The sequence below is a fragment of the Tasmannia lanceolata genome, unplaced genomic scaffold (genome assembly GCF_043159265.1).
Source record: "Tasmannia lanceolata isolate RefF3 unplaced genomic scaffold, GAP_Taslan_0.1 ptg000015l, whole genome shotgun sequence".
In the NCBI taxonomy this organism is placed as follows: Eukaryota; Viridiplantae; Streptophyta; class Magnoliopsida; order Canellales; family Winteraceae; genus Tasmannia; species Tasmannia lanceolata.
The window spans coordinates 44,281,719-44,353,626 of record NW_027518692.1 but is presented as its reverse complement, the minus strand read 5'-3'; the positions used below and the strand labels follow the sequence as shown (position 1 = coordinate 44,353,626).

General features: G+C 37.4%; 4 protein-coding genes across 6 annotated transcripts; 1 reads left to right on the top strand and 3 right to left on the bottom strand.

Annotated features, from left to right (window-relative positions):
* The first annotated feature begins 4,211 nt into the window (after positions 1–4,211).
* Positions 4,212–6,699, top strand: LOC143847484 (reticulon-like protein B2). Its single transcript, XM_077356329.1, has 5 exons — positions 4,212–4,478; positions 5,559–5,739; positions 5,856–5,997; positions 6,089–6,158; positions 6,275–6,699. Exons 1-5 carry the CDS (start codon positions 4,301–4,303, stop codon positions 6,442–6,444), a joined length of 741 nt encoding a protein of 246 aa, XP_077212444.1. The 5' UTR covers positions 4,212–4,300; the 3' UTR covers positions 6,445–6,699.
* A 6,432-nt stretch (positions 6,700–13,131) lies between these two features.
* Positions 13,132–44,843, bottom strand: LOC143847482 (golgin candidate 4-like). 3 transcript variants are annotated; one of them, XM_077356325.1, is made up of 15 exons: positions 44,520–44,841; positions 39,079–39,177; positions 34,592–34,717; positions 33,232–33,426; positions 32,904–33,042; positions 30,640–30,704; positions 27,280–27,450; positions 26,992–27,105; positions 22,771–22,914; positions 20,023–20,319; positions 19,868–19,933; positions 16,846–17,048; positions 15,329–15,383; positions 15,054–15,239; positions 13,132–13,600 (listed from the first exon to the last, which is right to left on the bottom strand). In XM_077356325.1, exons 1-15 carry the CDS (start codon positions 44,679–44,681, stop codon positions 13,313–13,315), a joined length of 2,310 nt encoding a protein of 769 aa, XP_077212440.1. In that variant the 5' UTR covers positions 44,682–44,841; the 3' UTR covers positions 13,132–13,312. The 3 variants fall into 3 exon arrangements, with proteins under 3 accessions (XP_077212440.1, XP_077212441.1, XP_077212442.1); XM_077356326.1 differs by lacking the exon at positions 44,520–44,841 and having other exon boundaries at positions 39,074–39,149; XM_077356327.1 differs by lacking the exon at positions 13,132–13,600 and having other exon boundaries at positions 15,067–15,249; positions 44,520–44,843.
* Positions 44,844–45,454: 611 nt separating this feature from the next.
* Positions 45,455–51,972, bottom strand: LOC143847483 (F-box family protein). Its single transcript, XM_077356328.1, has 6 exons — positions 51,755–51,972; positions 50,843–50,997; positions 49,937–50,024; positions 46,799–47,004; positions 46,295–46,446; positions 45,455–45,808 (listed from the first exon to the last, which is right to left on the bottom strand). The coding sequence occupies exons 1-6, from the start codon at positions 51,934–51,936 to the stop codon at positions 45,641–45,643; spliced, it is 951 nt and encodes a 316-aa protein (XP_077212443.1). The 5' UTR covers positions 51,937–51,972; the 3' UTR covers positions 45,455–45,640.
* Positions 51,973–52,885: 913 nt separating this feature from the next.
* LOC143847481 (uncharacterized) lies at positions 52,886–71,702 on the bottom strand. The gene is made up of 15 exons (XM_077356323.1): positions 70,582–71,702; positions 67,247–67,368; positions 67,049–67,137; positions 66,934–66,969; positions 66,510–66,603; positions 65,589–65,625; positions 65,384–65,484; positions 58,317–58,381; positions 57,631–58,127; positions 57,456–57,543; positions 57,211–57,357; positions 54,911–55,612; positions 54,761–54,829; positions 54,530–54,655; positions 52,886–53,368 (listed from the first exon to the last, which is right to left on the bottom strand). Exons 1-15 carry the CDS (start codon positions 70,797–70,799, stop codon positions 53,255–53,257), a joined length of 2,505 nt encoding a protein of 834 aa, XP_077212438.1. The 5' UTR covers positions 70,800–71,702; the 3' UTR covers positions 52,886–53,254.
* Between the last annotated feature and the right edge of the window lie 206 nt (positions 71,703–71,908).

Genomic DNA, 71,908 nt, shown 5'->3' with positions numbered 1-71,908 from the left:
CACCTGGAAGCGTAACTTGGTATCCAAAGGCGGTAGGCTGGTTCTCATAAAGGCAGTTTTATCAAATATTCCAATATATTTTCTTTCTCTTTTTAAATGTCATGTGAGTGTAGCTCAGAGAATTGAGCAAATCCAGAGAAGATTTTTGTGGGGAGGATCGAGTTCTTCAAAAGGGATTCCTTTGGTTAAATGGAGTGCGGTGTGTCTCTCTATAAAAAATGGAGGATTGAGTCTTAGGAGGTTTCAAGGTTTTAACAATGCTCTGTTGGGAAAGTGGCTTTGGAGGTTTGGCGAAGAACAATCTTCTTTGTGGGTTAGAGTTATTGGAAGTAAGTATGGGTTTACGAAAGGAAACTGGTGCTCTGCTGACAATTATAAATTCAAAGGGTGTATCGGTGTGGAGGGATATTTTGAAGGTGGAGGTTCTTTTTACGAAAGGCATTCGTTTCAAGGTCTATGTGAGGGATATGATTCGTTTTTGGCTGGATCCTTGGTGCTCGGTTGTGCCTCTCAATGAGCTTTTTCCAGAGTTATTTTTAGTGTCTTCTCAGAAAGGGGCATGGGTCAAGGACTGCTTCGAAGGAGTGAATGCGAAAGTGGTTTGGACTCCCAAGTTTAGAAGAGCCTTTTTTATAGAGAATTAAATTATCTTCAAGGATTCCTGTCTCTAATAGAAGCTTGCTATATCAAGAAATCGGGAGCAGATAGTCGAGTATGGATTTGGAGCCCTTCTGGCTTATTTTCAGTTAAAACTTTTTACCATCACATGATTTTTAGTATAGTGGAGCCTCTTTCTTCCTCAATATAGAAGTTATTTTGTCCGCCGAGAGTTGCTTTCTTTGGGTGGTCTGTTTGCAGTGGTCGTATTCAGACAATGGATTTTTTGAGGAAGCGTGGAATGTGGCTGGTGGATCAATGTCCTCTCTGCTTATCTGATAGCGAAACAATAGATCACATTTTCATCCATTGCAAGGTAGCAAGAGACATTTGGGGTCTCATTTTCGCTCGCTTTGGGATCTATTGGGTCCCATCCAAAACTATGGCTGACTTCATTAGGAGTTGGGAGTGGAATCCTTGGAAAAAGAAAGGCAGGACTATCTGAAAGTTGTGCCTTGTGGCTACTTGGTAGTTCTTGTGGAAAGAGATGAATGCGCGAGTCTTTGAAGGAGAGGCTAGGTCACCCTATTGGATTTATGTAAAGCTGATAGCTGCCGTTATATCCTGGGCTAGGAGCCTCCCTTTGTTTCGTTTTGTTTCAGCTTTTGACCTTTGGGAAGGATGGGCGACCATCTGCAAGGAAGGGGTCAGCAAAGAGAAAATCATCCAATCTTGGCATCCTCTTTCAGATGGGGTAATGAAGCTTAACTTCGATGGTTCGTCTCTTGGTAATCCTGGAGAAGCAGGAATTGGGGGTTTATGTAGATATGACCAGGGGGAAGTTCTTTGGGCTTACTCGGGGCCTATCGGAGTAGCGGACTCAAATAAAGCAGAGGTAAGAGTTGTTCATAGTGGGATAAAGTATTTGGATAGATCGGCTTTTGATAAAATCATAGTGGAAGGGGATTCCTTAAATGTAATTCGCTAGCTTTCGGGTGTGGCGATCCCCCCTTGGAGATTTTTGCCTTTTTTCAAGGAGATTGAGGACCTAGTTCAGGGTTCTTCTATTGTGTTTGATCATGTAAGGAGAACAACCAATGCTGAAGCAGATTCTCTAGCTAAGGGAGATGTTCTTAGAACAGGTTTAGAGTGGTTTGATTACTTTCCTCCTTGACTTATTGTAATTTTTTTTTCTTCTCTTTGTATCTCTTCAGGACCATCTCGGTTCTGGTTTTTTTATAAATCTGCCTTACCCAAAAAGAAAAACATGCGGGCAGAACGCCGCTGGAGTTTGGACTCCGGGGGACTATCTAATATGCCTAAGTTAGAGTGGGCAATAGATACTAACTGAGCTCTTTGTAGGCTCAGTGGATGGAAAACAAGAGAATAGAACTCGATATGCACCTTTGAGCCTTAGTCCTCTTTTTATAGAGCAAGAGTCTCTAGTTAGTTAGGAAAGTTGCCTCTTGGGACTCTCCTAAATAACTAGTTTACTTGGAATTTTGGGTTTATAAGTTTATCTTTGCAAAGTCCTTGTGATGGCGGCTAGGGTTTTCAGGGCTTCCAAAAGAGTTGTAAAATTACTCTTTTGCCCTTGACGCCTTTGAGTTGGTGCGTGCCACGTGTAGTATCAATTTTTACGCCAACAGAAGAGAACTCCTAAACAAGATAACAACTGGGGAGAAATCTAAAGGGGAAAACATTCAAAATATTGGATATGTACTCAGCTTTCACTTCCTCACATTATGTAATCCAAGGAGGGATTTGCTAAGCAATTTCGCTGAAAGCCATTTCACGGCTGGCTTTTGCACAACAGAACAGCTGCCTCCTGCAAAAGCAAGCCACAATATGGCTTTCCACCAAATTACCTGGCAAATCCCATCCAAGGAACAATGAATAGGAAGGTGGATACTAGAAAGAAAGTTGGTACAATCAAAGTAGGATAATGCAAGAAGAATTGTGGAAGATGATAAGGCAAGTAGTCTATTATTAATGATGGTGATGATTGGACATCTTGCATTTGATTTTAGAGTAAAGGACCATTATTTAGAGTAGCATAAATCTATTGAATATGGAGTTCATGATTCTGGTCATTCAAGTTCCCGTCTTGGGTATGTAGAGATGTATGATATGTGGAGATAATGGAGCCCCCCCTAACATACCTAACAATAACCCATCCAGACATTTCATATAACGTCAGCTAAGTATGCCAATTTATGCACCCATCCTTCACTATTCACCTAGAGGTGGTTCAGCGAATTCTTCGTTATTTTAAAGGCATAGGTGGGATTGAAGTCTTGTGAATTATTTTCGGACTCATACGATATGTTTCTGGGTGTGCACCTGTATGAGTATGTGTCTGTGCCCTGATTGAAGTTGTTCATCAATGCATAAGAATTGTTGGTCTGATGCTCCTGAACCAAATCCTATCCTCCAATCCAAAAGGCCTTTGCATATTTGTTATCTTTCTCTCTGTTTTTGGTAGGTGATTGTTATTTTTCTCTCTCTCATGAATTGAGATATGTTATTCTTCTACTTTTTTTTATCTTCGGCATGAATTGAGATATGTTCTTCTTCTTTCGGTGATAAAGTAACACGGGCCATTTCAGGGAAGATATAATTCATACGTTATGGAGGGTGAGATAGTAATAAAAAGTTTTTTCCTAGTTTTTGTCACAGATTAGCTTAAAATAGAGAAATGCTAAACTCGGGCGCCCTTAAAATAATGGCTCCATTGCTGCACGTCATCTTCGTGCATTTATCATGGCTCCAAGTCAAAAGAGTATTAAATGCACTCTCGTGATTTGTAGCCAATGGGGACGCCTTTTCTGCCTATTTTTGCAAGAGCGCCCTTGAGTTTAGCATACCTTTTATAAAATATTTGTGCAAATAGTTAAGACTTGAGAGCAGTGGTAAACTGAATTATTTCTTTACGTTTTCAGAACCATCATAAAATGTAAGGGACACTTTGCTAGTGGTGCGCCCTTTAGTTTAGCATTCCTCAGTAGTTAATTAGGCCTAGCAGACCATGCATCAAAATCCACTCAGATCCAAAACCCTGCAATTTGTGGCCGTTAGATGGAGGGTGAGAAAACAAGGAAATGAACCATAAAATTCAAGGATTAGATAGAATGAATGGTGAGATGACAGTGGGCCATCCATAGCGAAGACATATTCCATCATCGAGCGAGTGGGTCCCACTTGTACACTACCGCCTTCCCTCACTTATTCATAACCCTGACTGACAAGAGCGGTAATGCCCTTTTTCTTAGGGCTGAAGGCACCACTTATTAACGGAAACAAAAATAAATAAATAAAAATGAATGGAGACGCGTTCCGTTCACAAGATAACGGCCACCTGGCAGTAGATCCATCTCAGGACGCACATGGGACACGTGTAAAGTAACGATCGTTTTTGCCGTCTAATTTGACGGCCGTCTAGCCTCGGTGTGACCAAAGAAGGCTTAATCTCTTTCCAGACACCTACTGCGATCCAGGAGGCTCGGTTATTTAGGCGGTGCTTCGATCAACGGTCCAGATCACATTTTCGTGGTTCGGGATTCTATTTACCGCGATTACTAAAAGCAGTATGGTACCCTCCTCTCTCTCTCTCTCTCTCTCTCTCTCTCAATAGGGTTTTTGTTCTCCTTTCTTCTTTCTTCTTTAGACGGGCGTTAGGGTTTTGAGTTAATCTGTTAAAGCGATGGCTGAGCAGAAGGAAGAATCGATAATGGACAAGATAACGGAGAAGTTTCACCACGACGATTCCTCATCGTCCGATTCTGATGACGAGAAATCGTCACCATCCACCGTCAAATCAGCTGTTTATCGTCTTTTCGGGAGGGAAAAGCCCGTTCACAAGGTCTTTGGCGGAGGAAAACGTAATCGAACTCATCCCCACTCATTTTTCATTCTCTTCTTCATAGATTTGATAAAAAAATAAAATTAGTTTGTGATTTGTTCTCTCTTTCTCTCTATCTGTGTTGATCGGATCCTTTCTTTTTTTTCCAGATCTGTAATGATTTAGATCGATTGTGCTGATTATATTGAAATACGTTGGAAATTATGTTATTGTTTTCAATTTCCTTGATCTGTGTATCTAAATGAGTTCTGTCTTTTAGCTTTTCCAAATCTAGCTTTTAAGGTTTCACTATTCTGAAGAAAATTGATTAGTTTAATTTTTTTCTCTGTCAAATCAAGTTCTATTTATTTTCCACCTAAACCCTAGTTTTGTATGGCCATCCTTTTGGGGATAATCTATGACCAATCCACCTGGAATATATTGATACCTAATACTTTTCTAATCTTTTAATTATCTCATTTTTGTATTGCCCCCTTTTCAGATCTCTTTCTTCAGAATCTGGTAATCTTGGATGTGTAACTTTTCTAATCGATCTTGTTGGTTTCTTTTAATTAATTTATTTTCGCGTTGCCCCTTTTACAGATCTCTTTCTCCAGAATCTGGTAATCATGGATGTGTTTTACCTCTTATTTTAGAATTCTTTCCCCTGAATCTGGTATTCTTGGATGTGTTTTGCATCTCTTTTTTATCTATTCGTATTCCTTGTGTTATGGTTTTCTGTTTTCCCGACAAAAAATAAAATAAAATTTCTGCTCTTCTTTCCCTGATTACTGAAAGCTTTATTTTCTGTTCCTCTCTTGATACTGAATATTATGGGAAGTATTGAATATCTTTGATCACCTTTTTTATTTTCAATTTGGGTTTTGCTAACTGAGTGGCCTAAGGTGCATTGGATACTTGATTTTACACATTTTTTTAGCGTGCAAAATCAAGTTCCCAATGCACCTTAACGACTAATTGGTGGTAAAAAATGTGTAAAATGATTGCATAATCGATTTTCCAATACACCTTAATGAGTACGGTCCAATGCAAAATCCCTTTCAATTTTTACATCTCTCTCAATTAATATTTTCTATTTTCTATTTTCTATTTTCTGCAGCTGCTGACGTTTTCCTGTGGAGGAACAAGAAGATATCTGCTGGAGTACTCGGTGGAGCCACTGCTATCTGGGTTCTCTTTGAACTGCTCGAATATCATCTCCTTACACTCGTCTGTCATTGTCTTATTCTCTCCCTGGCAATCTTGTTCCTGTGGTCCAATGCAACTACCTTCATTAACAAGTAAACCATTGTTCTTACTGGTTTCATGCAATCAAATTCAGTTATATTCTTAACGTTTTATCAAATTCACTTCCAATCCTAACATTTAATTTTAATATTTTGCATTCTGTATTTAGGTCACCACCCCGCATTCCTGAGGTTAATATCCCTGAAGATGTCGTTGAGAGCATTGCTCTTTCCTTGAGATTCGAGATCAACCGAGCCTTCGCCATTTTAAGGGATGTCGCATCGGGGCGTGACCTGCGGAAGTTTCTTGCTGTATGTTGATTCTATAATTTCTGCTAAATTGCCTAATTTGTGGGTTTTGTTATCTCTATTTTATTGAAGGAAATGTGCTGTGGTTACCCAGGTGATTGCTGGCTTGTGGGTTCTGTCAATTGTTGGGAGTTGCTGTAATTTCCTGACTTTGTTCTACATAGGTAATGCAATTAGTACCCTTTGCACTGGTTCTTTTTCTCTTCTAGCTTAGAGTTCTAGCTTTTTTTTCTCTTTTGGTCTCTTTTCATCCGGTGATGTTTTGCATTTTTGAAAACAGTGTTCGTTTTGCTGCACACGGTGCCAGTGCTGTATGAGAAGTATGAAGTCCAGGTTGACTCCTTCGCAGAGAAAGCAATGGCAGAACTCAAGAAACAGTATGCTGTTTTTGATGCCAAGGTTCTTAGCAAGATTCCGAGGGGACCATTGAAAGATAAGAAAAAGGTTTAGAAGTGGCTAAGGTATTTTATGGCCATAGTAGGTTCTGAAGGTTCTGACAGACATTGGTAATCTGTGGTTTTATGTGTTGTGTTTGGTCATTAATTCCTAGTTGGAACCACCCCCCCCCCCCCCCCCCCCCCCCCTTTTTTTTTTCCTTGTCTTTCGTTAGAGTGTTAGATCTCAATTTGGATAAATCTGGTATTGTGCAGGTATTATTCAGAGTTCTAATGATGTGCATCTCCTTATGTTTGCACGGTTTTATAATTTTGTCTACATGTATGCATCTTTTGTCTGTTCTCATGATGCCCATGATATTGCTTATCTACTTCTGGCATAAGTTTTGAGTTCATGTTTCTCTTTCAGTATATTAGTACGCATGTGTGAATATGGCGGAACACCCCTTTGTTACTGTCCTTGGAAACGGAATGGAGCTGGATTTTTTTGTCTGAGGCATATAAGATATATTCAGTTGGGCATTTCGTATGGTGGTTGTGAGAAGTAAATCCAGGTTGATACTTGCACACATGCTAACTCATGTGTTTGTGGGGCTTGTTTTCAAGGCCTGTTAAGGTTTGTGTAGAATCCTTGTGATGAGCCTATGTTAAAACAGAAACTGAAGCATTTATTATGCTTGTTTTACAGCCCATGCATGTGCAGTTATGTCAATGAACTACCCTTCATTCCTAATTTTATGCTTTGATATCACGTGTATACTTTTGATGAACTCTTATATATGGTAGTACAGTTTTGGGAGCTGATGTCTTTACCCATCTCTGAGTTAGTACCTCATTCATTTTCTATATTTTAAAGAAAAAGTTAATTATGTTATATTATGATAAGAAATGCCCTCATACTTCCACTTTTTCACATCAAGAATTGATGATGGAGAAAGATGAAAATGAAAGTGCAAGAGAGAAATTCTATCTTTCTTCACCTGATCTTCCAGTCACCACTGGCTTGGGAAATTAGCATTGGAACCTTAAAAAGGCCCATTTAAAAGATCTGTCTGTTGACGGGCGAGGCTATTGAAGGTAGAGTGAGTGGGAAATGACAGAGGTGGAAAGGAGCGGCCGCATGTAATTTTTAGTCCGTCATTCAGCCTGCCAATAGAAATCATATTTTAAAGGGAATTGGTACCAGTTCTCCAAGTAAAAATGGACAGGTGCCCAGGTATGCTGCCTTTTAGATGGAATTTAATGAAATGATGACATTCTCAAAAGGGGATGTAACAGGATCTATACCTGAAGAGGATCACAAAAGATTTGAGGGAGTGATGGAAGGAATATTGCCAAAGATGTATCAAGTTTCCTTTATTGAATTCATTACGAAAAAGCAGCAGTGCTACAGATCGAGCCGGTCGCAAGTAGAGAAAACACACTAAACAGCACCAATAAAATTCGTGAACCTGACGCCATAGAAAACATGCTGAAAGAAATCATGTCAGATCCAACAACTCTAGCAAAGGAGTTAGCTTACTGATTGCGGTGTTGGAAGACAAGACTGCTTATCAATACCGTCAATAATCTCGTCAAAATGGTTTATAAAGCGCCAATAACAATCCTTATCTTGGATCCACTGGATAAATTACTCGAATATACCTCCACAATCAGATTTTTCTGAATGTTGGGATCCTAGAAGGCTAGAACCTTATATCCATTTTAGCACAACATCCTCTGCATCATTTGAGTATTTCATGCCAATTGAGACATGTAAGAAAATGTCGGTCTATACATATCAGGTCCTTAGAGTGCATATATAACTCCCTGTATTAACATATGCTAAATATCACTCTGTATTCTATCTTTGATGTGTTTTACTCAATGATCTTTTTCTTTTGATCACATGGTAAAAGAAAGTGAAGAGGGTTAGGGCGGCTGTGGAGGAGTTGGTAAAGGGAACATGGATGGATATAGAAAATCTCAGGGCCGAGATAAGACTTCAATATCAGCTAGCGATCGACAACAACTATGAGCTGAGGCGGAGATGGTGAGAAATGGTAGTTACATCACCAGCCGAGGGTTCTTGAAATGTAGCCGACAGAGAGAAATGGAATGGACTTGGAATACAATTTAGTTATCTTTCAAAAAAGAATAAGAAGAAATGTTATGGACTTAGGCAGCCTCGGCGAGAGAAAAACAATTGTCTGGGATAGCTATTGCTGTGCTGTGCGCCTGTGCGGCACAAACTCAAAAGCAATTTATGAAATACATGACTGATGGAACTATATCATGTCAAATCCAATGAAATAAAAATATTGTGCTAATGCTGGGGTATCTCAGAAAGCTAAAGCTTGGAGAAATTAATAACCTATACCCAGGGGGTTGATACCATTTAAGGGGTTCTTGAGATATAGCCGACAGTGAGAAATGGAATAAGCGGAGGTGGCGTCTGTGAGAGTAAATGACCGCTTTAGGAATATCAGCGAAAATAGGAAAACCGGCAGGTATTTTGCTATCTGAGAATTCTGAGTGCTGATGCCAAACAGGCCTATTAAGATTTCCCGTATCTTAAGGTATGACGATACCAATGCCATCTTATTTTCGCAAGGACATGGTGCCTTGGTGTTCAGTATATGAGTTATCAAGATTTCATCCCCCCCCCCCCCCCCTGCAATGCGTCGTTTCTTGACAAAAATTTATCAGACCTGTTCCTGTTATTGTCAATGTTCAGGCCTTTATTAGTTTATTTTTTCCTTAGAGCTTTTCTTACAGTGCCAAGTCTCTTTTATTAAAAGAACAAGTCTCTTTTATTAAAAGAATTGCATGCGCAAAATCTATTTCTTTCGCGTCCATCCTAACCGTTTCTTTACATGGAGCCCCTCATGTGTATTAATATTTCATTAGTTTTGCTTGACCTCTTCCTTTTTGCGTTTTTTTTTTTCATTAGCCTCATATATTACTCTCTCTCTCTCTCTCTCTCTCTCGCTCTCTCTCTCTCATCCTTGAAGGTCATCCTAGTTAGGCCAGGCTTAGGTGGATGACATTCCTTCGCCCCTCGCCACCATATCTGCATCCACTTGATCTCTCCAAAGAGACAATTTCCCTCTGAAATACAGTGGTTGTAAATTTGGGTCCAGAAAAGATCATTCCGTGCTGTTCAGAATGCTCGAGAAACTTGCTGTTCTGGTTCCTCTTCTTAATCAGTGATTAAGTACATAATCCCTGCATCTGAACCGTCGAACTTCTAGATCAATGAGCTGCTGTCGATTCCATCTTGTCAGTATCGGGGAACTGGCCTTCTGACTCCTCATAAGATAACAGTGATTTATTACAAATCCCAATAAGGCCAAGGTGTATGAAATTCTGGAGCCTTAAATAACCCAATACTGTGAGCAACCCACTCAAGGTTTCTTGAAACTCAAGTTCGTTTGGTTTCCGGTATGGGATATCCAGACTCATCTGGAATTTGGGGAGTTTTAAGAGATGACCAAGGAAATGTCATATGGGCCTATTCAGGGTCTTGTTGGGATAGTGGAAGCCAATTTGGCAGAAGTCAAGGCCATACACCATGGTATCAAGCTTCATATGAATGTAGACTTGGAAAAGGTGGAAATAGAAGGAGACTCAATGAATGCGATATGATGGCACAATGGCATACACTCATTGCCGTGCAGGGTTGTGGGTATTTTTTATGAAATACAAGATCGGGTTGGAGAAGCTACTGAAAAAGCCAATTTATTCTTTCACATAAAGAGGTCCGCAAATAGTGTGGCGGATAAACTAACCTGAGATGTGGGTAATCAGGGCAAGCATTGAACAGTTTGATTTTTTACCGCCGTGATTGGTCTCTTATATCTTTGTTTTTTTTCCTCTTTGTATTTATTCTTCCGACAACCTCGGTCTCCTTCGCTTTATATTAATGATATTTATCATTCAAAAAAATTCTGGAGCTAGACCATCTTGTCGGTTGGCAATGGTGGAATTATAACTGGGATTCTGAAAAACCTTCTCATTCCGATGAAAAAAATCCCGTCTTGACAATGTAGATCACATTTCTCCATTTTTTATACATATTTATCTCTATTGTATTGTTTTTTGTTTCTCTAGTGCTTAAGAGTGACAATGTCTCCAGTTCCTCTGGTTTTCCTTGTCCTTTCTCTGGGTTTTTTTCTTGTTTTTTCTTTTCTTTTGATGTTTGGGTTCTGGGTTTTGGTTGGTGGAATGGTTACTCCTTTCTTGTGCATGAAGGATTTCCGTCAACTGCGGCTGCAGCTAGCGGGTTTAGCACTCCCTCTCAGAAATCAGAGGGGAGTGTGTGTAAAGAGGGTGGCATGGTTTGTAACGGAGGCAGTGAGATGAGGCTTTACTTCGAATGAACAACCCCTTGTTGGGTAGTGCTCATCATGGAGACTTAACATAATCCATAAGGAGTAGGACTAGGGCTGATTACACAATCCTTAGAGATCAGCACTGGGTCTCATCTATTTTTTAATCTGAGACGACTTTGTTTTACACATTTGATTGGCTGCTGAAAGTGTTTTTTTTTATTTGGAATTTTAAGAGCATTTTCACTGCTGGTGAAACAACGTAATACAAGGTGAGTTAATCACATAATCAATACATATTCATACCTTTTTTTTTTATGAGTTTGTTATAAGTGATGTCTTTGGTCAGGGTTGCTGTTTGTAAAAATGTTTATTTATCTTCTTCTTTTTTATAAATAAGAAAGCAACTGCTCAAATTCACCTAAATTTGTTATAGAGAAGTGGTATCAGTAAGTTACTTCCTTTTGTATAGGTCCAACCACAAAAACTCTGTTGGATTGCTGATGATTTTGTCAAGAACTCGGCAAAGCTTTCAGCCCTCCAATGTTTACACACCCAGAGATGAGCAAAGATGGTTCACTCCAAATCTTCTCTTTTTCCGCAGATCCCTTCTCCATTCGCTTCTCTTTGTTTCTTTTGGGCTATTTCTCTTCTGCTGTCTAATTTACGGGTTTTTCATTTTCCGTTTTTCTCTGCTCAAGAGGGCTCTCATTTCTGTCCAGTGCCATTTGTAAGCCGGTGTTCTTGAGGCGTTCTTCTTAATTCATCATGACTAATACGATCTTTTCACTCCCTTTTCTTCACAATTTTATAAACATTTCTCTGTAATTAGAATCCCAGGTTACCTCCTTTAGCTGTTTCTTTCTCTTTCAAAGATAATTAAGTGACTATTTTTTTATTGACGTCTGTTGTGTGATTTCCACATATAACTTTTGCAAGTGAGTTATCCCTATTTGTAACTCTCTTGTGGTTATCTTGTTTTGCTTTGTTTTAATTTTGACGTTCCGAGTGTGATGCCTCTCTGGAATTAATGATCACGTTTAGAGAAAAAGTTCTCTTGTACACTTAATATGTGGGATTAGGGGTGGCAATGGTTTGGTTTCAGTTTCGGTTCAGTTCGACCCCCAAACCAAACCGAACTGAAATTTGAATCGGTTTGGTTTTACCAAACCGAAACCCAATTTTCGGTTCCGCTAATTTTGCCACCCCTTACTCGTAATCATTGGAAATATTCGGTTTCGATTCAGTTTGATCTCCAAACTGAACCGAACCGAAATTTGAATCGGTTTAACCAAACCGAAACCGAATATTCTAGAATTGTTTGTTTCAGTGGAAATTGAATTTACGTTATCAAGTTGTACCTTCAAAATATGAGATAATATTAGAAACGGAAATGATATCCCCCCTCTTTTGACCCACCCTTTAACGGTATCCGTTAACTTTCAAAGGGGGTGAATTTATCCTAAAGCAGTGAACCATTGTCACGGAAAACGTTAAAAGAGGGCCCCCTATTAGAAATTTAAAATGGGACTGTTTTACGAGGACCAGACAGTGGCCGTGTCAATTGGAGTATTGTTAATGTTGGTGTACGTGAGAAAATTATTCTTAAATCTAATTAGTCGGCTTGGATGGTGGTATTCGTCAGTTGAAAAATGGCTTCTTAAAAAAGGTAATCCGTCATGTTATTAACCTCTACCCAGTTTCTCATCCATTGATTTGATTAATTTCTCCCCTCCCCCAAATCCTAGTAGCTTTTCACATCTCTTATGTATCGCATTAACAGGGCTGAAGATGGAATCCGCATTTAATCAACAAGTGTAAAACAGAGTAGAGCCATTATCAAAATACGCCGTTATATAAATTTTAGGGGCTTTGCTAGGGACCATCCCAGAGGGCATTTTGCGGATGGGCTGTTGGATGAGAGAGCAGCCACCTCATGAATGAAGACAAAATCTGCTGAAAAGTGAGCGTATGTGGGCTGCTCTCACATGCAACAGCCCATCTGCAGGACGCTATCAAATCCCTAATTTTGAAAGTTAAATTTAACACGGAATACTCATTGGTTAGCTAAGATATTTTGATAAGAGGAGAAAAGGGTTAGGATGATCATATGGAACTGATTTTTTGGGCGCACCCTATTTATGTTAGAGCCTATCAAATGAATGCTTTGGATAATCCAAACAATGTGGGCCCAGTGTGTTTCTTTCCCTTGAAAGAGAATTTGAAGACCTCCGATTGGTAAAAATTTCACCACTTTTGCAATTCATGCAAAAGTCATTTTGTATTTCGCGAAAATGTCCTATTCATTTAGTTCATCTGAGGTGGCTGCAAAAGTCAGCCGTGAAATGGCTTTCTACGAAATTGCGTAGCAAATGTGTGTGTGTGTGAGAGAGAGAGAGAGAGAGAGAGAGAGAGAGAGAGACTTAAAAACCTAGACGCAAAAGTTTTTTTTTCAATGTGCGGATTTGCCCAGATGATATTTTTCTAACAGATGTGAAATACATTCATCCATCCTTTATCACCCTCACATAAAAAAAATGCATGAATTGCCGGAAATAATATATAGTTTTGTTACAGCTATTGAGTCTGGAACTTAATTACACATGCACAGGGTCAATATCTTGTGGGGAGTTTTGGGAACTGAGAAGTGTTAGTGGGCAATGGAGAATTGGATGATGTAAGAGGTACAGTCGAGAATTCGCTATCTGAATGAAGTGTGTGTACAGTAGAAGCAGAATTAGATGTGTTCCTTCTCTGCTCAGCAATTGATGGCATCCTTGCATTGTTTAGACTTGCCTCAATGGGCGCCGCCCTAGATTGCCCAGCAGCGTTGGCATTTTCTCTTCTCTCTCTTTCTTCAGTTTCTTTGAGAAGAAAATCAACCCACATATCTGCGAAGGACTGGAAAATAAGGGATACATGAGAAAATCTGCCAAGTATATTGAGCTCCATTGATATTTAAAAAAACAGAGATTACAAACTCTAGAACATCTAACTATTAGACAGGCATGTCTTGCGACCCCACTTGGTGTGCTAATAGATATTTCTGGGAAATGATATATTTGCGCCCCCCCTTCCCCGGCCACCCCGTTGCAGTGTAAAAAGGTTGTCATAAATACAGTAGAGGGGTGTACCGTGGCAGGTGTTTTTTTGTGTGTGTGTGTGTGTGGGGGGGGGGGGGGGGGGGGGGGGGAGGGGGGGCGGGCAAGATGTGTCGTTGGGTTGGTGTGATATCCCTTTTTTTACTACTACCGATCAACCTCGTTTCTGGTCCCATTTCTCTCTTTATTCTGGGATAATTACAGAATTATGAGGATAAACTGTAGCCCATGAAGTTCCTGGTAGATCCTAAAGTTTATTTATACGATTAGAATGTGTCAGTCCCAATATTGAAGGAAACCTTTTAAGCATTCCGAGAGTCATATATCGGTGGCAGAGACTATCGGAAGGCTTTAAGAGTGACTGAATAATGGTGGACAACATAAGTTAGCTGGTCATCAGTTACAGCTAAGATTGAGAGAGCTTTAACATCATTGGAATTCACACATGTTATGTCAATTTGTATTCATGTAAACTAGACGTGAACCTTGCTTGGTGAGATGGTTGGCCTGGAATTGTGCTTAGAACTTATAAAACAGGTATAATACAAGAGGACATGCATTCATGTTGGTGTTGAACCAAAGGATAGTAGTAGTTTTTAGGCAAGAACAAAACATCCGAATCACTAGAGAAAGGAAAAGAAAAATAACCCTACACAATTGTGAGGAAACCAGTGTGTTCTTGGGACTATTTCCCCAACAAGACACCTTAACAAAAAGCAAATACTGTGAGACTAGCTGCTTGGGTCCAAGTGTCAGTGCACTTGCTATAGACTCTCATACTGTGCTTGTGAGCTTGTCGTAGGCAAGTTAAAAGAGTGTTTAGGAAAGAGAAAATTAATTGAAGCTACTACATTCAGCTCGATTATATGTGGTTCATAATAGGTTGAAACAAGCTCAAATTCAAGAACGAGTTTCCTTACCACATCCAGAGTTTTTACTTCTAAGTTGGAGGTAAGAAGTTCAAAAAGTAAAAATGTAATATTCTATAGAAAAGCTACATATCCTATTCGAACATTGATATACTAGGAATGCTATCCAAAGAAAGTTTTACTAGGGCTTACTTGTAAGGGATGCAAATATATCTCTCATATTTCAATGGCATGTTAGATCTTAGTGGTGAGTGCTACCCAGAAGTTTAACATGAGAAAATAATGATTTCTTCAAAAGAGTTCAGTTCAAGATATATGTGGAAAGGGGAGATATACATGTGCAAAGACTAGAAGAGCCAAAATCATCACAAACAGAAACCTGACCTGACTTTCAGATGGAACATGAGCAGATACTTGAGGTGACGTTCCTCCCAAGATGCCACCAACAAGGCGGCTGGGTAGACCCAATACACCACGAACAACACCTTTAACTGCAACTTGATGAGCACCACCTATTCTTTGCTTGTCTTCCTCAGTGAAACCCAGCATGCGAACCATCAAATCCAAAACCTGGAAGTCTCTAAATTTGACTATCAGTTCAACAACATTTAATCCAAGAAACATTTTTATGATAATTCTTGAGTTAAAAAAAGGGTTACCTCTTTGCTGTGATTTTTTTGAAAGTAGGTCACTAGTAGTTTGATCACAATTCGCCTGCCAGCAGTATGAGAAATCCATCATTACATAATTGTTGTTGATCTCAAGAAACAGTAAAAAAAAAATATTGTAGATTAACTGGTGGTGTACCAATACATAGGTCCTATGGCTCAATCTCTAACTAAACTAGGTCATATAGACCCAAGATTCTGTTCAAATCATTTTGTCCAATAGTGATGCCCAGCTGTAACTTAAGTTAGTTAAAAAAGAAAACAGTAGAAAATATAAAAATGTGTATTTTCTCATAAGAAAAAAGAAATCAAAATACCTTATTTCTCTTACTGATTTGTTTTCTGTGTTGGTTATCTAAATCCCCCTTCTATTTTATTGTACATTTTCCTTTTCTTAACAAATTTATTCTTTATTTGTCATTATAAAAGAAAGGGAGGTTACATGCAGATCAAGGAGGCTCATATAGAAATACAAAGACACACTAGCAGTGAGTTCTATTCATTTTCATTCCCGATAAATGAGGTACGTCAATGGAGTCAATTCAAGTGAAACTCAAGGACATTTCATCCAGAAGCTGTTAATAGAATTCTAGGGTAACTAAAGTACTAACCGACAAATGGTAGACGTAGAGTGAAAAAATAGAAAAAATGTTCTACACAGACATTTTAGCAGAAGATTTTGCTGCCCAATATTTTACCCATAAGGTGTCCTGTGGGTTCAGAGAGAACTATACAGCTCCATTATGCAAAAGATAGTTGCAGAGGTATCGAGTATAAATATGGAAGCTTCATCACCTAAATTGAATGGCTCAAGCCATTTCCTAATGCATAGAGAACTTACTATTGTCACCAAAGTGCCTTGCACAATCTAGGGCCTTCAAATACAAATCAATATGGTACATGACATGGATAAATCATTTAGTAATTGACTGGAGCATTTCCGATAATAAATAAAGGAAAAATGAAGAAGAAGAAGAAAGTTCTGACAGATATGAGATAAAGTCCTGTTTGGTCCAATCATCAACTGGTGATCTTGAACTATGGTAAACAAAGTGCCTTTCAACTGTTCCACCGTCTGATAAATCATGTATCCACAAAGCATATCATAATCGTCTACCTTTTAATCAGAGAAAAGTTTCTAGAAGAGATGAGATGAAAACAATTGTGACTGGTCCAATGATTGTAGTGGGGCCCACATATTGGATGATATAAGCCATTCAATTTTCAGTCCCCACCATTGATAGGTCGTAGGCCACATGATGATCCTAACCCTTTTATCTGTGGAGTTTCCCTATACCGTGCTGTCCAAACGTTGGGGTGTGGATTGGAGGTACATTTACAAAGTATAATTATTATTCATTATTTACATGGTTACTGTAATTTCAGATTGTAATGTAAGATTATTTGCAGGCTATCTTCAAATTCTTCACAAAGGAATAAAGATAAAGATAAGAAATAAAAGCAGCTGTATGGAAGAAAGACATTACTTTCATGGCAAGAGGGCTAACCTGTCAACAGAGTAATCTGAATCCAAAGACATTCTATTAAATCTCGTGATATTCTCCTCCAGAGCATGGTGTAATTTTATATTGGCTTCCTCAAGATTTTGCACTCTATGTTTGGACTCTGATGACATCCTTTCAGCTTGTGAAAGCTTAGCTAATGTTTCTCCCGTTTCATGTTTTGAAATCTCCAACCTTTGATTTGCATCCTAAAGAAAGTAAGGACAGTTAAATTCCGAGCAACAGTCTCAGGGCAACAGTAGAATGTAACCAAATATAACCTCTTCTTTGTGCATGAGTGGGTAGGAAGAACTAAATAAGCCTATCAAGTCATATCTTTTCACAAAATAAATGAGTGACAGAAAAATCTAAAAGAACACAGTTTTGATTAACGTAAGGCCACGTTTGGATACCTCATGTTTTTGTATTTGGATTTGAGTTTTGGATTCAAAATACATCAACCATCCTCATGCTGATGTTGAGAGAGAGAGAGAGAGAGAGAGAGAGAGAGAGAGAGAGAGAGAGGGGGGGGTGTGGTCTGGCTGCAGCAGAAACAAGGTCGAGGAACAGCGAGGGTGAAGGTAATTGCCACAAATATTGATTTCCAAATAATGTCTTGCAGAACAGATTTGAAAATTGGTTTTTTTCACTGTTGTAGCTGATTTGGAAATCTAAGGATCTGATCCAATTCCAAATATGAACTGCAAATTTGAGAAATCCAAGTCTAAATCTTGTGGGTATCCAAACGTGGCCTAAATTTACCACTATTTAAGCTGCTAAATTTATAATAAGAGAAATGTTAACATTGCTGAATCTTTAATTGGAGTTTGTTTATTAGCAGTCAAAAATCTTACTCTCAACTTCTCGTGGAAAACAGTGCTTTTATGGATACTTTAAACTCTTTTAATTTATTTTGGACTTTTATGGGAAAATATCAAGAAAAATAAAAAAAAGTCAAAACATAAGAATTTGGAATGAGTAATGATAAAAAATATATATATAAGAAGGAAGATGGAACATATATTTAAAATGTAAAAATATTTTGAAAAGCAAAGAAACGTCTGTGTAAGTGCGTGTGTGCGCGCGATAAATAAAAAGAAGAAGAGAAATAAAATGTCTAATGCATCCAATAAAATGTCTTTCCCAGCCCATTATTAATTGCCAAAACAGTAAAGCTATAGTTAATCAAACATAAACTAAGGGAGTTGATAGACAACAAAATAAACTTATCTAAATATTTCGCATCTAAAACTCCAATCTATAGACTTCATATGATGGCAGAATTATCTCCATAGATCTGGACATATTCATAAAATCCTGCCCCTGAAATTTCTGGTGAAACGGACCCATCTAGACCCTGCACTGACTTGCATGATGTCATGCTAATAACATAATAACATCACTCGTAGAGCCACTTTCTGCAAATCTTTTACTGCATTTTTCTGTGATGTTTTAGGGCTGTAGACATTTGTGGGTGACTTGATTTGCATCAACTTCAAAAAGAAATCCCCTGGAAAGGTGGCAGGGATCAATTTATAATTCATCTTTCAATGAGAGGACACAAACCCTTTTAAACTTAAGGATTGGGAATATAAAATCATAAAATAGTGAATTAAACTTCGTTGGGTAAGGGGCTTTGGATGACATAGAGAACGGTGAAGCTGGGATGGAAAGGTCTTTCTTCTAGGTTGATAGGGTCTCAAGTGTGGATAATGGTTAGCAGAGTGGGAAGATCTTCAACCAGGGCATTAGGTTTAGGTTGGTGTTGGTAATAGCATAACCTTTTGGGAGGATCTTCAGTGTGGATAGCTTCCTTTACGGATTGAACTTGGTAATCAGATAGAAGAGAAAATAAAGTGGAATTGATCTTTTCTTTTAGTAGGAATTTTAAGGATGATGAAATTGATGCTCTAGAGTTCTTGTTAGGCAGTCTACACAGAGTTTATTTTAGTTCTCATAGGCCAGACCATTGTTTGTGGAAGTTGAATCCAATCACTGAGTTGTCAGTTAGATCTTTCCTTGAAAATATGGTGGGTCTTAGTGTTGGTATAGCACAATACAACCAACTCTGGTCCATTAGGGGTCTGCCTAGGGTTCTTTCTTATTGTTGCCAACAGGTTTGGACAAAATGCCAACAACAAACCACCTTCACAATAGAAGCATGTGATCCACACTATCACCTGTATCATGTGAGCTACTTCTAAGGAGTCCGTTAATCACCTTTTGATGAATTGCTCCTTTGCGGATTCTCTTTGTTAGTCTCTCATGGAGTCATTCATCCATTGTGAATCTTTGGGAGCCTTGGCCAGAACGTATTATCCCCAAAACTTAGCTGTGGATAAAAGGATATCCGAGTCCATACGTAAGAAGTCCAACCATGGCTTTAATGAGATTAGATAAAGATACTCTCAAGAATTATATGATGGGCTGGTAATTCATCAAGAAATTCAAGGTTTTGGAAGAAAAAAGATTAGAACAAATTGGTCTGAAATTGTGAGAAATGAAGCAATATAATAAGAAAAAAGTTTAGATGCAGGCTGCCTCCATGGGGTTCTTTAAAGAATTAAAGCTTAATTGTGATGGTAGTACACTTTGGGAATCTGGGGTGAGGAGTGTATAGGTAGAGTATGTGAAGGTTGGTTACGCTTTTTGGATTCACAGTATATGACACCTCCTCATATCCATGTTTGGCAACAACACATGATTCTTTATCCAAGTTCAATATCATTATCAGCAATTATTAAAAGCTAATCTATAAGTTTCCTTAATAGCATTACATCTGAATATCAGCACTATTCCAGATATAGAAAATACAAATCTTGAAATATAAGTTTCTACAAGTGCTTTAAGCCACAAACGCAACAAATGAAGAAGCCAAAAATCCTAATTATAAAAAATAAATGCACATGAAACATGGTCCAATGCTTGCATGCACATCTCCGGTAACAAACTATGCAAACTGTGATTTATTAATTTACAGAATACCTAGTCTGAATCATGTTGAAAGCAGTAAAGAGAAGGTACTTACCTCTAACAAATGATGAAGTTTAGCTGATTCTTCTCTTGCCACAATCAAATCTCTTCTCAGGCGTTCCTATTGTTTGACATCCAGGTAAGCATTAACATCAAAAATTGCCAACCATAGTCCTCAAAGAAGCAACAGAAATTGCCATAAAGGTTTACCTTGGCTTCAGTTTCAGCATAGTATTGGCCAAGAGCAGTTTGAAAATTCAACAGTTCAACATTTTTGGAATCAACTGTGCTCATACAGCTCTCAAGTTTCTTCTTTAGGACATTAATTTGTTCATTTGCATTCTGAAGTTCATCGCTGTTGATCTTCTTAATCTCCTCCTGATTCAACCTTGCCTGATTCAAAGCTTTCTCCAAATGTGATATCTGAGCCCTTTGATATTCATACTTTGCTCGAAGTTCCTCAATGATTTTGCTGTCCTCATCCATCTTATCCAAGTCTTCATTTTCCTAGACAATACCGTAGTAGAAGAAACCATCTTCAATTTGACTGCAGAATGTTGAAGGAAAAACTCACTTAAGGAGTGTACACAATTCTACAAAGCATCGCTCTCAGCATTATAAAAGTGATACCAATTGAAAGAATGAAGTTCAAATTGCACAATCCAGGCTCTAGGTTTCTATGATATAATTTATCCTAATCTGAATCTTAAATCATGTCTTTGGAAATTACAAAAAGGAAATTCAAGTAACATTTCTGCAGATAACCTAACTAACTGCGCATGACTTTATTCAACAAACAAAAAATCCATGATTCAGGTACATGAGGATGGGGGCCCAGTATAAGTATGCAGTCAAGCATATGAATTTGTAAGATGATTCTGATATCTTTGCCAGAGCTTTCCGAGGACTGCATATTCAACTGCCAATATTTTAACCATAGGTTATGGTGAGGACTATATAAACATTAATCCTTGTTATCTCCCATTGGGGAGCGAGGCCTCCATATTTATTAAGTAGTAAACCATAATCAGATTTACAAGTTCAACAAAATGTAATGAAGAGAGGATTAGAAGTGAAAAACAGATGGTCGAAGAATTAAATATTTAAAATAAACTCCATCCACAAGCTTGTACTTGCAGCAATAGACACTGAACAACTTTCAGAACTTCATAAGTGGAAAAGAGAATGTGGAAGAATTACATATTTAAAAGAAACTTACTTTTTCAAAAAAAGTATTTAAAAGAAACTCCACTGCCCACGCTCGCAATCATGGTTTTAAATTTCCTTCAAAACCGACACGAAACAACCGAAATGTTTTTCAGAGTGTGATACCTTGATCCCCCTTGGTGTGATAAGGTTCCCTGGTGCAAAATCACAGGATAGCTAGTGTGTGATGCCTGCATAATCATCTTTTTTGGTGAGATGCCAAGGAAAACTCTTGGTGGGATACCTTGAGATAAGCATCTTGTTTCTTCTTTACTTGCAATCTATATTTCTCTTATTTTCTCTCTTCTTTACTTGCTTTTTTCCATAAAAACAATTTACTCATGAACTGAAAATATGTCCCTTGATCTCAGCCAAATCCTTTGCCTGCAGGCCCTGCACCTTTCCACCATACGCATGCACCTTTTTGGCATACGTCTGCACATTTCTGTCATACTTCTGCACCTTCTCAGCATATGTGTACGCATTCCTGGCATACGTCTGCACCCCTCCAAACCTAACCTAAACTTAGTATAAACATTTTTCCAATCTAATCACATATTTTTCGGATCCAAAACCCTAATTTTCATCCATCCTTTTTAATCTTATTCCTCACTGCAACAATCTACTCTTGCCCTTGCCAGTAAATTTAGATCCTTACAACCTGCATAGCCTGTTTCCTTTCCCCATATCTTTTTCCTTACCCAAATCGACTAAAACATGAGCCTAATCTTTGAAAGATACTCCCTTCCGTAGTGGTCCTGCGTCAAATCAGTAGTGCTTTGCCCAAATCATTGCCCATCAACAGTTTTCCCAAAAATTCAGAACTTGTGATTCTCTGTCAAGAATCCCTTCCATAGTTGGTCCTGAGTCAACAAGTTTGCAGCAATAGATACTGAACATCATCCATAACTTTATAAGGCAAAGATTGACTCATGAAACGAATAAGTAAAGTACTCAGAAACAACTCTTTCTGGTGACAGTTAAGAGTGGTAATGACTATTAGACATGTACAAGTCATATCCTTTTGGAAGTACTCAAACAACCAAAGTTGTTAACATTTTTATCTGTTCTCTGGTTCATATGATGCTGAGAGGTCATTGTGTGTGACTCCCGTCTGCAACCTTATTATGAAAAGTGAAAGAGGAGAAGATTAAAGTAGCTCAAGGATAACTTACAAAGAGCTAGTTTACCAGGCAATATTTCGAACAGTCTATCATCCGTAACATTGATCATGAGTAAAGAGGACATCCATTTCCACAATACCAATTTCACATGATCATATTGTGAACCTCATCCTAAATGAGTAGATTAGATCGTGTTATGCATTCCAAGGGGCATGCCTAGTTAATTTCCAAGCACTTCTTAGATATCTACCCAACGAAGTCATAAACCAATTCCCATATAATTCTTACAATTAAACATGGCATTATAAACATTTGCTTTTGAGTTTTGAGATTGTGAATTTTTATATCCCCTTATGCCTATAGAATCTTTCGTGTACAAGCATTTGATTTACAAAATAAATTAACACTTGCCAGCATTAACATTACATCAGATAGAAGTAAAAAATAGCATGAAAGTACAATATAAAGAAGAGATATTTGATCATATAGATAGAGCAAACTCCAAATGTCAAATAAGAAACAGGCATGCACCAATCAGTACCACATCTCACAAAACTAAATGATGATATTAAATGCTATCATGATGAGAAAAGCAGCATTAAGATTCATAGATTAAAGGAAAAGGTACTTTATCTAACAAATGCTGCTTGAGTCGGGCCAATCCTTGCAATGCTTTGTCCCTTTCTTGGCAGGCATCCTTTAAGGCTTTCTCCAACTTAAGTACTGATACTGACATGTCTTCTTTTCCAGAAAGACCTTCAGATGAATGTACCTTCACAGTCAAAATCCTCATTTACATACAAATCCAAAGGGCATAATATATGCAGTGGAAAAAAAAACATGTATTATCAAGCTCCCTTTTCATTGACATTCCATGTCTAAATTATGTGACATACTTGTTCATCTATCAATCGAGAATTTTAAAAAAGAACCTATCATACGAAAGTCAAACAGGATTTAAAGATAAATCATTCAGTGGTAGGATACTATTAGTATATAACATTTCCTCTCTTACTTCTTGAGCAAATCTTTTTTTAGGATTGTTGTGCTAAACATCCTGTATTCTAACAGTGAGTCTTCACTCAAACGGACAAAGAAGAAGATGAAGAAGAAAAACAAGAAAAAAATAGGAGAAATGCAAAACAAAAGAGGAATAAGCATAAGAAAATAAAAGAAACCAAAAAAAAAAAAAAAAAAAGAGTTTCGGAAAAAAATCAAGCAGTAAAAAATTTGTTTAGAATTTTAATTGGGTAAAATTTTTTAGAGCAGTGTAAAAATTCTTCATCTTTTGTCCCTAGTTTTTTTTTTATATTTTTCCCTGATTGTTTTAGTTTTTCTTCTTGTTCTACACAATATTTTTGTAGAGATTATTTCCTATTTTCCTTCCATTTTTTTCTGACATAATATGAATGTAAGACGTTGTATTTCTTTCTGTGAAGACTTCGGAGATAAATTTCAAAAAGTTCTATTAAAGTGTTCAAAAGGGTATTTGGGTCTTTTCCCAAGTACAAAAAAGCTCTGCGTCAATTGACACAAAAAAAAAAAAAAAAAAAACTGGCTAGTATTTTCAAAATCTGTTTGAATTTAAGTGGTAAATTTTTTCAAAAACTAAAATAAAACTGTAAATGAAATTAAAAAAACATGTCTAAATAAATAAACAAACATTTCCACACAAATAAACTAATCCCAAAGCAAAGTGATAGTCACACCCCCTTTTCAAGTCTTTCCACCCCTTATTTTTCGTCTTTTTTCTTAAATGACAAAAACTCTTAAGTAGACCATGACATCTCTTCACAATCGCCTCGCTTTCATTTTCTCACTGCATCCACTTCCTTCTCTTTGAAACTCTCTCTGACCCCCACAGATCCTCTCCTCCTTCAACCAAGAAGCAGAAAAACATATGGATGCCATGGAAATCGATAAGGTAGCCGGACGATTATTTGCCGACAAGAAGTGTTTAAAGATTTTTAGGATTTTTAGATATTTTTTATTGCTGCAACAAACATGCAAGAGGGGGTGGAGGTAGATAAATGCAGAAGAGAGGTTTTGTTTTTTAGGCATTTTTAGGGTTTTTGAGGTTGTTTTAGAGGAAGGAAAAAGGAGAAGCAAATGGAAAGAGATGCCTTCTTCTCTTTTTTTTTGTGTGTGCATGTGTTAAACTCAGCCAAGTTTCGAGCCGAGTCGACAAGTTAGATAGCAATGCAAAGCAAAGGGACTTTTCTACCTATCACGATTTTCCTAAAGAACTTTTCTAATCATTATCCTTTTCCAATCTCTCTCTTTTTTTCTTTTTTTTTAAATCCAGTGTCTCTAGAAACCCACTCTTTAGAAGAGTTTTTTCAGGGGGTTGAGCCTCTAGCTCAATTGGTTAAGGCTCTGGTTTCCAACCTTGAGGTTGGAGGTTCAATCACAGTTTACCTATAAAATAAAGAGTTATATCAATTATTTATGCTAAAACATGTTTGAAGAGCTCATCATTTTCTTTGAAAGTATTGTTGAGCTCTTGCCCATCTCTACCCCAAATTAGTCTAATAACTGTAATTGGACATTGTCTATTGAATTGAACCCTATGATACTTGACCCAAGGAAAGGAAACTGCACAGGAGTGTAGGACATTCCCTTGTGCCTAGAAGGATGGTGATGAAAACATTGTCAACACGAAGTACTCCACTTACCATAGTGCTGGTTTGTTTGTGATCCATTTTCAGCCTGTATTGAAGAATGCAGTCCTTCGCAATATATATATGAGGAAAGTGTCTCTAGTCTCTTCCCTAGATAAGCTTATCTACTCCTCCCTTTAAAAAAACACAGTGGGCCCACGCTATTTGGATGATCCAAAGCATTCATTTGATAGGTCCTAACATAGATAGGGTGTGCCCAAAAAATCAGCACCAAAGGGTCATCCTAGAACTTCATTTTGTTGGGCACACCGTGTCCAAAATGGACGCATATAAACGTGGACGTTTATATGTGTCCATTCTGGGTACCACAAGGCACCACAAAACGAAGTTCTAGGATGACCCTTTGGTGCTGATTTTTTGGGCACACCCTATCTATGTTAGGACCTATCAAATGAATGCTTTGGATCATCCAAACAGCGTGGGCCCACTGTGTTTTTTTAAAGGGAGGAGTAGATAAGCTTATCTAGGGGAGAGACTAGAGACACTTTCCTCATATCCTAGAACTTCATTTTGTTGGGCACACCGTGTCCAAAATGGACGCATATAAACGTACGTTTATATGTGTCCATTCTGGGTACCACAAGGCACCACAAAACGAAGTTCTAGGATGACCCTTTGGTGCTGATTTTTTGGGCACACCCTATCTATGTTAGGACCTATCAAATGAATGCTTTGGATCATCCAAACAGCGTGGGCCCACTGTGTTTTTTTAAAGGGAGGAGTAGATAAGCTTATCTAGGGGAGAGACTAGAGACACTTTCCTCTCTCTCTCTCTCTCTCTCTCTCTCTCTCTCTCTCTCTCTCTCTCTCTATATATATATATATATATATATATATATATATATATATATATATATATGGTAACTAACTTGTCTTGCTTCAAAACTAACACTATGTAACAACATATAAGTGTTAGTTCCTTCGATCAACTTGTCTTGCTTGTCTTTGTGACAATATGTGGTCTTAAATAAGCTTCCTCTAAGAAATTCTATTGTATTTTGTTTCTTCTTTCAGTTCAACTTGTAGGTAAGTGCCTTTGACTCATCTTTTATTAGTCCACGTGACTTCAAGCATGTTCCATTAGATCATGGACTTCCCTACGGACTCTAGCAATAACCACCCAAAAAATATTACAAACACATGCAGGGAACCTATGCTTTCCTAGTATGATGTAGAATTTTTTTTATCAGGTACCATCCACATTAAAATAATTTGGGAAACAGAAACACCACACAGATCTATTATTTGTGGACACGGACACGAGTGTCGTGTGTCAGCATAGACACAAACTGTCGGACATGGCAAACCCCCAAAATTTAGAAACGGGGACACGGCTAAAATAGAAAGTATATATAATCATAGTTTGTGGATACAGATTCGTGCGTCGAATTTCAACATCTAAAAATCTAGAAACTGTGACACGTACGTACATGTAAAATTACTGATTAGTGATTACTATCATATTTAGTAACTATATAAATATCGTATTCGTTTAACAAACTAATAAATCTTAGAATTAATCAACTATAATCTAAAACAAACATGCGATAATCAAATAACAAGGCATTCATCAATTTAATCTTGTTCTCTTCCATCTCCAAGTATGATGCAACGAGAAAGGGAAACCAGTATGATGCAATTAAATATAGTATTGGAATAAGAGTTTGTTTAGGGGAGGGGAATAACATCAAATATTAGTTAAAGGAAGGCTAAAAGAAGAGTTTATAATAAAAGAAGAGGTAAACATAACATTCTATAATAAAATAGAATGTCACACTAGGCACGGTACAAAAACGTGTTCACACACCCACATTAAGTCTAGCACGTCTACCAGTACATTTAAAAGTGTCGAAAGGAGCGTCGACACGTGTGGACACGAGTGTCGTGTCGGACACGGCACGACATGTGTGTCGGCAACAAATTCAAAGTGTCAGCTAAATCATAGACACATTCTACTGACATCTGTTCCATAAACATAGTAAAACAAAACTATACAGTTCACTAAAAGTAAACTGAAAATTGTACTAAGAGACAAAGCGCGCACGCACGCACACCTATAAAATCTACAACACGAGCACCAAAATCATGTCATCTGGTATGATGGAAATTCACAGGTTCTGGCTGGCCATACACCCAGACTAGACCAGAATGAAACCAAAGAAAAATACCTCACTGAAACCACTTGTATTCTTATCTGAAGCACTTGAGTTGGCTGCAAAGGTTTCATTGGAGGTATGCTTTGCACGGAGTTTCGAGGCAGCCACAAGTTCATCCTTCTCTTTCTACATTAGTACGAGCATATCAGACCCAACACAGGATCTCAGAATAACAACGATAACAGTATAAAATATACAGACTCTGTAGCAATAAACAGTGCTGAGGAAAGAAAACAAAATGTAAGAGAAATAACAGATATAAACAAAGTATACTTCACTGGAGTATGCACAACTACCAACCTTAAGAGTATGATTCTCAATCTCTAGGTTCATTATCACACTTTTTAAACTCTCAGCAGGTTCATCTTGTTCTTCTTGGAAATCCCTTCTGTTCAACTCCAATTGCAATCGCTTTACTTCTGATATTTTCTCACTCAATTTATTGTGTACCTCCTTCGTTTCCATAGAAATCTGCCAGTTGAGAGTCAAAATTCCACAACATAAAGATGTAAGAACCATCAGGAAATGATTACAGATGGGCACTCAGTAACAATCACCTACATTGGGCATGATTTTCTATTGAATAAGAAGAACGACAAAATGCAAAAAATTGCAACACAAAACCAAACAAAAAATGCAATATATACATATAAGCATGTATGCACTTTTATTTATTCAAGTTTACTATCTAACTTTCAGTATGAGGGTGCAACTGAAATCATCTGAATCTTAATGTCAAAATCTCCTATTGTGTTTGCACGTGTCAAAATGTGCAATAGACAATGTGTCCACATATATAACTAATGAAGCAGAAATCATAAAATTAAGAGAAAGATGAGACAGTCGGACGTCAACGCATGGTCTCTCTAGCAGTATCCCGACCTTAACAAATGGTCAGTACCTGACAAAAAAGTCTGCAAATGCACTAGAGGGCTGGTCAAAATTTTGACAAGTCCTGCAAAGTGAATAGTCAACACGAACGATAAAATAAATAAATAATAAACAAGGAAACCAGCAAATCGAGTAGTTTTATCATCATTGTTCTTTTTTTCAATTTTTCAAATTTGAGATGGTTTCCATCATCTTATAGGTAGAGAAGCTGCCAACCACCACCACCTTACAAATTAGTGAAGCGCTCAAATAAAGAATAGTTACTATTATATTAAAAACTACAAATTAAAGTGACATGCTCAAATAAAGAATAGTTACTATTCCAATTATTCTACTCGTTTGGCATTTTCATTCATAATTGGTTCTTTGTAATAGAAATTTGTGATTACAGAACATTGATTATCCAGTGAATTCACCAACAAGGATGTGACCAGCGTGATGGTACCAAATTTGGGATGTTACCAACGCCAAACTAAGATGATATCAACTGCAAAGGCTTACAATTCTACTCCAAACCTCAGCAACTCCTAGTACCCATGGAATTCTCAAATAATAAGACTGTCAAATGGAAATTCCTAAATATTGCATAAAATCTGGAAAAATACTTCCAAGTGCTGAGCTGCATTATCCCATTGTCCTACAGGCTTCGAAATTAACTGGCAGTATTATTTCAACATGGTTCACCGTCCACTCAATCTATGCAAATCTTCAAGGGTCAACCTGTACGAGAAGATTATAAACTATCAAGTATCTTGATCCGCAAGACAGATTATGTCACGGAAGTACTTTCTGTGTTTCAGACATTTCTCAGGTATGGCAATTTCATTGTAACCAGCAAGCAGCTATTGTTAATATCCAAAATTAGTTCAGAAATCAAGGGCTAAATATCCAGTTAATCCAAATTGTAAAAGAAGCTCATGACAAATTATTTAGCCTAGGAAGTTAGCTTCTTGCCTAAAATTTATTAAGAACAGAAATTGGGATACTTCCCAATAGGAGTGCAACTCAGGTCAGGTTCAACCCTGAAAAAAAAGTCAAGTCGGGTCGGGTTTAGGGCTTGGCAACCTGATCCAAGTGAAACCCGACGTTTTTTATCATTTTTTTTCAGTAAGCTTAAAAACTCGGGTTGGGTCGGGTTGAACTTGGGTTGGGGTTGGGGTCGGGTTCGGGTTCGGGTTGAAAAAAAAAAGGTTTCTCGTGTTGGGTCGGGTTGAACCTCATCGGGTTGTAACTCGGGTCAGGTAAAGAAAGAATTCAATTTTTCAATCTGTGGAGGAGACGAAATGAATATTCATTAGATGAGAAATGCCTCGGATGATGACAGCATCACAGATTCACATTGTCATGTTCCAAGTAAAAAATGGAAAAATCAAATGTCTTCCCACGATTACTGTTGGCAGGGAATAGAACACGGACATAGGGCAGGTAGTGATCAAAAAGAGTAGTTGAAATAATTATGTGGGACTTAGAGCATGGGTATTGTCGGGTGAACTGCATGTGATCATATGGAGAGATGAACATGGTGCTATCTGCTATGCCTGTGATGATTTGGAGCATTCTGGGTTTTTTGTTGTCTGCAATGTCGTGAAAGGAGCTAAGCTTGCACGAAACTTCTACCAAAGATGTGCTCTCACTTCCACGTCCAGAACTTATTTAGTACCCTAATTTTATGGTCGCGCACTCAAATCTGCTCTTGCTCCCAATTCATGCAACTAAGTTTGGTACTTTGTGTTGGAGAAGTGCCTAGTAAGGAGCAGTAATTTTTACGGATGCTTAGCAAACTAGCTCCATCAATGCAATTGAGGCAAATGGTTTGGCATTATGGAATGGTGCTGGCTCATCAATGAGAATTCCCTAGGGAAGTTATGAGGTGAAGATGATCCCCAATCATCATCAGATGGCTGAAAAATTAGTTCTCTGCCTAAGAAATTTTTGGTTGGATTTAGAGAAATAGAACACTTGTTGCAAAACTGAGATTAGCTGAGCTTCATTAACTAAAAGCTGAGGTCAAGCCAAGATTTGAAGCACAAAATGGCAAAAGATATAAATCAATGTAAAAAATGGAATAACCCAATGCCGTTGGGTTTTGTTAAATATCAGCAATGTGCATCATTTTAAGAAAACCTATAGCCATGTCAATTGGATGTGTTGTAACCACCAATTGTACTCAGTTGGTGTACCTGAGGTTGCAACATAGGAACTTATAATTTGATGGATTAAGGAAAAATCAACTCAAATAATGTCATATCAACACATAGTGGTATCTGGTTCCACACAATATATTTGGGAGTCCAAAAGCATAATATACCCACCCTCTCATGGTTTTGGATCACTGCCATAGGTCGCACAAGCACCAGTACCCACTAAATATTGATTTGAGAACAAGATGCTGCCTCATTATTTTGGGTCCATAAAATTATGCAATATGGTGAACTGAAAAAAAAGTCTGACAGATTTCAATTCCAGAAACTAATAAAGCAAATCAGGGTCAACATCCACTACGATCAAATTCCAATGTGTAGGCATTAGAACAAATAAAAGGATGCATCAATATTGGCCTGACCAACTCAGACCCACCATTGAACCTAAACTCGGGGTTTGAGAAACAAAGATGAAATAAGTTTAATACATTCAAAAATATCCTTCAAGTTGTTCTGGCCCACAATAAATCAATTTTTTTAAGTGGCAGCGGAGAGCGAGAAACTGAGAATATGCATCCACAAATCAATTCTTGTAAAGCAAGTTCAATAAACCTCATTGCAAACTTACCCTGTCCTTATCCATCTTTAAAGTAAGGATTTCCTTCTGAGATAATTCGTTCAACTTCTGTTCCCCTGTAAAATGTTAAACGATCAAACAAGAGAACAGAACAGGAAAAAAGGTCAACTATGGATTAAAAAATCAGTTTCAGGTTCGGACAAAACAATGAGTTACCTAAGTGGATTTTTTTTAAAAAATACAAGAAATAGATAAAAAAAAAGTTAAAAACATATAGATAAACTTGATAAACATAATATCATATATATGTAAAACAGAATCCTGGACGACGTGGATGCGCCACGTGGCACCCCTTCTATTCCCGTTTCCATATTTATAAAAGAATTTTTAAAAAAGCTATGGAATTTCAAAAGTCACCTAAAATCTCTCTCTATAAACGGTTTCCACATTCCTACAATATCTAGGTGAAGCTTTTTAACTTCCCTAAACATTATCTTTCCTAAAATCTCTCTCTATAAACTGTTTCCACATTCCTACAATATCTAGGTGAAGCTTTTTAACTTCCCTAAACATTATCTTTCCTAAAATCTCTCTCTATAAACGGTTTCCACATTCCTACAATATCCAGGTGAAGCTTTTTAACTTCCCTAAACATTATCTTTCCTACAATATTTCATGACTTGCTTAAACTTTCTATTTGCTGGGCCTCTTAATGAAAATATATAAAGTTTCCCAAAAATTCTCACCCCTGCAGAATAGGCACATGGAGAGAGATTTTGTCTCTCTCTTTCTAATCTCTTCATACCTAATATATCGAGGGTCCATCTCTCTCACTCTTTCCAAAACGATTAAGGAAGTTTACTCATTATGGGATTGTATCATTTTTTTTCCGTGGTTCATATAAATTTTCTTTAGTGCCCCCATGCATCGCACGGGCTGCACACTAGTTCTATTTAACACGTCACTTAAGATTTTCGTATTACACATAGAGGCCCCATTTTAAACACCTACAACTTAAAGAAACCAAATGATATTGGTGGGAACTAGGAAGCAACCATGTTACGCCTCCTACAACTTAAGGGGCATAAAATATACATGAATGACACAAAGATTTGAATATGAGACCTAGTATGGTACGCATCAAGTAGTCTACCACTAACCAACATGACGCATGAATCAAATATCGAATCGATGTATCTATGATGTTGTTTTCACATATTATAAGAAAATTAAAGAAAACAAAACAAATTAAAATAGTTAAAAACTAAAATATTAATAATCTCTTACCAATCTACAAATAATTATGATCCATGGGTCTGGTCTAAGATTTATTGATCTATGATATTATCATGGACGTAGTTTTAAATTTCCACGAAGCCGACATGAAACGACGGAAATGTTTCTGTTTCCATCGTCGCCGAAACGAAACCAAAACCGAAACTGAAACGCATACTGAAACTGAAGTCATAAGTGCATTAGTGGTATGCTATATCAGGATATGTTATATAATTATATTTATAAGAATTTCATGTCAACTGTGGTGTATGTATTATGTATAAATATTTATATGAATTAAACATGAAATGTAGCATGTACTGAATTATCAGACATGCATAACAGCACATGAAACTAGGTGTTCGATGTTATTAAACCATTATTGATGGTTGTCTTGCTTATGAGATGGTTTCTGAGTATGTATATGTGCTCATTCTAGTATTTCCTGAAGATTCATCTTAAAATTCAATCGTTTGCATATATTTTCCATATATTTCCATGATTTTAAAGGATTTCCATCAAAATTTCCAACCAAAACGGAAACATTTCCGTTTCCGTAGTGACTGAAACCGAAATTTTAAAACTTTGATCACAGGCCTAGCTTAAATGTTTCTAAATAGATAGCTATTGAACAAAAAACATACTTCAATAAACTACAAAATTTCCATTCAAAAAATAATAATAATAAACTACAAAATGATCTTGAAGAGTGGTTTGTCAATCCATCCTCCAATCCTCATCTTTGTGGTGTTTGAACCAAGAAAAATGTGTTTTCCTTTCACTTTTGGCGCCCAAACAGTAGTCAGGATGAAATGAAATACTTTCAAGATAAGATTTTCCTCTTTAGAATCAATTTCACAAGCTAGAAGTCGAAATGCACATGAAACATGTGATTGCATAAGCTGAAACAAATACCCAACAATCCATATGGCTGTCGGGCATACATGTTTCGGCTGAGTCAAGGCTGTCCGGAGTTAGTTCAGCTTAGTTTTTATTGAATGAGACATATCAATTATATCTCAACAGAGAACAAACGATACCTTGCAATTTTAGCTTTGTGTCTGCTGCACTCTCACGTTCTTCCTCAAGTTGTTCCCTTAGTTGCTTTAGCTCTAACTCATGATTAACTCGCATTGTAGCCAAAGCTCTGTTGTTCTCTTCAAGCAAATCTGAAAGTTCCTGAATTACATTCATATATCTCATAAAAAATCATGATAGCAAAGTTGGAGACTTCAATTCAGTAATCATAATAACGGACAAGAATTAGACTACGATAGAGAAGTAGCTAAGGAATCATCAAAGAAATTCAACATACACTCACCAATAACAAAGAAAACGACAGCATGACAGAAGAAAAGTAACAGGTACCTTCTCATCCCCCTGCAAATTCCCAAGTTTTGGGCCCACCATTCTTTGAATTCTATCAGACTGAGCAGTCCGTGAACTGTTGCTTGAGGTGTCCTGTTTAGCAACACTGCTTTTGTGTGCAGGGTTTCCAGCAGGACGTGTGTTTGCTTCAGTGGTATGTCTTTGATGCCTGCTGGTTGATTGGTCACCAATTCCCTGTGCAGATTCCATATAGGAACCAACCAAATGAGGCTTAACCTGAACTGGAAGTTACTATAAGACAATGATACTTTCCGAAATTTTAGATGATTTTCTAATACCAAAAATCATCTAGCAAGAAAAGGCATTTGGACAAACGAAAATCTCAAAACAGAGGTTATATGATGATAAATCAATCAGGCAGACTGCAAATAACCAATTACTGAAAATTAATGTGAATGTAAAAGAAGTGAAATTTAGGAAATTACACATCCCAATTTTTTCTATATCAAAAGTCAAGGATCCAAGTATCTTTATGCAGATTACCCTCCATGGTACAAGAAAGATAGCAAGAGCTGAGAAGGTAAAGGATCTTTGTAGTTTGTATAAGCAGTATAAAGATGAAATAAGTGGGGTGATGTCACGGTGTCAGCAGAATAGAGAAAACATAAGGTGGCAGAGTGAAATTAACTAGGAAACAAACATTTGGTGATGCTGGCCATGACACTGTGCTTGGCAAGAGGTAAAAATATGACTAGCATACATGTTACTTGGGTGTACCAAGGTTTTAAATTTCCGTTTCAGTCACCACAGAAATGGAAACGTTTCAGTTTCAGTTTGAAATTTTCGTGGAAATCATGTAAAATCATATAAACATATGGAAACTTGTATAAATGATAGAATTTTAAAATGAAACTTCAGGAAATGCTAGAATCGGCAAAACTAGACACTTAGAAACCAGCATATAAGGAAGACAACCATCCACAATGGTTAAACAATAACAAACACTTAGGACATGCGTTGTCACGCATGTCTGGTAATTCAATATATACCACATTTCACATGCAATTTGTATAAATATTTATACATAACGCGTGTACTACATTTCAAATGCAATTCATATAAATATTATTATGTACTACTTATAGATATAGCATACCATTAATACACTTAGTTTTGAGTTCATTTTGGTTTCGGTATACGTTTCAGTTTCAGTAGGGATAGAAACAGAAATATTTTTGGTCATTTCACATCATTTTTTATGGAAATTCAAAACCATGGTTGTTAGATAAAATCACACAATAAAGCCGGCGAAATGAAGCTAATTACTAACTTAACAACACATTTGATAATAACCTGTTAAGCTTGATAAATATAAATAAATGAAAAACTGAAAGAGTACCTTGAGCACACTCAAGTTATTTGTCGATCTTTTGGGACTTCCATTTCTTGATGCATACCCGACAGAACTGGTTGACCCAAAATTTTTCCTCAATCCATTTTCTTCGTGCAATCTAGAAAGTTCTTCCTGCCCAAGGTAAGAAAAATAAGTAAGATGTCCAAGACCTATCCGAGAAAAAACAAAAGCAGTGGTAATATAATGTTTAAAGACAAACTGAATCAAGGCATTATCATTAAAAAAATATATTGTTTAAAGACTCCCTGGATCAATCAGTGATTCATCAGAGTTGACCCTGTTTCGGCCCTTCCAAGTCAATAAAAACCCAAATAGTAAGAAACTCTGAGTCAATCACTGACTCACCAAGTCAACCTAGTTTTAGGTGAATTTTTGACTGAGTATGAGTTTTTAAAATTTTTATGATAGAGCAATCAAATACTTTAAGTAGCAAAATTGTCTTTAGGAACGCTTAATGATAACGGGAATGCTAAATTGAAGGGCGCCCTTCCAACTTTTACATTTTTCAGTCTTATTATAAATGCACTTTGATGACTTGGATCCAATAGGGGCACCCTTGACGCTGGTTTTTGCAAGGGCACCCTTCAGTTTAGCATTCCTCTAATAGATAAATTCAAGCAGAATTTATTCCTAAAATACATCCATCTGGAGAAATTAGTCAAACAATATAACAAAATAGAGAAAGAAAGAGGAGCATCAAATGTGACCAAGTACCGTTATGTGATAGTGAGTTCTGTAACTAACAGATGATTAGAGTTCCACAAGCACACACCATTAAAACAATAAAACTATATATATATATATATATATATATATATATATATATATATATATGGGGAAAGTGATTGTGAGCGGCCCCTCATATAAGCTTATATGAGGTGACTGCTAAAATCATGGTGGGCCCACATTTTTGGGGTGATCCAAACCGGTCATTTGATAGGTCCTGACATAGATAGGGGGTGCCCAAAAAATCCGCTCCATAGGATCATCCCAACCCTTCGAATTGTGCCTGTCCATTTTCCCCTCTTTCACCTCCACAGTTCGAAGGGTTGGGATGATCCAATGGAGCTGATTTTTTGGGCACCCCCTATCTATGTCAGGGCCTATCAAATGACCGGTTCGGATCACCCCAAAAATGTGGGCCCACCATGATTTTAGCAGTCACCTCATATAAGCTTATATGAGGGGCCGCTCACAATCACTTTCCCCTATATATGAGCAATTGCATAAAGAGCCTAACGTTAGCAGCAACCCTTTCCTCATATATATATGAGCAATTGCATAAAGAGCCACAAAAGGGCTCTTCATTGGATCCACGTCATTTTCAGTTACATTTTAAAATTAGTTGAAAAAGTAAAATTAGTTCATTGGATGAGGTGGATCCAATCAAAAGCCCTTTTTTGGCTCTTTATGCAAGGGCTCCCTTGTATCTATCATTCCTTTATGTGTGTGTGTGTGTGTGTGTGTGTGTGTGACATTTGCTTACAACTTGTTCACACCTGCTTTCATAATCATAATATATATATATATATAGCAGAAGACAAAAGGAGAGAATTATTTGAATTTCTTCCAAAATTCTAAGAGAATTACACATCACTTTTTTTAACTTTTATTAACGAAGGCACCCATTCAACCTACATATTTTCAATCCTACCCCTCCTTTATGCTTTGTAACAAAGGCACCCATTAAAGCCACATCATTTCAATCCTACCCCCCTCCTTTATGCTTTTTGAATAAAAAAAGTGGACAAAGGCAATAATATTCAGTGCATACTAAAGTTTTGGAGGAAAATTACCAAAAGCGTGCTTCAGACTCGCAAAATTACGGAAAAAAGTATCGGGTACCTGTATATGACAATTACGGAAAAAACTACAAAGATGAGGTATCGATATATGAGAATATTATGAATTCCGGACACCTTTAAACATATTTACGAATTCCGGGCACCTGAAGAGGAACAACAGATTATGGAAACCGATTATGGAAACCTCTATAGATTGGAGGGCTAGGCTCAGCCTATGGAAATGATTTTACAGGCACAACCTGTTGATGTTGTGTTCCATCACATGGACGGTTTGGATCAACCTATGATGTGGTCCGTACAGTTCTTTGTCGGCCCGTTCATCGCACGGGGTTTTTTACTAGCACGCACACGCACGCGCACACGCACACACACACACACACACACACACACACACACACACACATATACTAGTAAAGCACCCCACGCGATGCGCGGGTGAGAAAAAACTTAATGGTTATAAAAAGATGCCATAATACTGTTCTTTAATAATAAAAATAAAGAGATGCATTGATTATAATTATTTCAATCAGAAAGCATATACCGGAAGGAAGTTTTGATCCAAAGAAGTTAAAAGGGGGCAAGGCACATGATTATACAGCCCACATCATAAGATGATCCAAACCGTCCATTTGATGGCCACAATGTAAATAGGTTGTGCCCCAAAAATCATCTCCATAGGATGATCCAAGCCATCTGATCTATAGAGGTTTCATTATATGGAGTTTCTCCATAGATCGGAGTGCTAGGATCATCCTATGGAAATCATTTTTGGGGCACAACCTATTTACATTGTGGCCATCAAATGAACAGTTTGGATCATCCTATGGTGTGGACTGTATAGTGTATTGACATTGTCGACATCAAAAGGAGGGTTTGGATCATATCCTATGGTGTGGGCTGTATAGTCCATTCTAAAAAATAGGGGTGAATATTGTAGTAGAAGGGGGTGAATTTATCACCGGCCAATGACGTTTATATGAAGTGGGCCCCACAGAGCATCAATAGAGAGAGAGAGGAACATTTGAAAGGTTTCCTAGAACAGCCGCAAATGTTGACTTCCTATTCTCATTTCATATTAAACATTTGGGATTTGCTAGTGTCCAATGCAGAAGGCATTTCGAGGATGGACTGTTGCATCTGGAAGCAGCCACCTCGTGAATAAAGACAAAATCTGCAACAGAACATCCGTGAAATGCCTGCTGCGATGGACGTTAGCAAATTCCTAAACATTTAATTCCTCCATAGACAGAGAGAGAGAGAGAGACGCGTGGAGAAAAATTACGGAGATAATGCACTAAAGCAGAAAAAGTACGGGAAAAAATACCGAACACAGGTGCCTTTATAGAAGAACTACCGAAAAAGCTACCAAGAAAATACCTCAAAATATGAAAATTACGGGACAAAAAGAGAGACGTGAATGGAGACATTCTTATTTCGTCTTTTAGCGGGGATAGGGGGAATCATTTAGGAGAGCAAGTAAGGGCAGTCATGGTATTTTTCGCCCGAAAATCCTCCGTGTCAACCTAATATAATTTTCAAAAAAGTAAAAAAAAAATCTCTGACTTTTCCTATCTGTTATATATATATATATATATATATATATATATATATAGCTTATCTGAGCACTGCTTCAAAAACTCATGTGGCCCACATTTTTGGGGTGATCCAAAGCATTCATTTGAAAGGCCCTTCCATGGATAGGGTGTGTACCAAAAATCAGCCCTATAGGATCATCCTAACTCAATCAAATGTGGAGGGGAAAATGGACAAACACTGTTTCTGACCATTTTTTCCCTCCACAAATGGCAAGGTTCGGGTGATCCTAAAGGGCTCATTTTTGGTACACACCCTATCCATGGAAGAGCCCTCCAAATGAAAGCTTTGGATCACCCCAAAAATGTGGGGCCACATGAGTTTTTGAAGCAGCTGCTCAGATAAGCTATCTGAGTAGCTGCGCAGGAACACTTCTCTCTCTCTCTCTCTCTCTCTCTCTCTCTCTCTCTCTCTCTCTCTCTCTCTCTCTCTCTCTATATATATATATATATATATATATATATATATATATGACATTTGGTTACAAGTTGTTCACACCTCCTTTCATAATCATAATCAATGGGTGGCTCCTTTCATTGATTGAGCATGCTTTAAGAATAATGTTTGCTAAATTTCTCTATATGTCATAAGTTCTTTTTAAATTGTGTTTTAGTATTTGAATCTGTGCTTGCTCTATTACTTTATAAAACCTATGAGTCTGTAAGTAAAATTATCATGTGAGAACTGAGAAAACCCTCTAGAAACAAAACTAGAATGAACGGAAATGTGTGCATGTCCATATCATGAATGTAGGGTCCAAAAGGCATCTACTATAAACTTTAAGGCACAAAAACCCATAACGCTAAATGATGGTGTCTATAATCTTCTCATATATGCGGACAACTCAGATATAGTTATCCAAGACCTTGATCCATACAAATACCACCTATGGATTCTTAGTCAAACAATTGAATATTTTGGCTTCCTAGGTATAATCTGAGTAGGAAGCTATATAAAAACATGCTTACAATTGAGATGTGTCAACTTCATATGGAATAATAATGAACTAAATTGTATGCAGGATAGGAGTGAAAAAGAAAAGAAGGAAAGAAAGACCAAGAGCCATTACCATACCTCTGTGTCCTTTAAAATAGCTGCATAATTAACTGACAATGCCTTACTTTCAGCCTCAGAAGCCTGAAGCCTCTGAATTTCTGCTTTGTATTGTTCGATCTACAATAAGAAGCGTAAATTACTTGCATTAAAGGCCGGATCATTTACCAAAAAGGTCAAATGGTTGGCGAAAAAAATCTAAAGAAGACATCATACAGCTGCAGAGAAGTAAAGATGGCACACTGCAGTTTGTAGAATCTATCCAAGCCAGATCCTTCCAAAAAGTTGGGGCAAAAAACTCATTCAAAAGAACACGTATGTTACCTAGAACAATTCGAACCATCAATAAAGGTCCAAGTTCAGAGGGATTCACACAAAGATCATATGACAGTTATGTGGAATATACACAGGACACACAAATGTAAACAGAAACCATTCATTGAATTTATAATGGAACTGATATGCCCAGATAACTTTGGACCAATTACAAAGCCATTGTCTTGTTGTGCCCAAAATATCCTCCCAAGTCCTACTCCATGAAGCTCAGGATTGATACCCTCCTAAGTGAACAACAGGGAATACCCAGTCGAATGCCCTTAAAGAATGAACCATATAAGCACTATGTTGTTCATGCATATAAGCCTTTATCGGGTTTTCATAAATTTCACATAAAATAAAAGTTCTTTTCATCATAAGAAAAAACCAGACTTCCGACCTCTTGCATTGCATTACCAAAACGAAAAGACAAATTCTTTCAAAATTCAAAACCAAAAAATGACAAATAGCAATCCAATTCTGTACTCTTTTTTTTTTTAAAGAGAAGCCTTAAACTATTCTAACATTTTCTTAAATGATCGTTACCCATACCCCACACTCAAATATTGGATCATTGTCGTATCCATACCATAAAATTTTGGAACTTGGAGGATCCCCACACCAATTCCTCTTTGTATCAAATGCCCACACTTGTATCCAAGTAGCATGGGCCTAGTAAATTGCTAAAGTAAGCCTGTTGCGGGGTAGTTACATACATGGGACATGGATAAGGCCAAGGAAGTGACACAAGAAAGGTTGAAGCGCAAGAATTTATAGTACATACCCATCTAGAGGATGTTGGTAAAGATTGGATGAACAGCTTCATGAAGGGTGTTGCGGGGTAGTTACATAAATGGGGACATGGATAAGGCAAGTGATACAAGAAAGGTTGAAGCGTAAGAATTTCTAGTACATACCCATCTAGAGGATGTTGGTAAAGATTGGATGAACAGCTTTATAGTCCCTTCATGCAGCAAGTTACCTAACCTGACATCATTTTTCAGCCCCACTTTCTAAACACAGAGAGGGATCACTAAAGGCTTATTGGATGTCATTCAGAGACTAGTACCTAAACTTTAAGGCAAGATGCAATCAACTCTCAGGTTGAAGAGTAACAGCTTGCATCATGCAACTTCAGTTCACCTATGAATATTTTCAACCGTGATCTAAGTCAATGTAAAGTAATTGTTATTGTAAATTGGTATTATTATTATTATTGCTTTGATTTGACTTTGGAATTTAAACTGCAAACCATTGGCGTTCAAATTCTTGCTGTTCTGAACGCAAATCTTTGTTGTTTGAAATCTTAGCCAATATTGTTGTTTGACAGAATGAACAAGGAATTGGAGTACTTTCGAACACTTTTTTTTTTTTTGGAATGGTACTTACTTTCGAACATGTAAACACTGAGAAGAGCGATAAGGCTGAACCATCAGAGATTGAATGGCCAAGTCTTTGTTCACTATAACCTAAAGTTTCAAGAAAGGTATTTTTCAGGGCTTTTACGCTTGTTCTATAAAAATTTATACTTAAGATATGTTCACTTCACGGTCAAGACTCATAGTAATTGCAATCTATTTATATTGCAATGGGGATATAAAGAAAAGGGGATCAAACACTACAGATCCCATTAGCCTAGAGAACATTGGTGTCATGCAAGGGTGGATGGTGGTGGAAGATCATATTGTTCTCAATAATGATGACATTAAGTAGGCAATTTGTTGAACAACTGAGTGTTTTTGCTGCAGAAGAGGAATAGTACAAGGGACCAATGACTAGGCTAGGTTGTGGTGTTGGAGCTACTGTTGGTGGAGATGATGATGAGGAAGAGTGGAAGGGGGCTGAAGCAGTAAGAATGGGAGAATGGAGAACATTTAAAAACATTTTACGAATCCAACTTATGTTTTATATAACTATAGTTTGCATATGATAACTTATTTATAATTTCAATTTGATAGTTTGCGATTGTAAACTGAAATATGATAATAATTTGACTCATCAAAAGCCAATTTCGAACTAGTTACATTTGGTTAAGGGTGTCAATTTTGGCTCGGGCTCGGAAGCTCGCTCAAGCTCGGCTCGAAAAAAGCTCGGCTCGAATCCTTAACGAGCCGAGCCCGAGTTAGGCCAGGCTCGGCTCGGCTCAGCTTGTTAAGGCTCGTTAAGAATTTAATATATTTAAATATATATATTATATATTAATATATACACTAAAAGGGTTGTCCAGGGAGTGAAAGGGGGAGGCAAAATATGTCACTTCTTTTTTGGAACCCCATTTGTTTCTTGGACCAACCCCCGTAATGTAAAAATAGTAAAAAAACACTAGATAGGGCTGTCCAGGGAAGATGAGGGGTGTGAAATTAATATAATTTGAGCTCGATAAGGCTCGCGAGCCGCTAGCGAGCCTGGCCGAGCCTGACCGAGCCGAGCCCGAGCCGAGCTTTTGAGCTTAACGAGCCGAGCCGAGCCGAACCTGGCCAAGCTCGGCTCGTTTACACTCCCTACATTTGGTAGATGTTTTAAGTAGCAACATGCATGGCTTTATTACTTTAGGTTATTGTGATGGTCTCCGAAATTTATTAATATATTTTTTCAATTTCTTTAATTTTTGGGAAAAATACTGTACACCCCAACTTTCTGACACATTCAACGATAACCTCATAGTTTCAAACTCATCAACTACACCCCCTAACTTTGCAATGTGTATAAGGTAGACCCCCTCTTTTGAAACACTATCAATGCTAATTAAGATCATGTCTCTAGTAAGTCGACTGGAGTACCTTCTCTAGTCCGCTGACCAAAAACACAGTGGGCCGACCTTGTTTGGATGATCCAAAGCATTCATTTGATAGGTCCTGGCATGGATAGGGTGTGCCCAAAAAATCAGCTCCATAGGATCATCCTAACCCTTCGATTTGTGGACGGACCATCAACTAAAGGGGTCTACCTTATAGATATTGAAAAGTCAAGAGGTGTAGTTGATGAGTTTGAAACTACAGGGTTATTTTTGAATGTGTCAAAAAGTTGAGGGGGTGTAACTGTATTTTTCCCTTAATTTTTTCCAAAGTTTTGTAGCATACCTTTCAACATGGAACATCGGAATGGGCAAAAAAGCGTAACATTCCAATCCAAGAAAAAAAAAAGGAACACACACTGAAACAGAATTGACAACTACGGCATACATGGACGGTTGGATACTTGGACACACCGTAACACCCCCCCAATCCCTTTCTATCTTAAGTCGGTAGCCCCTCCATCCATTGGACATGCTCGACTCTGAGACCCCACTGACATTGAATCAAAAGGAAATCCATCACCCACAACACTCAGGTAAACATCCTTTCTCAATACTTCTCCCAATACCTCCCTAGTCCATATTTCCATAAGGACAGTAAAGATTTGAGACACGGCTAAAAATCCTTTCAGAAAATGTTGCATCCATTGTAAAAGTCTATTTTTAGTCAATGGATGATAACATTCCTAGCCTTTATGTGAATTTGTATGCCCAACAAAGACGTATTTAATATGCTTGGTGTCTATTTTGCTCCTATGAAAACTCCAATCATGAACAAAAAACACACACAAAAAAAAAAGGAATAGTAGGGAATGTTGGTAAATCTGGTTTAACCTGAATAGATGACAATTTGCTAACAATACAATGAGGCATGCAATTAATCAAATGGCAACCAATTAAAATGCCTCCAGCTTCATCTCACTTGGGCACCTTCATTTAATCGAGGCCATGTATCTTGTCTAACATAAAATAACTATTGGGTTCCACGCTCACCGCAACCATTTACTACCATTCAAAAGAAAAAAAAAATTATTGGGTACTTCTCCATTGATCCAACATTCAGAAATTTTGGTCAAATTCATTATTTAACCAAATATTTAATATTGCATATTCACAAAGTTCCCCCCTCCCAAAACTTGCTAGCGAAACCAAGCATGAAAACGTCAACCCATGAAAATTGCAGATTCACTATATCCTTAGCCAATATTTTATTTTATTTCAATGGTAACGAGTTTATTAAAATGCAAAGGACGAGGCCCAGGGACTGAGGTAGTCAACGACAAGCCAGAACAAAACGGAGAGGAAAAAACAAAGAAAACAACATAATAGCAGCACTGATAAAAAAAAAAGCACCGCTAATCAAGGGCAGCATCTATATCTTCAGTCCTCAGCAGAGAATTTGATTGGCTGAGGTGAAGTTTTTCTGCAAGGCGCTGTTGGGATTGCAAGAACAGCATTTCCATTGGAAAAAAAATTTCCATGATTTAGAGAGAAATGATATAATTATGGTTAAAATAGAGGGATGGTATCATCAATTGAAGTTCTGGCTGAGTAAAACTTGAATAGGGTTCATTCGATTTATCTTTTTTCGTGTGTAAGAAAAGTAAGAAATCATAGAGATAATGTTTCCTTTCCAAACGTCTCCAAAAAAGTCCAGGTACCCAAGCATGGCACAAGTGTCTTCCTACGGATTTGTGCTTATCTACTAATAGTATAGACTATAGAGTGGTTAGTGTGACTCCGCTCACGTTAAAAAATAAATTCGATCATGGTAGCCACTGAATTCATCATAAATATGGCAAAAATATGAAACTGCAAGTTAGAAATCCTCCAGTTCCATAATATTATAGAACTCGAATTACATGCAGTTTATTGGAATTTCGCAATGCTGAGCAAAGTATCAAAGCATATCAACATAAGAAATCAAACACGTAAAGCTATAACTATCCAAGCGAATAAGATCACATTAAGCATCCATAACCTCGACTATAAGAAGAGAATTCATTTCAACATTCCTTGATTTTATATATAAAAAAATACTGAGAAAAAAGATCAAATGAACAAATAAATAATAATATAACTCCCAAACCAAATAAAAAAGAGAATTCACATTAACAACCACATTAAGCATACATAACCTCGAAAATAAGAAGAGAATTCATTTCGCAAAACACGCCCCAGAAGTTTCAAAGCCCTAAAATTCAAAAGTACTAAAGAGCTTGCATTTCTTGATTTTTTTTTAAAAAAGATCAAAATCAATAAATAAATAATAATATAAAACCCCAATCAAATACAAATTCGAGGAGCATAATAATAATAATAATAATAATAAGGTTGGAAAGGGGGCATATACCTCGGGATTCAAGGATCCGTTGCGGAATGAAGAGCGTTGAGAAATCCGGCGATGAGCATTTTCTCCGGGAAGATCAAGGTCGTCGGTGGCATCTAGGACGTCGAGAGCGATCTGAGAGAGGTTTTCTTTGAAAGAAGCAATGCTAACCCCTCCTCGCATCATAAATATTACCTCAAAAAAGATTCATCCAAGATTCGCCTCCAGGAGAGAGAGAGAGAGAGAGAGAGAGAGAGAAAAGGAAGACGATGTGGTGTGTAAGATTAACAGGGGATCTTATTATTATTCCGTGTTATTTCTCACGAGAGGCCTGGAGAGTTCCACTCTCCCAAGAAACGTAACAAATTAATAAGAACGGTCGTGGATTGCTACACACGGCACTTGTCCGGTGATTAGGCTCGTGGGCCACCACATACAAGTGTAGATCTCATACACTCGATCAAATCTCACAAAAAAAAAAGAAAAATCAAAGGTCCAGCGCTTTCTAGAAAAATGCTAGGGGTTAGGATCCGCAACAAACTCGGCTACTTGCTTCAATTTGGTATTTGGCATAGTAGAAGATTGGTATTTAGGTTAGGGTGCACCAAAATTAGGGTTTTTAGGGGGGGATGATCTATTTTCCTCTCCTTCTGTCCATGTCCCCACACAAATATAGTAGTCCGTTTGGATCATTTTGCTTTAATGGTCATCGTTTGGATCCATTAGAAGGCCTAAACACGGGACCTTCATAGAATGTATAGTTACATTTAATCGGATGTTTGAATTGTCCCTACTGATGTGATCTTTGGGCCATCAGAGACTGCAACATACAGTTTTGGATTAACCAAAGGTGCCCCCATATGGGCTTAGTTTGCTCCCAAACACACATCATATGCATATGATAGACGGACTACAGAGATCAACAAAATATCCATATGAGGCTTGATTGAGACTTGATGAATCAAGAGCCTAGATCGTACGATCAAGATGATCTCAATACTATTTCACCAGCCTTATGATTTCTGTTCAAACAAGGATACGAACATGTAAATGAGGCAAAAGTTGGGTACATCAAGCGGTTTTTTAAAAATAAGATAACAGATATCTACACTCCCATGTTTTGATAGCAGCACTCATTTAGCAAATTAATTTACAGAGGTGTGAAAGGAATTTTTGCTGCGGCCCATGTGTCGTCTTGTGTAAGCCCATAACTTTGGTAATCTATGATCTGTAAATGGTGCTGCATCTGAATCACTATCATCACTGTCGGAAGACGAAATTGTTGAAGACTCAGCTTCAATATACGCCACAACCTGATGATATCAGAGAGAGGTTTCGATCAACCATTCGTATATTCTATAGGATCCAAACCATAATAAGAACACATCTCAACTCAACTCAACTGAGCCAGGGTCAGCATAATAAGAACACATCATGCATAAATATTATTAGGGACCCCTTGTCCACATATACATGCAACAGCTTCATGAAGTTGACACTGACAATAATGTTTCTGGTTTGTTGAACGTGTTCAGGACAATATCCTCAAATTACATCAATTTCGAGTCCAGTAATCACTATGGAGACTCACCATCAGTTATCATAATCTCAAATAAACAGGGCCTAATTGTCAAGTATCTTGCACTTCAAACTGGGATAATAAATAGTAAAAGCCATAAAACATCCTCACTACTTTAAAGATCATCATAACAAGCTTACGTAGCATCACATTTTACTACATAGATGCATGCGAATTGATCTTAAATATAAAGAGAGCTAGTAATAGAAAGACATGTCACCTGCTGAGGGGATATAGGCTTAATTTCCCATCGCTGATTTTCAACTTTTGAACCATGGTGTGAATTGGTGCATTTCATATTGCTGAGCCAAATTAGGGATTTGCAATGCCCACAATATCCCCTATTTGATGTAGATCTCCATGATGAATTTCCTGAAAGGTCATCCATTCAAAAATGATACTATAGGCATATAGAGCTGAAGATTTATTAGGAAACAATAGAAAGCAGGAAATAAGTTTCAGTCTTCTTCCCATAAGGAATACCGCCATATGAACAAAAAACTAGAAAGGTAAGAGTGGAAAAATGAACAAATTGTACAATAGTCAATAGGTGAAGGGAAGAGGAAAGAAATTCGCATCTCCACGTAGTCACTAAGTAAAAAGGCAATGTAATCGTGAGGCCAGACGGGCAGTTACTAGTTTTTCTTTTCTTTTCTCTCACACCAGAAATCAGAAGAAACAAAACCGCCAAGTTATGATCTTATAGATCATCATGGAACCATACCTATATATTTTCTTTTAAATGCTTCTCTCCAGTCAAGATTGGTCAATGTATCCATGCCTTCATTCTGACATGAAATCGGATACCTCTGGTCTCTAGAAATTTTACCAATTTGTTTCTTAATTGCGTCACTGATGTCGGAATTTCCAAAAAATAGAGCATATTGTGCCTGCCATAGCATCTTATCACTTGCAGCTGAATTCCATGACCTTTTCAGAGGACAAGCAACGGATTTGTTAATAACCAAAGAAAAGAAAAGAAACCAATATATGCATACATGTGAAACATATAACTGCCAATAACTTGGACATGGATACGTGCATCGGGTGCTAGATAGTTGCCATACACAACAATCCTACAAAACCCAACAATGCCTAACACATCTGCACAGTTATATGATAGTATTGGAAGACAGTATTATATAATTCATATAAGCATTAAATACAGAAGAATGGATCTGAACCATAGTTACCAGAAACAGAGTTTGAGTAGGCTATAGGAAGCATGGGCAGGTAAACAGTCTGGAAAAGATGTATTACTATTGGTTTCATTTCTTACTATCATGGATCTCTCAGCCCCTTGAAGCCTTTTATCCTTAAAAGTCATAGTACATAAAACTAAAAACATCAACCCAGACAATATTCAAGAATCAAAATGGGCCTAAAGATTGCTTTGGACAGGTAAACGAACAGAGATGAGAACCACCCTCTCAATAATTCGGACTGTTCATTTGTTGAGTCCTAAAGCGGTTTCCTATGTCCTAAAGATTATCCCCTTAGGATGATCCTGACCCTTTGCTGGATATTTAGAGGCAACAGAGGGGGAGTCTACATCCAACGGGAAAATATCCAATGATTGGGAAGGTTATGATAATTTGATGGGGATATTGTTTCAAAACTCAGACTGGGGTGAGAACCGTCCAAGGTAAAAGGGAGTCATTCAGGCGAGTGAATGATTAATGCGGTCAATTTTTCATTAACTAGGACGAATCAAAAGAGTTTCGAACCAAAAGTCGGACTTGGACAAGAACTTGGCTAGGATAAAAGAGAGTTGCCTTGGGTGAGTTTTTAAACAGTGAATGGAGGAGAGATTTTGAGGCATTACCATCCACATTGGGGCCATGAATGATGGCTCCTACCTGTACTGTTTCCTTGTATAAAATGCCAGTATGATGACTGATGCAGGGTACGTTTGGCTACCATGAATTTTTTTTTCATGATAAACTAGTGTCTCGAGAGGGGTAGAGCGGGTGAAGGTGGCTACAAATCAGGAAACTAGTGTCTCCAAGTTGAGAGGTTGCTAAAAATCAGGAAACAAAAAACTCTACCCAAAATAGGATCTTTTTTCACTCTCATCTCAATCATGCCCCCTCAAATCTCTCTCCTCCTCCCATCTGCCCCACCCTCCCTCACCACATGAAGACACTAATTTATCATGAAAAAAAATTCGTGGCTGCCAGACATGGCGGTAAAAGAAGAGAAAAACAGACATCGCAACTTTAAACTTAAATTCAAACGTGAAACAAAACCAAGCACATGCATGAATAAAAGACAAGATGAAGAGCAGGATATAATGCTAATTCATAAGAGAAAAGGGTAAAAGTAAAACTAGTTGCATAAACTCCATTTTTGCAATGGTTACAAAACCAGTAAAAACCCCCCTTATAAACTACAGACTAGCCCTTTATTGACTCCAAAATTTTCCCAGAGCACAAACTATTAATTCTAGACACTTTACAACTTTAAAACAGATCCAAGAGACTTCTGTTTTACTTTAAATTCTAATCATACCTAAAAACAAAAAAGAGAAAAACATTTCTAACCAAAACCATTCTTCTCCAATTTCTGATTTGAAGAACCTATAGATTTGTGTCACATCAATTGCCTTCCAGTTGGAGAAAATTCAACTCCGAAAAATTAACAATCCTCTGAGATTGTCTTCAAGTTTCTATTGATATTGAGCAGAACCTTTCGACAGAATGAGCTATTTGTAGTGCTCAATTCCTTCCTTCACAAATCTTCCATATGTATACTTCATAAATTGTTGTTCAAGTGCTTCCCAAGAAAGAATAGCATCTTCTTGATAGTTCATAGAATCATTATGAACGACAAGTTCAAAAGCATTATTTTCTTTGACAGATCAATTGAAAAACTTTGATTCTTGCAGCCCAAAATTATTGAAAGAAAAAGTCAACCAAATAAATATTAGGGAGCCTCCTTCAGTGCAGTCTTCATTTCCTTTCATAGATTCATTAATGTATTTATCATAAATTGGCTCATCAAAACTTTCTTGTAGACCCAAAGGAAGGGGAGGGGGGACCGAGGTGTTGTAGACCCTCTTGTTCATCATAACTTTCGTCGAAATGAAATTTAAATCATTTGCGTCTTCCTTTGGATACTCAGTGTAACCAGGATCTTGAAAGCCTTCCCACAATTCTTCACAGCTTCTCCCAAACAAACTAAACCCCGTTTTCACCTCATAATTTGATTGAAGCTTCAGTTCCACCATGAATACCTTCTTATTGATGAGTGGAATTCTCCACAGAATTGTAAGTCTATGTTGGTGTGGTTTCTGCTAATTGTCGTCGTGAGGATAAGATAGCGTCCAACGATCGCCGAGAGGGGATAAGCTCACTTCCAGCAATCGCCGATTTCTGGTGGGCAAAGTGAGGAAGGGAAATGCGCTATCAAATTCTCATGTATCAGGCGAGATTTCAATATACACAGTGGTAGTAAGGATGAGGCAATTGGGGGCCAGCGATTCCATGAGAGGAGCTACAATGGCCGCAAACGCATTTCTCTAGTTGCCGTTGTCTCTCTGTTTGTTTCTCTATGATTCAGACCAAAAGCCAACGGTTAGAGCCTTGCCTATCCAGAGGAGTGTCATCCCCATATCGAACACGGACACCCTTTACAAAAAACTTGTTAAACACTCATGAAAGGAATTTGTTGGTAACTATGCTATGAAAAAATAGAAATACATTAAAAGTAAGTAGTAGTAGATAAATAACACCAAAGGAAAGTCCAGTAATGTATTAAGGTTTCCCCTAACATATGTGTACACTAATATCTGACATACGTGCTTGACGAGGTAATTTTTTTTAAATATGGAGTGCCCTCATTATAAAGGATAAAAGAATACCAACACACCAAACCAACAGCTACTAAAGAACGCGTGTCCAGGAAACTGAAGATATGGACAAGAACGTCTTGGGCCAGTTGCACTGAACCTGAAAAAATGAAACAAGAAGTACAATTTTAAGATAACAGTGGAATCTGTTTTTCTTCTTTTTTCCATAAGAAAGAACAATTAGGAATCTACTAGCAATGATATCTATCAGAAGAAAGAAGACACTTCCATCAAAATAACCATGTCAGATTAAACATCTTAACTGGAACATATGCCCAAAGAAAAATGAAAACAATAAAAGAATTAAATGAGTATAGGTGAAACAAAAGCAATAAGATCGTGTCTTCCTGATAACAAGAAAAGTATACTTTTAGCAGAGAAAAGAACTTATTTAATAAAGGTAAAGGTGAAAAGAAAGAATACAGGAGCCAAGCCCAGCACATAAAGCTTGGACAAAGAGTCTCCCACATACAAATACTCTCAAGTCCTCAACCCATTGACTGCAAAGCCTTCATTTGTTACTAAGTTATGCAACAAAAGCGTAACACATACAGATTTTTGCCTTGTTGACGAAGCATGGGTGTCAAAAAGACTGTACAACTCAATCTGTTTTCGCAACTTTCACATTAATCCGGTACATTTTAGTTTGCTAATTTGGTTCATTAAGTCTATTCACTTGGCTTCAAAGTTCTATAAGAACAAAATTTCGTACCAAAAACGAAATGTCAAAAGATTTCGGCTGAAATGTTTATGTTTCACTGATGACCGAAACCAAAATTTGAAACCTAGACTAGAAGTGATAAGCAGTTTCATGAAAACAATCAAAACAGCTATGGCATCAAACAAAAACCATGGATGTAGGCAACAATACTCATACGTTAAAATCCTGATAACAGCAATCCAAGATATCCTTATTACCTTCTTCATCCTGTCGGTCTTTACACCGCCTCTTATGTGCAACTATGGCATGCTTAAACTCTGTAACAGCCAATGCTCTTCTCTGCTTAGGCAATGCAGCTTCTGCTGCTTGCAGGAGGAGGTTCGCAGCCGAAATTCCTCGGCTTGTAGGCACTCTGTCGCATTTTTCCACCAATTTTAAATGTAAGTAAACAATTTTCATTCTAGATGTGGCTGAAATTATATAAAATCATGGCTAGTCTCTGTATATTCATATACAATTCACAAGCTTTCACTGTTGTCATAATTCTAACTGTCGGTCGAAACCAACATGAAACAGCCGACATGTTTACGTTTTCATCCCCGTGGAAATAAAATCCTTCAGTCGACACGCATAGATTCTGGTAACATTCAATCATATACTAACTGAAACACTATCACTTTAGTATGTAAATTATACTATTATAGAACTTCACAAAGAATTTCGACCTAAGTGCTCAGAGAAGCTTAAGTTTTCAAAATTTTGCTCAGTAAGTGGGTGGGTTTTTTTTTTTTTTGCTTGTCTTCAGTATAGTGCAAACACACCAACTTGAAAAAGGGAAAAAGAAAGAAAAATGAACCCAAGATCCACAAATATTTCTTAAAAAAACTCATAGAAAAGACCTTCCCGTTGAAGAATACCCAGTCTAAATGCTATCAGAGCCACAAAATGAAACCCCAAAAAATTTCAAAATACAAAGTAAAACCCATTATAGAGATGAAGTTTAAACCAACCTGACAGAATCCACAGGCACACACAATAAACGCTATTAGGGTTCTACAATCAAAATCCACAATCAATTCAAAAGAAAAAAAACATCTCACATATTTCAGTCCTAGCCACCAAATCAAATAAATTCAAAAAAAAAAAAAAAAGAAGGTACGTAAAATTACTCGGGAAGAAGGCGAAAAGCCGAAAGAGTGTCCTGAAACATGATGGCTTGGAGATTTTTGGGAACCTTATTGTAAGCGCCTCTCAGGAGGTAGCTCAATTCATTGCAGGCTGAAGCGTAATCGTATGTTCGAGAAAGGGATTCTCGAAGCCCTAATTTTTCGTATCTCTCTAAAATGCTCATTTGAGAAGAGCAGAAAAAATAGAAAAGAACCCTAACGGTTCTTCAATAAATAAAGAGGAAGAAAAGGGGGAGAATCTGTTGGGGAGATTTTAAATGTACCCCCAAGTTTTACTAGAAACGCCCCCACTGAGGTGATGAGAAGAATGTTGATTAGGTCCACCTTAGATTGATCCGAGCCGTTAATTTTATAAACCTGGTTTGGATCTTGTTTGTTTTAGATTTTGACAATCGATTGTGAGTCCAGACAGGGGAACCTGGAATAGGAATGGACATCATATACTAATAAAAAAGTCTATTTCAACCGGGGTGGAATCAAAATACCTACCTCTTGAGGCAAGAAGTACTTACTGACCATCCAATCACTATGGGACTAATTGCAATGAGTTGAGTGTGATGCTTAGGTAAGATCTGGAATTATTCTAGTTCTAATCTTTTTTTTTAATTTTTTTTTTTTTCAATCGAATCACATATTTTGTAGGTTCCAAAATCCTGATTCCACCTATCCTTGTTTGGGCCTTTAGAAACCCATCATGCATCATGATTTTTACCATCTGCAACCAAATAGTCACATAGAGCTTTGTTAGTCTCCATGAAGACAGCAAGAACTAGGATACAAGTCATACTCCACATTTTTTCATACTGAATAAGTGAATGTGGACTTTGATCTACATTTGTTCTTACGTCCAGACTCTCTAAACACAAGCAACCAAAACTCTCTGCATGGGCATGGTCTTTAGGAACCTTTTTTCTTTCTAATCTCTTAAAGAGTAGTGACAACAACATCTTACATGCCAATCTTATCCTTGCCATAGAACAAAGAATTAATGAGATGCCATATGACAGAGAAATAAAAGATAACAATAATAGGGTTTAATCCTTATAGGGCGATCAAAACCACAAATGCACCACAGACGGGAATCAAACTGCTCAACAGAATTTACAGACATGATTTCCTTTATCTTAAATATTTCATAAAACACAAACAAGATATATAAAAGGTATTGTTTGTTATTTTACACCACATCACTGTAACTAAGAAAACAGTGGTGAGTTAACTCAAGCCAAGATACACATACCCACGTAATATATTGGGCCAAGATACACATGCCCACCAAATATATTGGGTAAAATATCACATTTTGGCTAAGACGCCTGCACCGGGCTAATTCTTCATTAGCTTTTGATCATCTTTCCACATACATCGTTCGAGCTGAAACCGTCATGAAGGTTTTGGATGAAGTGATGTGGTCCTTAATACTTCTATGCTTTCCTTCCAAAGAAATGGGTCTTCCTAAATTTCAGGGCAAGATGTTGTCCTTCAAAGGAAGTAAGATAACTGTTCCTTCTTTCTTGAACCTCCTTCCCCATACAAGTCATTCCATTGCGTCAGCTCATTCATGATAGACCCCTCGGCTGCAAAGCTTGCCGCAACCTGCATTGGAAATAACTTCCAAGGTAAGATGAAAAATGTCTATATGCAATAAGTGTACAAAACATATTTGCATGATTCACAGTTCGCTCCGTTCCTACTAATTTAGTAGGTCAATTCGCAGTTTGTGGAAGGATAGAGCAATATTGGTCACAATGATCTAAGAATCTACACTAAATTGATTTATCAATATTGGTCAAGGATATATTGACATGGTGTCATGAAGAACCAGAAGTGCTGAGGAACAAAAAGAAAAGGAAAAAAAAAATCCATAAAGACCACAGATAAAGTAACTAGGTCGTATATGAGTGCAGGAGCAGATTTTTTTGGTTTGGTAGAAAGAAATGCACTTTCATAAGTCAGGCTTTTCGAACATGCCATGGTGGATGCCAGCACTCAGATGGATCTAAAGGGCGTTGCAAATGATTCATGGTGGAGAAGCAGAAAATAAAGGGCGTTGTGAATTGCTTCTGCAGATTATCTTATCAAAAGCATGAGTCTCCTGCACTTGCTTAATTGGAGTTGTTGGGGCAGGTCAATTTACTAAAGCACTCTGAAAAAGAACTACAGCTATCCGTGCAGATAAACTTTAGGAGTTGGAGAGGATACGAGAAACCCATGCTAAAAATAAACAGCATTATCTGGAAACAGTGGTTTCAAAACCATCACTCATGGTAGATGCCAGCTTCTTCAAAATTGAGGTTTTTTTTCTTCAAAACAACATTCCAAATAAATGATGGGTATTTGAAAAAGTACAGTTGACTGTGGATAGTGGTCTCAGAACACTATCACTCATCACAGGCCATCATTCAACCCTTTTTTTTTTTGTTGGGTCCATCATTCAACTTGAGTTCTGCCTTATATTTCAAAACCATAATTCCACGAAAATCTTAATCTCTGCGAAGTCAGGGTTAAGACCACCATTCGTTAAAGTCAAATCCAGAAACAGCATTTACCAATGAAAACATAAAAAAGAAAAGAAAAGAAAAAAAGCGTACCATTCATGGTCAATGGAGTTTTCTAAGAGTAGTTTTGAAATGAAGTCATCGAAAGAATGCCATTTAGTGTGGATAATAGTTTTTGGGATTAAATATGGTGATTTAAGAAAAAGATGATTTCCTATTAAAAAAAAAAAAGCAGCAGAGTGACTGCATTGAGACTCACTTGATTCTTTGCCTGCCTCATGTCTTCCATGTTAAGGGGCCTCAGAGTAATAACTCTTTCCTCCCCTTCTCTATCATCTGACTCTTCTGCTGTGTTCTGTCCTTCCGAGGATTTCTGCTGCTTCTCCTGTCAATAAAAGGTATCACTGTGAGATTATATTTGATTCATCAAGTGCTCAGGTTGAAAGCTTGGTTTGAACAGAAACAAAACGAAGGTAATGCTAATGCTTACTAGATCCTTTAGTCTTTCTTGACGTATTAGCTCCCTAACAGGCCGATATGCTGCCGTCATACACAAGTTCTGCTCTCAACAATTGCCAAAGTTAATTAATTACAGGTTGATTATACAATAAGTAAAGGGTTCATTAAGAAACAAACAGACCTTAAGATCACTTCCACTATATCCTTCTGTCATAACTGCAAGCTCCTTAAAGTCAAGTCCTTCTTCAACCTTCTCTTTCGACAAGACTGTTTTCAAGATCAATTCTCTATTCTCCACTGAGGGCAACCCCACCATGATTCTGCGCTCGAACCGTCTGATAATGGCTTCGTCAAGGTCGAATGGTCTATTTGTGGCAGCGAGAACGAGGATGCGTTCTCCATGTTTTGTCATGAGCCCATCCCAATGCGTCATGAATTCATTCTTGATTTTCCGCATAGCCTCGTGCTCCCCAACTCTAGTTCGTTGCCCGAGCATGCTATCAACCTCGTCTACGAATATAATTGTTGGAGAAACCTTTGCTGCTAATGTAAACAAAGCCCTGACATTTTTCTCATCTTCACCAAACCATTTTGAAGTGATGGTAGACATGGAAACATTGATGAAACTTGCTCCGGCTTCTCTAGCAATCGCCTTGGCCATCATCGTCTTCCCAGTACCGGGTGGTCCGAACAGCAAAATTCCTCTACAAGGCTTTAAGAGACCTCCTTTGAAAAGATCAGGTCTTCGAAGGGGAAGCATGACCAGCTCTTGAAGTGATTCTTTAATATCATCCAAGGCACCTATATCTGCAAATGTCACTCCAATTTCACTTGCCGGAATGACCTCGGGCCTAATGCGCTTCTCAAACTCGTTATCGGGTTCCTGTTGACAAAATCATTTGATAGGATTTGGTAGTTTAGATTAGTGAACAGTTTAGCAATGTGTAAACAGACTGATGCCAAACCAACAGGAAGGGGAATAATGAGAAAAGAAGCAGGAAAAACTCAACAGGAATCTACTGTCAATTATTAAAGTAGATTCTAAGCCTCCATAGGCAAGGAAAAATAATCGGAAGCTTAGATGATAATTTCGTGCAACGGCTGGTGGAAAGAATCTAAGCCTACATATAACCACCACTATCAGTGGCTGACGATGAAGCAATTCTAATATAAGATGGTAATTGGTTTAGACCCTTCATTGATTTTCCATGACACTCAGAAGTGCATGAGACTCAGTTCTGTTGTTTATATGGAAACCATAAAGTAGTGACCAAGTTCAGAAAAAAATCTGTAATTTTACTTATTTTCATGGACAACATAAAATAATAATTTCATGCAATGGTTGGTGGGAATAATTTAAAACATAACTCCTACTATCAGTTCCTGGCCATGAGCAATTCCAATTATAAGATGGTAATCCATTCAGATCCTTCATTGTGGTGGGAATAATCTAAAACATAACTCCTACTATCAGTTCCTGGCCATGAAGCAATTCCAATTATAAGATGGTAATCCATTCAGATCCTTCATTGGTCTTCCATGATATCCAGGAAGTGCGTGAAACTCAATTCAGTTATTTTTCAGTAAACTTGCAACACACGGAAAACCATTAGAAGTTAGTGTGCAAGTTAAAGAAAAATTCTGAAATGAAATTTTGTTTTATCCACAGGAGAACTGAAAGCAATGATTATGGGAACAATTTTAGATCTTTAGAAAAATCAAATAAAGAAACAGCCTCTCTGCAAAGCAGGGATAAGGCTGCGTACATCTAGCCCTCCGCAGACCCTGCAATGGTGGAGCCTTGTTCACTGGGCCACCCTTTTTTCTTTAGAAAAATCAAATAAGGACAAAGGTTTTCAGATTAAGAGTAAACCACACCAAACGATATAACACTATGAGAGGCATAAGTTTATAAGTAAACTTTTTGAAAGAAGCAGAAAAAATGACAACCAGTTGATACCAAGGGAGCCCTCGAGTAACATATTGATATCTAAGATATTATTACAGAGACTGACCAATAACCGTTCACAACCTTTTCTCGATGACAATGCCATATCAATAGGAACTAGTACCACAGACGAAAGTTTAGAATTCAGAACCCAATCATTGTATATGAAATAGCATTTGATTCAGAGAAGATCATAAATAGAGTTCGAAAACCATTGATGAGGGTGCCTCTGGATAGGAAAATGGGAATGAATAATAGCATGAAGAGAATCACATCCAATGAAGAACATCAAACAACACTTCAATTCTAGATAAGAAATAGGTATTTCTATAATAGATGGAAAAATTATATCCACGGATATGGAAGTTCAGATGTTGACCATGAAATAAAATCAAATTACCATCCAATTGCAAAGAAACATAATTATATTTTCCTAGGATATAAGATATAAACAATCCAAGCGCATATATCCGATGAGTGTATGAATTTAATTCCAAAAATATCAGGAACAACATTAAAGAAATTGTACTTACGGGCAGTTTTGATGGAGCAGATGAATTCTCACCATCGTTCTTCACAACTGGAACCGACTTATCTGCCTCACTTTTATTCTCAGGTGCTGGAGCTTCAGTTTTTGTCTCAGGCTTTGCACCAGCAGTAGAATCTTCCTCTTCAGTTTCCTAACATAAATGAAACAAAACAAAGTAGAATCAAGTTGTATCAGTACTCTCACCCCTACGTTCCATTACCCTCAGTTTGTTGGAGAAGTAAATCAAACCTTGCCACCTTCAACATTTGCTTCAAGCTTTAGAGTGTCATTGCCACCAAGCTTACCTTGCTGGAATATACTGAATCCATGGGACAAACTGTCCCATGGAAAAAATAGTAAGAAAAATAAATTTACAACATGAAATCCAATTAAAAACATTATAGGCATTATATACTAATCTGACCTCTTGGATGTAATAACAAGTTTTCCATTTCTGTATTCAGGATCCTTGTTATTCATCAAGTGATATGAAACTGCTGATACCACAATTTCTTCTATGTAATTGCTTAGAACCATCGTGTCTGCGAGGCAGATTGAACCCAGATCATCACAGTCAAGGTCATTTGCCGCAAGCACCTCTATAATGTGGTTTCTGTTATCTTGAACCTGGATCATTTTCATGTCCTCTTCAAGCTGTGATTTCCAGCTGACAAGGTGGGTCTCATCTTCTGGCGGCTTGATCTCAATGTTGTAAGGGAATAGAAGGGTGATTCTCTCATCCACCTCTTCATAATCATTACCTGAATCCATCATCCTTGAGCCTAGGATCAAGACCGATCCTGATAGTTTCTTCAACATTTTCTGGAACAAGGTGTAGATCCTTTGTGACCTAAAGAGAAGCTTTTCAACATCCCTGAGGTAGAGGACAATGGGAGTGGTTTTTGATACTGAAACCAGAACCTGTATAATGAAATCAACATCAATAAGAACTCATCAAGCATTCTTGGACATCTACTAGAAACAACCTAGAGGCTATGCATAATTTCTAACATCTTAAACCAGGTAAATAACTACAATGAGACCGGGTAAAAATTATCATAAGAAGCTGAACATTATGATCTAGTGCATCTTAGTTTCAACAATATATACCCTGAAAAGTGCCTGTACAAAGAGCTTCTCATCAAACGACCAGCTGCTGGTGCGCTTAAGAGGACCTGAAAATCAGAACAAAGCACAAGCAGCTGTTAGAATAGGAATTTAATTAGTTCAAAAGAATTATAAAACAACTGAATAGGCCAAGTATGCAATCCATGGAAAGGTTAGATGCTCAAGTTCAAGCCATAAATATTTTTTGTTGATAAAGTGAGATTTTATAGAAATACACCAAGTATCTAAATACCAGTGTCTGCCAGTGCCCAAACCAACAATATTCACTGATATGCATGTCAGACCAATCATACACAGACATTTTCATAATTCTCTTTTATTTCTTTTCTATGTAACCAACATATTCACCACTCTAATGTGATGATTAAGATGAATACATCAGTCCATGCACGACTTTACCCCTCTCCTCTCCTAGGGTGGTTTCTATCATTTCTTCTAAAGCATCCATGGTATCAGAGCAGGTTTGTTTCTATTGATATTTTCTTTCCTAATCTACTTTCATGTCTCTTATCACGAAAACCTTAGATCTCATTCCACATCCCCCACTCCACCAACCTAGTTCGAAAACCTTAGAGCCCATCTCCCTCATCTTGAAACCCAAGATCCATATCGCGCGCTTCATAACCCTAGATCATAGCTAGATATTATTTCCATCCATGCAAAAGCCCTACATCCCATTTTCCATCCCTTCATCTTGAAGACCCTGGATCTATCCTCGTTTTGCCTTTCCACCTCTTTCCTTTTCTCTCTCTCCATTGGAAACCTCTAAATCAAAATTTTCTCTTTGAAAATTCTACCTACTATCGCCATCCAGTGAAAAACGAAACATCCGTCTTGCAAACCTTAGATCTCACCTCCCTGCATCTCGAAATTCTCCTCTTTATTTTTCCCCACTCCATTTGAACCCTAGATCCATTCTCTTCAAAAGAAAAAATAACCCAGTAATAACGAAAAAGAAATTTAAATCACTCCTTATTTGGGTGATCAAACATCACCGCTTACAGTCTTTGCATTCTTCTACTTTCTAAAGATCAATTGACATTACCGATTATGGTGTTCATCCACATTCTTTTATATCTTATCGAAACCACCGCTTATGGTGATTGTCTTGTTCTCTTGTGGTTTCAAACATCAACACTAATTGTGTTTGTCTGGCTCCACTTGCTAAGCTCATCTGGTATAACTACTGTCAATGTTTGTCTGTGTCTTCTACCCCGACTCTGAATCCCTTACCCCCATTCAGTTTTCAATAGCATCGTCCTTCACCATACCTTCTCTTACATCTACTCTTTGACCTCAACTAGCCTCCTCCAACTGTCTAATGGTAATTTCTGGAAAGGTCAGATCTTGCCCATTGCTCAAAGACGAGGAATTATCGTTCATCTTGATGGCATCTTTTTTCCTCCAACAAAATATTTGGAAACATTTTTAGGAGATGGAGATATTACAAATCTCTCTTGGCCATGCAATCCTGACTTTGAACTTTGGACAACTAAAGATTAAAACATTATAGGATGGATTAAATCCACTCTTTGCCATGAGATTCTTGTTGAAGTTATGGACATGCCCACTCATGGTCGTTGGAAATCACTACATGACATTTTTGCTCAGAAAGCTAATGTTCGAATTATACAACTTCACATTGAACTTTAGAATTGTTGGCGAGGAAACTCATATGCTCGAGCATCTCAACAAAGTCAAAAGCATATTTGATAAATTCGTTGCAATACAACACCTAGTGATGAAAACGTTAACATTCGCTAGGTCTCAAGTGGTCTTGGGAATGTATACAAAGAATTTATCACTATTATGATTCTCAAATTACCTTTTCTATGTTTAAAGGATTCACTTTTGTTAAAGGTCAGCCCAACCATGCTCTAGCATCACAAGATGATTTCCAAGTTTTCCATGTGAGACATAACTTTAGTTGTGGCCATGGAGGAGCCATGGTAGAGATCAAGACAGAGATCACATTTAGTTTCACAAAACAACTCCAATGGACCTCTAGCTCCTCATTCCCACACTTACACACCTCGTGGGAATGATTCCACACCTTCATTCACTGGAGGATCACCACCACCATAGTCTGGGACAAGCTCTGCTATTCGCGGTATTCTTCATGTACCACGACCTAGAGGTCCCCCCACCTATGGCCCTCGTCCATCCAACATTTGACAGCAACAAGTTCATGGATCAGCTCCCAACTCCCCTGCCAGTGGATGTCAGATATGTGCCTGACATTAATCGCATTGCTATCAATTGTTACCATAAATTTGATGTCTAACCAGCAAGCTGCCCTCACTCACCAAGTAAGTGACCAAATGAGTGATCTGTCTCTAACCTCATCATCTGAAACTTCTTGGATCATTAAAATGGGCAAAACAAATGACATTTCAGATGATTCAGGTAAATTTTCTTCTTTGCACTTACACTGGTTTAGCTCATATAATCATCAGAGGTGGCACATCTCTACCGATCTCTCACTTCAGCGTCTGTTTCAACAGCTATCATCAAACTGCTCTCACTTGCTATCATCAATTTAATTTTCATTACCAGTAAGCTGCCTTGACTCACAAAGTCAGTGACCAAATGAGTTAATTGCCTCTAACTTCCCCATCTACCATTCCTTGGATCATTGATAGATCACATCTCGCCTGATTCGGGTAACCTTCTCCACCACACAACCCTCCCCCCCCCAACCACCACCTTACATTTGTTCATTTCGTAACCTCATGGTAGATGACACTTGTTTTTCCAACATTCATCTAAGGTATGATTCTCTCTTCTTCATTTGGCAATCCAGCCTTTCCAAATGTCATTGCCATTCCTAGAATGCATAAGAAATTGTTTGGTTCTCAATTCACCATTTAAAATCATGGTTTGAAATATTGGCCAATATGTATTCATATTAGGGAGGTCGGTACGATATGTGTTGATTTAGAAAAAATCAAAGGGCCATTAGGACCAATAAAAAAATCAAAGGGTCATTAAAATTTCTTATAGGATAAAGGACAAAGGAAAGATGGCCAATTGGACCAAACTGGTGATATCTCGCACATGCCGTTGTTGATGTCAATAGAGGACCCACATGTGGTCAAGGCAGACTTGAAATTCCCCATATCCTTTCCTTCTTTGAGTGAAGAATTTTTTGGGTTTTATACTTCTTTCTTATTAGGTAATAGATTAGGGTTTTTTATGTAAATACTAAATAAGAGTTATGCAAAGGTCTAGGGGACTTTTATTGCAGCATCTAAATGTCATTAAGAGATTGTGGTTTTTGGCACCTAGTTTATCAACCTCTGCTGAATTTTTCTTCTCCAAATCGTGGCTACAACTACTGGTGTTATCTTCTTCACGTGATTATGATATGAAGACACTTGTAGATTTAGTTTCAACCTAAGGTTTATCAGATCTGTATTTCTCTTCCTGAATTTTTAGTATTTTGTTCGTCAGGATTGAGCTCTTTCACCTCTTATGATGTCTGCAAACCTATCCTTTTGAAAATAGTGCTCTTTGAGCTCTTTCACCTCTTGTGATGTCTGCAAACCTATCCTTTTGAAAATAGTGCTCTTTGGCTACTTTCAGTTTTGTGAGCCATTTCTTAGACTTCTTGTTAACAGGATTTCCATCCATTGTTGTTTGTCCCTGACGCCCTTCCAGAAAATAGATTTGGCATTCTAAAATTCCAGATATGTGATTAATTGTGCAAATCCTGATTTTTGCGGAGATTCTTCAGATCTACATCCAACTATAGATCACATGCTGAATTTTCTGAATCAAATCTATTGGAAGACCTACATTACCTATTTCTATTACTTATGGACTTTTAGGGACAGATCTTGATATGAAATATATTAAAAGCGAATTTCCAGAAAATTAACTAACTTATTCCTGGGATTAATAGCGAGTTTGAGTCTGTAACTTAATTACTAACCCCTAGCATCAGATTGGTAACAGAGCACGTTTTCTTGTGGAGATTGTGGACTCAATAACTCACAAGAAGGTTACTTGAATTGAAGAGACATTACAATTAGTGCCACAAGCAGTTGTGGACTCGACTGTTAGGGAAGCTCAGGGAAGGAAACTAAGGTAGGTGAAAGGAAAGTTAAAAAGTTGGGTGAAGGACAACCAAAGTGCCAACACTCCTAGGAAAACTAATTGCTCAAGAGGCATGACAATATAATGAATCTTAAGCTTCTTTGCAAACAAAACGTCTTGGAAGAGTATGATTGTTTAATTTTGCTGGATGAATTAAGGTTGAAGCAAGGTTCCAAGGCTAAGTGGTTGAGAGAACAGGATAATAACAAGGCATATTTCCATAATTTAGCTCGGATAAGAAAAAGGGTGAACAGGATCCACTCTTTGATTATCCAAGGCTCTAGATCTTCCACTAGGAACAATATCATTACAGAGGTGGTGTCATTTTATGAGAAGTTTTATTGCTCTGAGAACATGATTTTCACTAAGATGGAGAATGTGTAGTTCAGCAAGTTGAGGAGTTAGAGAAGTCTTTTGTTAAGGAAGAATTGAGAGAAGCTTTGTTTTATTTTAGTAGCGATAAAGCTCCAGGTCCCGATGGTTTTTGCATGGAGTTTTTAAGGAGTTTTACTACAGAGGGTGAGACATAGGTGCAATTTTTGTTACGGAAGGAGGGAATGGAGAGATTGTTTGAAATTAGACCAATAAGCTTGGTTCGTAGTACTTAAAAAATTCCGGCTAAAGTCCTAGCAATTAGGCTTCATTTGTGGTTAAGGAGGTTACTTCGAGCTCCGTACTTTATAAAAGGAAGACAGATCCTAAATGGTTCTATCCTTGCTAACGAGGCTGTTGAATCTTATCATAGGCTTAGTAAGAAAGGTATTTTATGTAATATAGATATGGAAAAAGCCGATGATATGATTGACTGTGAGTGTTTGGATTCGAAAATGGAGAATATGGGGTTTGGGGCAAGGTGGACAAATAATTTTAAAATTCATGCAAAAAATAGAATGGAAGGAAATTATGAAGGAACATAAAGATCATAATGCATGCAGCTTACTATTCTATCGTTATATAACGCATTTTATAATATTATAACTACTTACTAAAATTAAAAATAAACTTCACATTTTCAAAATAATGAAAAAACTCCAGGCATGTGAAGATTCTGCCATGCCCTGTTATACATAATATTTGTGTTGTATTTTCTCATTATTTGCGTTTTTTTTATTTTTTTAATAAATATTATATGGGCATAGGGACATTTCATCTTTATATGGGGCAAGACATCAGCACCCTCAAGCTCATGCTATGTACCCACATTTTGGAGTCCTCACAAACGTTGAGCAATATGTCAACGATCAATATGTCTACGAGTACCAGCCATAGCACTTGGACTTAGCATCATCGGCAGATGCACTGTGACCATCAAGATAGAGATAGGGATGATGGATTTGAGCCAGCCCGTAACTATGTGGTATTGACTATTGACATAGGGTTGGATATGGGTGATCATTATTGTACTCCTTCACGCCATTGTATCCCATATTTTTTACTGCCTTGAGTTGTATTCAGTATGTTGTGTGTATGGGTATGAGACCTAAACTTTATAGAATTAATGAATCGGGTGAATTTTTCATACATTGTGTTCATTTGAATCATATATTTGTGTGATTGTATAACATTGTGCGTCTAGAATGAACCTTACTATTCCAGACGAGCGCGACAATGCATAGGAAAAGATAGGAAAGGCGAGGAGTCTAGCTAACTTGATTACTGAAATCATTGACAGTTGTAGGAATTTGGATATCTCTTCTACACATGTATTTTAGAGAGGACTAGGGACTCTTTAGCAATGTGGCAATCTCTAACCCTTGTTTAATTTTTTACTTAACTTTATATTCTCTTGCTTCAAAAATTAAAAAATGTCCTAGAAGAGATATTTGTATACTCAACTCAACTAAGCCTTTGTCCCAAACTAGTTGGGGTCGAAGAGATATTTGTATACTCAACCCTTAAACTAATTGTAAGCCTAAACTAATCTAGGTTAACCAAGAAGCAAAATTACAAGAATTATAGGACGTCTGATCCTGTCATCAAACTAAAACACTGAAATTATATCCCTAAAAATAATTGAATTTCAAGAAACTGACAATGGGTCAGGGAAGATTTTTTCAAGTAAATAAGACAAAGTCAATCATTATGTACATGGGCAAGTAAATGTGCATGCAAGCATACAATCCCTGTTAAGAACGGCATTTTAACTTCCATTCAAAAAAAAAAAAGAATGGGACTTCACTAATCATCTAGATGTTTTCAATAGCCCAAAGTGCCATGGAACTTCCATAATGTATTATACGTAGTGATGTGAGTAAATTCGAGTCTATCTATATTTATAAAATGGGATTTGCTAGGGAATTTTGTGGAAAGGCAATTTGTGGCTGACTTTTGCATGAGATAACAGCCACCTCAGATGAATTAAATGAATAAGACAAAATCTGCTGAAAAGTGAGACTGTGCTAGGGAATTTTGTGGAAAGGCAATTTGTGGCTGACTTTTGCATGAGATAACAGCCACCTCAGATGAATTAAATGAATAAGACAAAATCTGCTGAAAAGTGAGACTGTGTGGCTGTTCTCTCATGCAAAAGTCAGCTGCGAAATGCCTTTCCGTGAAATTCCCTAGTAAATCCCTTATAAAATTTGAATGGTTCTAGACATCGTCTCCCTTCAACTATGACCAATACCGAGCATTAATAAAAAACAAGTCCATCTGAAATTAATAGAAAAAGCCCTGGTGTGACATAGTAAAAAATGACGTATTGGTTTTAATCCATTCATAAAATAAGCAACCCAATTAAATGCAACATTTGTACTGCATGTTGCCTAGTATAACTTTCTCTATTCCAACAACAATATCTACAAAAGCTATCAAACCATTCGAATCGACCCACTATGAGAAAAAAAAAGACTTATGGATGCACTTCCATTTTTGTTATAGTTTCTGATAACAATGGAAATTATCCCTTTCCATGGTTCTTCCTATAGGAAAAAAAACTGATTTATAAGAACCTGGATTCACTGGGGCACTTTGTGAAACAAGGCTATTCATATCAGCTGCAGCAGAAGCATTTCTACGAAGCTTTGGAGCATTATTAGAACATTCAGATCCTCTGTAAGCACAGGGAAAATCCACAAATTAGAAGCAATATGATAAAACCTAAACTTGGCTCTTGTGAATCACTAACAATACTGTCAAATATGCTGTAACCCTGACCTTAAGTCCATGCCACTGCTTTGCCTCCTTAACGTGCCTGTAACAAAAACTTCCAATCAGAGCTACAACAATAAAATTTAGAGGGAAAACAATTAAGATTTGATTAAAAAAGGAAAAGAAAATTAAAAATAGAAACTTGATTACGGGTTATAGCATATTAAGTAGTGAGACTAGCAAACATAAATATTACCAAAACAGGTTAAACTTTCATCAGTAAAATTCATCACAAAGCTTTGAACTTTCGGAATAAACATGTTAGCCAATCAACAATTTTAGATTCTCCTTTCATCCAATGGCATGCTATTTTCCTTGAATTATGCAAATTAAGAGTCGTGAAGATTTCAGGCGCTTAGACTAACACCCTTCATTTTGCACCAAAAAAAAAAAAAAAAAACTGGCTTGAATTTTGTTATAAATATGGGCACCAAGAGAACCAGAAATTTAGTCATCACTGAATAAAAGCACGTGGAGACTGCTGATATGTGTTCAAATGTGCCCTTTAGTTTTATGAAGAAACAAAATATAGTGAGCTGCCAAAAAACTTAAAAGCAATATCAAGTTACAGAAGTTCAAAAGCAAAGCAAGGACTTGCAAAGATGCCAAATAAGAAAGAACATAATATGTTTCAAATAATTAAAGGCACAACGCTATTGAACTAGCATAATTTCCCCTCGATAAGTTAGACAGACAATTTAATTAAAAAACACTCCAAAAGTAAAGAAGCAGAAGCGCAACACAGTGTACATGGTAATAATACATCACTTATAGCATGAAATTGAAAAGACTTAAGATCAAAACTAGTCACAAAATCACTATGAGCAAGGAAAAAAGATAGACAAAAATCACCAGCCATAAAAAAATTTAAAAAAAGGTTCAAATTGGAGGTATTGAACCGAGAAAAAAAAAATCGCCCTTTTGTACCTCTGGTTTCTTCTCTTGATGGAAGGATTGAAAATGACCCAAATAAATTGGACATACGCTCCAGTGTAGTCTCAGAGATGGATCTTTTGAAGGGCTACAAACAAGGAATTACAAATAAGATGAGGATGATAAAATCTCTACCCTGCTTAAAGTTGTATATTGACTCTCCAACAATAGCATTACAATATGTAAAATGAGCAATGGAAGTAGTGAAGGACATAAAGTAGAGTTTTATGCAAACATGGCATTCACATGCATATGTGTGATGTTTTGTGAAGATACAAATGTCAGAAATAAATTGGAATGTATTAGTTATATCTCAAATGGACCTCCGCCTAGATCTGAAGAGAAGTGTAGATAGACACAAGATAATTTCATAAATACCAAACGAGACCACATGCCAAAAAATATAAGGAAATCTTACATGCTCTTTGTTGCCACTTCCATATTTGCTTTGTATCTGTGGAAGAACACATGTGCCTGAAATTAGTATGATAAAGGAGTCTAATGAAGAAAAACTACAATAGTTCTGCACTCACCTTTAGTGAAAAGTCGGTAACATCCAGCAATAGCAACTTGGCTTCAAAATAGTGGGCTAAAGCCTTTGCAAGCATTTGCTGATAAAGCTCTTCAAAAAATATGAAATTTTGCAATCAGCATTCATTATGAAAACAAGTGTATACTCATAAAATACACTCAAGCAAAATCTGATAGAGTCCATTCTTCAAATAACCTACCTGCAGGTCCTGAAAGCAAAATGGCCCGACTTCCTGGTGAGAGATTTCGGGTATACTTAGAGAAGTCAGCTTGCTTTAAATGGACATAGGCCACACTTGTCAATAACATTCGTGTCTGCTCACTAATTTTCACAGACCATAACAGCATAAGAACATTAAAATAAAAAAATAAAAAGGTCATTTAAAACCCTAATATTGCATAAAAGTGCAACAGATATAGCCATTATACAAAGCTACTTCTGAAACCCGTTAAAATTCACACTTTTAGATGGAATGACCAAAATACTTGATTGCCTATTACTTTCAAGTTCCAACAATATAGCAAAAGTTATGGGGTCAAATCCTTTGCAGTCACCAGAATTGCTTTCTCTCACAGAAAAACATTGCACGCAAAACATATTAGAGCAGAGAAACAAAAAAGAAAAAAAGGCAATCATTAAAAATGACCAATTTGATTCCAAGACCTGAAAATGAGATGCAACCATTTCTAAGGAAAAACATGATTATTAAAAATGACCAATTTGATCCCAAGAACTGGAAAATGAGAAACAACCATTTCTTTTCTTTTTCGTTTTGTTACATTAGTTCAGTATTTCAGTCAGACCAAAACCTGACAACAAGTGGGACTAGAGACCTCCCTTCTCTTTACCACTCTGACAGTGATTGTAATAAAAACAGCAGTACTCCACAGTATAACAGAACACAATCGGCACTCTACTTATGGTAAAATTATTAAAGTTAGTCGATACTTCCATTCGGAACTTTATGCGATTCTCAGCTCACCAAGATAGATTCAGCAGCCATATAAAAAAGGTGACTAAGAAATTTAAAAGTCCAGCTTAACAAATTTTGGTCACTCAACTTTCATATTTAAAACAAAAAAAACAAAAAACAAATTTTGGTCACTTGAGAGAAGGAATTAAATACTTACTAATATCATAAATATCAAAATATTTGAGAACTACAAAAAGGCATGAAAACCTTAAAATAATGTTATTATGAATTTTTGCGGATGAGCAATAAGAAACCTAAATTTTGAAGTCCATAGGTCTTTGACCATCATATTATCATAAGAAGCCTATTTACGATTTCCAGATACTCTTGGTTAGTGCCTCCATAGACAAAACTTAAAAGTTACCAAGACCGCACAAACCACTTAACTAGCTATGTGGAGCAGGGCAAATGGCAGTGTCCATGAACTTCTGTTTACAGAACAGAGGTGGATCACAATGGAAGAAGAAAAGGCATTGATTAAACAACTAATTTCTATGCATTTTAAAACTAGAAGATTCACAAAGATATACAAGCATGGCCGTAGGTTGTAAATATTTGGCTTCCACAGGCCAGATATAAACACTATCATGAAGCATGTATTTCAGTGTATGCAAGTATTCCCTGCTACATATTCGGCATAATGTGGGTTTTCCCTTCCAGACTCAATGACATTTTGGAGTGTTGGTCTTTTGCTCCTGGGCGAAAAATGAACCTTTGGAACGTGACTCTGGTAGCTGTGATTTGGGTCCTATGGAAGGAAAGAAATGCCAAAGCATTTAGAAGAGTGGTAAGAAGACCTTAGCTCGTATTTTGGAGGTTATAGCTCTTACTATTTTCTGGGTAAAGATCTTGTTCAGCTTCACGTTTGTCGCAGCTTGTGATCCTTGGCATGGGTTGGAGATTTGTGGCAATGCGGAGCAGAGAGTGACGCGGACCAAGGGATGGAATCCACCAGGCCCGGTCAACTGAAGCTTAACTAAGCATGGGGAATCTAGATCCAATAGGAGTTGGCGGCATTCTTAGAGATGAGAATGGATCTATGTTGTGGGCTTTTTCGGGTCCAAAAGGATCCCTGATTCTAATAAGTCGGAGGTTAGAGCTGTGGTCAGAGTATCATGCTACTAGAGGGCAGCCTTATGGATCGATTGATTGTGGAGAGAGATTCTCTTAATGTAATCAGGTGGCTAAAGGAAAGTCACACCTCTCCTTGGAGAATCACTCATTGGTTCGACGAGATCCATGATCGGGTTGCGGGATTGTCCATCTCCTTCCAGCATGTCAAAAGATCGGCGAATAGTGACGCCGATAGGTTGGCTTGGGCCAGGGTGTTTAATGAGAGCTTAGAGATGTTCGATTATCTCACTCCTTGAGAGCTTGGTGCCTCATTCTGTATTTCTTTTTTTAGCTATTTCGTCGTGTACTGACCACCTTGGTCATGGGGTCGCCCACTTTTTCTTACATCTAATATAATTCATTGCCATTAAAAAAAATCACCTATAACATATATCATAAGCTTTTCACCAATCAATCAATTAATAGGTATGGATGGCTAATTTAGATTTGAAACATTAATATTGAATATCCAATTAGGCTTAATTTTGACATATTGATCATGAAAGTCCAACTTTAGAATCCCCATTTTGCAGGTAAATTTCATGCTTACCTAGCAAAGAGGCGAATTGCATACCGTTTTCAAAAAAGAAAAAGAAGAGGACACTTCTATACCATTTTCGTAAGTGACAAAGTGAATGTAGAAGCATATCATTTAAAGATCATCTATTCTTAGACATGTTCCTCCCCATCCCAATCCCCTTCAGGTGGTGTTTTTCCCTTTCGGAAATATAGATAAGGAACCTTTTCAAACGAATCAAACCCATGGTTTCAGCACTGGAATCATTATACCCATGACCACTGGGGGAGGAGGGGGGTGTGGAAAAGGCTAGGCCCTGTTCTGTGGTACAATTTTCCTATGTTCCCGCTTCTTTGTTGTCCTAAGACTTAAAATTTAATCAGCAATAGAAAAACATGAGTTAACACCTGGAAAAGTTTCTATTTTAGAGCGTGGCTGAGTGCCAAATTTGTCTGATCATATGAGAAGGTAATTAATTAGAAGGTGACAAGAAAACCATCCAACACCAAGAATAAAAATACGATCTCTTCAACACGAAACAAAGTCACAGGAACAGAGCCGCGGAGGTTCAACTGATCAGTGAGAAAAAAAAATTGGGGAAAACAGAGTACAGGGAAGGCAAGAAATCCATTCATTTAGCACCCCTCACTCCCCAAAGAAAAAGAAAAAAACAACCACACATGAAAGTTATCAAAAACACAAATATTAAATAGGCATAGGCAATTTATCCACAAGCCTTTAAATTCAAACAAAATAATTGCGGTAAATCTTATAAATAAAAAAAAGACATAATAATCAAGTGATTGGGTACTCTTATTACTCCTATTATCAACACAGAATGATGCTTACACCTATGATTTATTACCAATACACAGAAGCAGCATACTTAAGAGAAAAAAAATAAGACAAGAATTAATAATCATTGTGTTACCTGAGGTAATAGGGAAACTCGTCAAATTTTACGTTGCTAGACCTTCCATCTACAATCTGTCTGAGAAGCTCTTGCTCGATCCGCTCAGCAGTGACCCCAGAAGATGAAGAATTGAAGGATGCCCATTTACTTACAGTCTGTCCAGAAGCCAAACCAATCCCTACGCCGACCCCGACTCCGACGCCCAATGCCGATATCAGAATGTGTTTCTGCTCCATACTCTTCCAACTCTTGAAATCTTGAATCACTTTTCCGAAACTTTACTTTTCCTCTCCCTATCCTTAACATACAAAGAATGGGACCTATCTTCAGCAGGAGTCCGATTTTTTCTATACCGATCAAAAACTCGAAATTTAAGATCTAACCAGAACAGGTTCTCTGTTTTTTTATTAAAGGATTATCAGTTCAAGATTCAGTTCCAAGAACAAACAGGATATTAGGGTTTGTAGTAGAACAAGGATATCGCAGAAATTTCTGATTACACCGAAAATCTTACAGGTCTATTAGTCTAAAAAAATGGCGTAGATATTAAAACTGCTCGAAAATTCACACGAAAAATGAAATCTTCCACAAATCATTCAACCTCTTTGTAAATGTTTCGGCTAGAAATCAAGAAATTTGATGCTCTGCAATCTGATTTCGACAAAATAGGATGAAAATTTATGCAATAAATGTGAAAAGTTTGGTTTTGGAACGGATTTTTGAGAAGAAAACAGGGATTCGGGGTTTCTAGAACCAAAAATTTCAACGAAATCGAGCGAAAGTTGGTGGAAAAGTTTCTTCAGAAAACAGAATAAAAAGAGGAGGAAGAAGAAAAAGATGGATTTTTTTGAGAAATTTCCTCCTTTCTCTCGCTCTTTCTCGGTCGTTAATGTTTCGGTTATTACAATTCAGTTTTCGACCGCACTCTCACCTATTTATAGAGTCCGTGTCTTTCGGATCCGAAACCCTAAACGTTCGCCGGAAGAGTAGCTCTTCCAGAAGCTTTTTAATACCCGGCGGGAGTCGTTAATTCGCCGGAGAAAGAGTTAACGGTCGGTTCCCGCTTTTTAAGCCTTCTCTTTCGGTTTTGAGTTTTTGAGCGATCGATCGGGGAATGATACCGCCTTTGTGTCGTGGTTTTGACGGGTTTTAAAGAAATGATTTTGACGTGGAGTTGACACTTTCTTTTTCTGTTGTTAGACTTTTGTGGGTGCCACCGTGTTGTGTTGTACTGTTGTGTATAGTGACTTAGAAAGAGTGACAGAAACTTTATATAAACTTTCGCCGGCCGCGCCAAAATGCAAAAGCCGACATTTTGGAGAGTGGGATCGCTTGGAAGAACAAT

Excerpts from the sequence above, each read along its gene's own strand:
- LOC143847484 (XM_077356329.1), top strand. The coding sequence starts at position 4,301 with ATGGCTGAGCAGAAGGAAGAATCGATAATGGACAAGATAACGGAGAAG. Across the intron at positions 5,740-5,855 it reads GCAACTACCTTCATTAACAA|GTCACCACCCCGCATTCCTG; the intron begins GTAAACCATTGT and ends TTCTGTATTTAG. Across the intron at positions 6,159-6,274 it reads CCTGACTTTGTTCTACATAG|TGTTCGTTTTGCTGCACACG; the intron begins GTAATGCAATTA and ends TTTTGAAAACAG.
- LOC143847482 (XM_077356325.1), bottom strand. The coding sequence starts at position 44,681 with ATGATGCGAGGAGGGGTTAGCATTGCTTCTTTCAAAGAAAACCTCTCT. Across the intron at positions 34,718-39,078 it reads CTATTTTAAAGGACACAGAG|GAAGAACTTTCTAGATTGCA; the intron begins GTATGGTAATGG and ends TACCTTGGGCAG. Across the intron at positions 27,451-30,639 it reads TAAAGATGGATAAGGACAGG|ATTTCTATGGAAACGAAGGA; the intron begins GTAAGTTTGCAA and ends CTCAACTGGCAG.
- LOC143847483 (XM_077356328.1), bottom strand. The coding sequence starts at position 51,936 with ATGAGCATTTTAGAGAGATACGAAAAATTAGGGCTTCGAGAATCCCTT. Across the intron at positions 47,005-49,936 it reads GCTGTTGGTTTGGTGTGTTG|GTCATGGAATTCAGCTGCAA; the intron begins GTATTCTTTTAT and ends TCCTCTGAAAAG. Across the intron at positions 46,447-46,798 it reads ATTTAAAAGAAAATATATAG|GAAATTCATCATGGAGATCT; the intron begins GTATGGTTCCAT and ends ATGACCTTTCAG.
- LOC143847481 (XM_077356323.1), bottom strand. The coding sequence starts at position 70,799 with ATGGAGCAGAAACACATTCTGATATCGGCATTGGGCGTCGGAGTCGGG. Across the intron at positions 67,369-70,581 it reads GAGTTTCCCTATTACCTCAG|TGAGCAGACACGAATGTTAT; the intron begins GTAACACAATGA and ends TGTGAAAATTAG. Across the intron at positions 65,626-66,509 it reads ATCAAGAGAAGAAACCAGAG|GCACGTTAAGGAGGCAAAGC; the intron begins GTACAAAAGGGC and ends TTTTTGTTACAG.